Source organism: Oreochromis aureus, linkage group 9, assembly GCF_013358895.1.
Source record: "Oreochromis aureus strain Israel breed Guangdong linkage group 9, ZZ_aureus, whole genome shotgun sequence".
Lineage (NCBI taxonomy): Eukaryota > Metazoa > Chordata > Actinopteri > Cichliformes > Cichlidae > Oreochromis > Oreochromis aureus.
Window position 1 is genome coordinate 17,666,075 of NC_052950.1, and position 71,584 is coordinate 17,737,658.

At 41.0% G+C, this 71,584-nt stretch overlaps 3 protein-coding genes across 10 annotated transcripts; 2 read left to right on the forward strand and 1 right to left on the reverse strand.

Moving 5' to 3' along the window:
• The first annotated feature begins 1,715 nt into the window (after positions 1-1,715).
• Positions 1,716-23,841, forward strand: pde7a (phosphodiesterase 7A). 8 transcript variants are annotated; one of them, XM_039617420.1, is made up of 13 exons: positions 1,716-2,914; positions 14,183-14,243; positions 15,700-15,732; positions 16,950-17,039; positions 17,610-17,773; positions 17,887-17,950; positions 20,259-20,455; positions 20,747-20,878; positions 20,993-21,084; positions 21,224-21,368; positions 21,452-21,548; positions 21,652-21,732; positions 21,835-23,841. In XM_039617420.1, exons 1-13 carry the CDS (start codon positions 2,777-2,779, stop codon positions 22,107-22,109), a joined length of 1,569 nt encoding a protein of 522 aa, XP_039473354.1. In that variant the 5' UTR covers positions 1,716-2,776; the 3' UTR covers positions 22,110-23,841. The 8 variants fall into 8 exon arrangements, with proteins under 8 accessions (XP_039473354.1, XP_031595052.1, XP_031595053.1 ...); XM_039617422.1 differs by lacking the exon at positions 1,716-2,914 and adding an exon at positions 12,986-13,006; XM_031739192.2 differs by lacking the exon at positions 15,700-15,732 and having other exon boundaries at positions 1,717-2,914.
• A 1,504-nt stretch (positions 23,842-25,345) lies between these two features.
• mtfr1 (mitochondrial fission regulator 1) lies at positions 25,346-32,392 on the reverse strand. The gene is made up of 8 exons (XM_031739201.2): positions 32,218-32,392; positions 31,507-31,607; positions 31,249-31,347; positions 30,438-30,571; positions 30,092-30,327; positions 29,628-29,871; positions 27,607-27,787; positions 25,346-26,591 (listed from the first exon to the last, which is right to left on the reverse strand). Exons 2-8 carry the CDS (start codon positions 31,540-31,542, stop codon positions 26,544-26,546), a joined length of 978 nt encoding a protein of 325 aa, XP_031595061.2. The 5' UTR covers positions 31,543-31,607; positions 32,218-32,392; the 3' UTR covers positions 25,346-26,543.
• Positions 32,393-32,643: 251 nt separating this feature from the next.
• On the forward strand, positions 32,644-41,557 carry armc1 (armadillo repeat containing 1). The gene is made up of 7 exons (XM_031739176.2): positions 32,644-32,825; positions 33,806-34,011; positions 34,526-34,617; positions 37,553-37,745; positions 38,259-38,375; positions 38,740-38,814; positions 39,356-41,557. The coding sequence occupies exons 2-7, from the start codon at positions 33,850-33,852 to the stop codon at positions 39,545-39,547; spliced, it is 831 nt and encodes a 276-aa protein (XP_031595036.1). The 5' UTR covers positions 32,644-32,825; positions 33,806-33,849; the 3' UTR covers positions 39,548-41,557.
• The last annotated feature ends 30,027 nt before the right edge of the window (positions 41,558-71,584 follow it).

A 71,584-nucleotide genomic window follows, 5' to 3' on the forward strand; every position in this document is an offset into this window, starting at 1 on the left:
CTTTTTTGTGTTATTTCCCAGAGGTACCTGTACTGTCAGATCAGCTCCAGTGCCACCATGAATACTAGTGGTATGGGGATACTGCAGTATCCATCCGATACTAAGTAAATATAGTATTGCCAGTATTGCCGATAGCAATACCGATACTGATGCTTTTAACATATAAAAGCAGCTTATGTGGGGGTGAGCAGTGTATCGTGATTTATGACATGAGTCATCATAAGTTTGCAAATTCTGAACACATTTTAATAATCCCTGTGATTCTACAATAATCAGTTAATACAATAAAAACACACCTTTCAGCTTTTCTTGGGTTTTGAAACTGGGTTTTTGGAGGCCTGGAATTTAAATGTGCCTGCCTAGAGCACAACTTCTATTGTTTAAATGAGCTATAGGCTATAAATAAATAGGCTCAAGTCCACCCACTGAACTGGATAAGCAGCTAATAAGATGGATGGCTTTTTCAACTTTTTAAAATCCATTTCCATATTTATATTAAAAAGATATTCCCTTGCTTTTATCATTACAATTAATCTAACCATCTATACTCGACAGTAGCTACGGATTTTTTTTTTTACCATTTAATTGAATGCTGAATATCTGATACTTTTAGGCCAGCCTTTCACTATAGTGAGTCTTTTCTAATCTTTACATATCCCCTGGAAAACACAGATGTACCCTGGCGTATGATGACTCTTTTAGATGAACATATATAAAATTTAAGAGTAACTCTTATTGTGTATTGCTACTGAGCCCTATAGTTTCCGTTAGTAGTGTTAAACACAAAGGAAATGATCTAAATACAAAACCCCAACCCTTAGATAATGGGACAGCTGTGCTTGAGTTAGCTATTCTGGTACTCCGTCTTCTCCTGCTACTGTCTATGACACATTTGTTGTTGTGTTTTTGCAGCGTTTCCTTAGTTGCCTGGAAAAGATGCCAGGACCTCTCTTTGTGGGGGGTATGGCTGTGGGGAACTGCATTCAGACCATTCAGGCCAGTGAAAATGGGGGAGGGAGGGGATTATACATACACTGGCACTGGGCCTGGTTGTTGCCATGGCACACCCATTGTCCCCGAGCACACGGGCATGGCGGAGAAACCTCGAGTGAAAATGTGAATGTAGTAATTTTTCACTTAGGGGCTGATTTGAGGAATCCCAGCAGAAGGCCAGCTACACTTTAGAGTGAAAGATAATGAATTGCCAAGTGTGTTAGAGATATCTGGGGTAGACAGAAGGTCCAAACAATGCACGCCGACAGTAAAACTCTCAACTCAAAGTCATCCTTTTGTAGTGAATTTCCTTTTGTCTCGCAGTCAACACATGCACTCATATATGGCCACTCTTTAACAAAAGATGCAGGTTTTGCTGCAGTTCTTAGGCTGCATTTTAAACTCCCGGTAAGTCTCAGCTCAGAGTAGTATGACTCATGAGAGGAAGGTAATCACAGGCAATGATGTCGACCGCTGCAGGGCAAGCCCCGTTGTGGAGGAATACCCTTGAGAAAGTCCACGCCGTCTGCAAACGACTGCTCATATAGGTCTTGGGATTGCCCTGGCCTCACAGCTAATCATAGCTGTCCTTCTATACGATCTAAGCGTCACTGTCCAATCGACGTGTAGCTTGGAGCAGCTGCTTTCACGCCATTGGTCGAGCTGAAACAAGGGCGGTTTTTTCCCTCTGCTCGCTCCAACAGCACCATCTCTGGCAGGTGGTGTGCGCTCTTAAAGCGTAAAGTAGGCTAATGTGTAGGACGATAGGTAGGTAGTTGTAGTGAAAAAAAACGCCGCGTAGGGTATTAATTTTTTTGTTTTTGTTTTTTTTAAATATTATTATTATTTTTTGAGAGGGTTGCCAGATTTGCGGTGCGCGTCGCTACGTTTCCTTTACACCCAGCGGAGTCGCAGTGAGTGAAATGAGCGTTGGGGTTCCCCTCTCTGAGCCAGACACTTCGTGCTTTACGGTCAGCGGCGAATTTAGACAACTGCTCCTTCATCATGCAGCTCCAGAAAAAAGACGGAGAAGCCCTACGTGTTGATAAAATCTCGCCGGCGGTTTAAAGTGTGAATGAGAGAAAGCCTTCTCCCCCTTCCTCCTTCTCCTCCTCCTCCTCCTCCTCGTCCTCCGGGCCAACGACCGACGAGCTCTCACATCCTGGAGCTGCCTCACTTCGTCCGCCGGCGTAGCATACAACATGATATGTTGATGACATTTTTTGGAAGTGGTCGTGCCTTTTGTTTTCACGCCGGGATACGTGATATGCGGATCTGCGAGCGCCACGAAAGCCGAGCGAGCGGACGTTTTTTTCTGCTTTGAAAATGAGGAAGCGATTTCATAAAGACCCAGAAAATGGCAAGAAGGTCTCGTCGTCCGTGGGCCCGGATTTGAGTAAAATGAGAAGGAAAGAGGCAAATGCAACAGCAGCATGATTTATTACTGTTATCGTTATTTTTTAAATCTGACAGAATGACACCAAAGGGGGTAAAACTGGAGGTAGATGAGACGCAGCATCAATGAAGGCGATCTGCACAAGTTTTAAGTCGCTCATGATGAACAGAAATACTTTGCAGCTCGATATCAGATCGTTTCCACAATAGTGAAAGATTTTTTTTTTAATTTTTTTTTTTTTTAATTTTTTTTTTTATTTCTTCCCCCGGCAGATTTTCTAATTCATCACTCATCTTCTTTTTTCCGCATTGCATCTGCTGTCTTTTTTCCCATTATATATTTCATTTTTTTCTATATTTTTGATCCGGATTCAGCCCTGACTATTCAATGGAAGTATGTTATCAGCTGCCGGTTTTGCCTCTAGACAGGCCGGTTCCCAAGCATGTCCTCAGCCGAAGGGGAGCCATTAGTTTCAGCTCCAGCTCTTCTCTCTTCGGGGCTCCTGATCCAAGACAGCTGTCACAGGTAAAAAGAAAAAAACCCACCTATCATTTCCTATCATCTGATCACAGTGGGCTCGATTCTTTAAGGGGGGGGGGGGATGCGCCTTAAAACCCACATCATTTTCAGAAACCATATAAATAATCCACAGGAATCTTGCAGGTGGTTGCTGGATATTTAGGCCCCAACACACACACACACACACACACTGCGAGAGCCTTCCATCAGAGGCATACTGTATATTCTTATCTTCAAGAGCCTAAGACACACAGCAAGCCAACTTTACATTTGTGTATGTTTACCCCTGATAAAGGCCTCCTCAGCTTAAACTTTGTAGCCTTCCTCAACACCACGATGCTGAAGTGTACCAGCTCACTCCTGGGATTTGTCAGAAGGAACGTGCCACACAGTTATTTATGTTAACATGCTGAGAGGAGAGCTTAAATCATTGAGTCATGCTTGAACTTCCTACTTTCTCAGAGTGTTGAATTCTTGAAAATGTCCCTCTGGTGAGCCTGCCTTTGTTTATTTCTCTTGCTTCTCAAAACAGCCTGTGTGTGTATGTGTAGGGCGGCGGGGGTCATGTTCTGCTTGACTGCCATGTACACACAGACACTGGCAGGCAGCACAGTGCATTTTGAATACATTAGCCAATCGCTGAACCACATTTGAGCATATGTCTGAGGTAATGGTACCATCTCTTTGGCCTTTGTCCAGCGCACTAGTTAAACCAATGCATGCGCCTGCGATGCCAGCTCACAACAAAAAGCTGCACATCATGTCACCAGTCAATGAAGTCCCTTCTCCACGGTGTCGCTCCTTTTAAAAAGGGAAGCATCCTTACTATTGATTCAGTGTTTCTTGACAAAAGTAGCAGCGGGGTGCATTCTCGTGCCGTTGGGGTCACATCCTGCTAGTTGCTCATGAACAGAAACTCCCACGGTGTTGCACGGCACCTCTCAGCCCATTAACTGAGCATTAAGCAGCTGTCTATGACTATTTGAGCGTCCTCTTCAATGGGCCGTCCATTAGTTCTTTGTACAGGACCCTGCTCCACATATCCACCCATGTGTGTCTCTGCTTTGAGCCTACATCCGTCCTCACAGGCAGCCCCTTCAAAGACCGATTCATAGGCCTGTTGTCAGCACTCTTTTTTTTTTTCTTTTTTTTTTTTCTCACTGGGTCATTAGTGTTTGTCCTTTGGTGACCAATATCATGCAATCTTGGATAAGTTGGCTGGACCATGTGGTCACTCAATAACACTCTCTGAACACACTGTGCAAACATCTCTCTCTGAGTCAGTCAGGAGGCTTTTCATAAAACCAATCCAACGGCCTCAAACTGTCCTTGCACAATGGTGGTTTCTGGACCATAGTCCAAGGAGGGTTCCTTGGGGGAAATCCCAAATCCTTATAAGGAAATCAATACAAATATAATGCTGCATTGTTCCTTTTATGTATACAAACAGAAGCCGTGAAGCCGTTCTGTCTCCTGCTCACATTGATCTCTCACTTCGGCCGGCCTGCCTTCACAGCCTCTGCTTCTTTGTCAAAAAAAGTGCACTGTTTAGTGTTAAAATCATTTCCCATGAAACAAAACTGATCTGCATGACTGTTTTTGTTTTTTTTTCATTGTTGGACTGGAGAAGGCTTAAAAACACTGCAGACAACATTGAGACCAGCCTGCGTGGTAGTCATTTGTCTTTATCCCTTGTGAACATCGGCAGAATCTGGTGAACATGCTTGCATACGGCAGTGTCACTCAGCCTTTGTCACCAAGCAATTACACTTCTACAAATATTGTTTTTTGGGCCCTATTTATGACCATAAGGGTGCATTTGTCCTTGGTGGCTGCTGTGTTTTTGTGTGTGGTTCCACAGGCCTGTTGTTTGTGGAAGCAGGGCTGGACTACCATTGCAGAAAGAGGCAGTTAGGCATGGGCCTCAGCTCTGTGGGCAGTGGTTTGGCTTGCTGCCAGGCTCACAGATGGTCGAAGTCTCAGTCCCTTTTCTTTTCTCTGGCTATCTTGTTCCGCTCGCTCACAAGCTCCCTCTCTTTCTTTCTCTTTCTCCGATGCACCCCTCCCCTTCCCTCGCCGATGAAGACATATCCTCTTGTAAACAGTGGACGAAAGAGTAGGGTCTGAGTCTCTGAAGAATATGTCACTCTGTGATTGTGGAATTCTTGTGATTGGGTGTAAATATGCCGTTGAAGAGGCGTTGAAAACAGCAACGGCATTAAATAAATGGGGCCCATTTATCCATTACAATGCCTCCATTGTCTTTAGCACAATGGGTGTTGTAAGTTGATTAAATCCCAAAAGTGAGGTGAAAGATGAATTTGAATTTTCCTGGAATATGGCGTTGCATTGGCTTCTCTTGGAAAAAGAGAGAACCAAAGACACGAATAAGACAGATTAGGTTGATGCAAAATGAAAGGACCAAGAGGAGGACGCTGCAAAGAGTCATGTGGTTCTCATCTAAACTACAAAGCACAAATGCATTTGCACACAGCTTGACAGCATGTTACTTGTGTTATTACATACATCTCATATTAAGAGATGATGCACACGGTGGGAACGAGGGTTTCTCGTCTTTGTGTTTGGCTGTCATGAGCTGCTGCTAGTAACGCACGGTCACATGGTTGTGATAAGGCTTTAAACTTTCAGAAAGATCCTGCAGAGATAAAAGGGGGTCAATAAACAAATGCGGAGTATCGATGAAGCCTGAGCAGTCCGATGATTTTTGGTGATAAAGGGAGGAACGCAGCTTTAGACTGGAAGAACTGATCTGCTATCAGCAGAGTTCGTCATATCACAGTGAGAGATATCATCAGTGCTGTAGTGGCTGCTGACCCGAGATTGGCTCCTCATTTGAGATGTTTACGCACAAGAGATGATGATGATGATGATGATGAGCCCGTGCATAAGGGTGGAGGATGGCACTGCTTGTTTCATCCCCACTGTGGGTGTTTCTGTGGAGAGGTCGATAAGGGAATACAGTGCCGTGCTTTTTTTGTTTTGCTTTTTTTTTTTTGTGGGAGTTACTTTGTTGATTTTAACTGAACCGATAAGGTTTTTTTTTTTTTTTTTTTTCTCCCGTGCAGTGCCATCAGATTGACGTCGTTTCAGGATGTGGTAAGAATGCTGAAGGAGCCGTTCAGACTCTGAGCCTGGTGTTTCACAACCTTTCACAAAAACATTTAACCCCTGCGCCGCCAAAACTTTTCACGCTGAATTCACACAGTTGAGCTGGAATGCACTGTGCTGTTTGCCGATAAGAAGGCGGGGGACTGCGGGTGTTTATTAACCCGTTGATTAATAAAGAGGAGCCAAATATTGCACCCTGTCTTCATTCAACCATACACACTCCTCACCCTTTCTATTTGCCTCCCTGTCTCTGCAAGGGGCCCCCTCTTATCACGTGACTGATCTGTTTTTGTGCTGCAGCGTCGAGTGCTGTCGGCCACGAGAGTGTGGCTGCGCACATCGACAGCCACAACATCAGCGCTGCTTGATTTTTATTCTTATTTACTGTGGCTTTATTGACGTATGAACCTATACAGGAAGGGAGTCTATTTCTCAGTGCTACTGGTTTCAAACCTCAGACAGATCGCGCTGGTTGGTGACCTGGGTTTTGTTTGTTTTCCTCAGAAGGCTCTAAGGAGGGACGGGGCACAAAGTTGGCCCCGAGAGGCAATTAGAGCCTGGGGATGATGTTTGAGATGAATGAAATTCCTGTGCAGCGTAGACTGCCTGTGAGAATATGAAGCACAAGTCTCCCATCCCCCACCTGCTATCTCTACTTATTTTATAGAGCACTGCTTACAGTATGTGTGTGTGTGTGTGTGTGTATATAAGGCCCTTTTAAGCACTCTGTGTTTATATAAAAAAAAAGAAAAAAAAAAAAAGAATTTATGACACACTTGGCGACTAGTTAAAAGTTAAGTAACAATAAAAAATCACTGATTGTGGATATGACTGCTTGACAGGCATGCCGCCTTGTAACACTGCTACACTCATCATCATTTACTGGCCAAGATATCAGGCCAATTCACCCCAGGCCTCTCCTCCAAAGCAGCGGCCCTCTCGCAAAAACTAACTGCAGCTGGAGTGCGTCACAGTGGACACAGTACTCATAAAACACTCTTCCAGCAGGTAGACTCTATCCAGGGTTTTAGTGTATGGAGTGGCTAAAATATATATTATACACACACGCACACACACTCCAGATCTGCTTGTGTTTATAGGCTAGCACTCAGTTACTGGAATTTGGCGTCCCACACAGCAGAGCGCTGCAAGAGGCCATCAGTCAGAAGGAAGCTTTTGGTTTATGAAATCCCCGTCCACCTGCTTTTTATCTCGAGCATTTACATATATGTGTGTGTGGGGTTTGGATGTGTGTGTATAGGGTTTATGTGTGCACTGCTTTGTTTTTCGATATGTCAGTTTATTGGAATACTGCTGGCTTCCTCATTTGCTTGGCCCCAGCTGACTTGCTTACTGGAATAGGCAGGTCCTCAGTTAAAGTCGAATTCTAAGATCTTTATAACCTAGTAAAAGCTGGTTTTAGGCCTGTGTTTCAAATCAGGAAGTGTGAGAATGTTGGATTCGGTTGTGCCATTGAAAGGGCATCAGATATCAGTATCTGCTCTTTCACGGTGCTCTGGTGACAAGAGGATTTTTTTGTTTGTTTTTTTAGAAAAGTGCTTTTTGAGCAATGAATTTGAATTTCTTCAACAAGGCCAGAGTGTTCTGGGTTAATTCTGCATGCATTAATCATACTGCATATTTTCTGATATTTTTAGTGTCTGTTTAAGTATATGGGTGAGAAAATGACAAACAATGAAGCCCTGGGGGTCAACCACATAGTAAGGAGTTTTCACATTAGGTCCTGACCTCAGAAACCTGAGTGTTGTGCCCCAAGGCAGTGGAGCTAAGCCGAGATAAGAAACAGAGCTGTATGTAAACGAGCTTAGATGGAATTGCAGGGAGAACAATGGTTGCGCTGTTAGGCCTAGTGGTTAAAACTCCAAACAAGAACTAAAGCTAGCTTGTTCTCAGACTGCTACAAGCAAAAACCAACAGACTGCAACTCAAGGTGTCATTTAAAGGCACTGAAAGCAGTAGAAGTTTTATTAAATTTTAAAAACTATGTTGAAGTAAATTGAAAAAACCTTCAGCATGAGTCATTGTTACTCATTTAAGTTTTAATAAAGTGTAAAATTCTGAAGATTGGGTGCAAATTAAAGGGAAAAACCAACATACGTGTTAGTAAGATGTTAGGCTCACTTGTGCCTCAAGAACAGCTTCGGTGCATCTTTGCTATGATGTCCCAAGTCTCTTTAGTCACTGGAGGGATGATTCTTCTGAAAAATAATCCCTCAGTTAGTGTTTTGATGGAATGGAGTGGAGAGACCACTCCCTTTGGTATAAAAATTGATAAATTGATGTAAAAGTTACCCAAAATATTTCTGCAAAAGGCATTGTAGAGTTTGTTTTTCCTTTATTTTCTCTTTTGTTTTGCTTAGTTTTTTAACTGGTAAATATCTCTATATACACTCATCTGACACTTTATTAGTTACATCTCGCCAGTACTGGGCTGGGCCCCTTTTTGCCTTTAGAACTGGCTTGGCATTGATACAGCGAGGCGCTGGAAACATTCCTCAGAGATTTTGGTTTATATTGACGTGAAGCGTCATAGTTGCTTGCAGATTTGTTGGCTGCACATCTACGATGAGAATGTCCCATTCCACCACATGCCAAAGGTGCTCTATCTGATTGAGATCAGGTGACAGTGGAGGCCGTTGGAGTACAGTGAACCTGTTGTTATGTTCAAGAACACTACACTGTGGTCATAACAGGATGGACATGGTCAGCAAAAACAATTCTCAGTTGAGGCCCAACATGTGCCAAGAAAATATCCCCACACCATTATAGACCATCACCACCAGCTTGGACCATTGATGTCAGCTGGGATGGATCCATGCTTACATGTTGTTTACACCAAATTCCCAGTAATTCAGCAGTTTATGAAAAAAAAACAAAAAAAAACAAGCCTAGTTCAAAGTCACTCATATCACCTTTTTCCCCCATTCTGATTCTCAGTTCACCAGAACTTCACCAGGTCATCTTAACCATGTCTGCATTCCTGATTGCACTGTGTAGCTGCCATGTGATTGGCTAAAGAGATACTTATGTTACTGAGTAGTTGAGCAGGTGAACCTAACAAATTGACCAGTGATTGTACAAGTATAAGTACTTCTGTAACAACCAGCCATGTTGGTACCAAATACTGATACTATCTGATGAAATCTACCTTTTGACATGCAGACTTGCGTAACTCTCCATGTTCTCATTCTTCAGTGTTTTTAGGCAAGAGTAGCCTGGGGACCTGAGCAACTGTCATTATTTACAGGTTCTTTAACAGCAAGTGGGAAGTGGGTAGAAGGGGGTTCATTTTTTGCTGTTAAAATATAATTATTTTTTTTGTTTCATAGGGGCTCTGTGATTGACATGTGCCAGCTAGTCTTTAAATTAGATGTCTATATACTGAAGGTGTGGCCAGCCCTGTTGTTTGTGTGGTGATTTGTTAACATAAATGTTTGCTCACTCACATGCCATCTGGACTTGTAACTGTCCTCATTTTGCCTCCTTATGCAAAGCTAACAACTTCACACTGTGTTTACTCACTGCATTTGCAGTTATTACAAGTTATTAGAAAATCTAGACGGCAAGATTAGCACATCCTGTACACGTGTATCACTGTGTTTTTGGTAGCTGTAATGCTCGGGGTGATCAGGAGAGAATACAAAAGTGTTGTGTAAAACTATCTTGAACACACCAGAAATGGCTGGATGGTGACTTCATTGCTTTCCAGCCCAGTGAGTCACGTTTCACCCATCACACCCCTGTTTTGCTTTAACCTAAAATGCTAAAGGGGAACAGAAACTTGCTAGAAATTTTAATCCGGGCTCTGCCTTGTTTCATCCCTGAGGCTGTTGGTCAAATGCAAACTGGCACTGCTCCAGAGTGAAGTCAGAGTTGCTAAAGCTGCAGTTTCTTGGAGGACAGCTGGAAGCAGCTCAGAGTAACTTTGACTGTATTAAAGTCATTGGGAAACAAATCAAGCTGTTTTGGTCATGACATGAAAAAGGGCATTCACTAGTATCTACCTGCCACTCTAAGGCTTGTATTGTTACGTGCAAGAAAATCAAGACATCTTGTTTTTCTTGTGTGCACCGTATAGTTTGCATAACATGCACTCATGTTTTTTCAGTTTCTAAAGCCTTGATTTAAAAAAAGTTGTTGACCCATTTAACTATTCTTAAAAAAAAAAACCCTCAAAAAACTACCGTAAGAAATAAAACAAAACTTTAATTACCAATTAAAAACAAAAAGAAGCTCAGTGCTGGACTTCATTTTATATGTTGTAATTTCAATTTTGCAGTTAATTAAAGTGAATAAACACTGTTCTTTGAACTTTAATAAATCTGTGTAGGTTCTCAGTCATCCAGGTCATAGTAATCTAATAGTAGTTTAATAAATTAAGTGCGCATGTGGCATTTAGCTCAAGTTCTTCAGTTGATATCTTGCATCTGTCTTCTTATCTCAGTCACAGCTGTGAAGCATAAATGCCAGAAGCGCAAAGCTTAAAAAATTGACTTAACTTCTTGTTGGACCATGACAGGCCCATGGTTGTCTGGCTTTGTGTGTTGGTGCAGTAAGGCGTGTCAAGGGTGTGTGTGGGTGTGTGGGTGTGTGTGTCTGTGTGTTGTGGGTTGGCCATTTCAAGGGTAAAATGTGACTTTCCCTTCTGTTCACAGTGAGAATGTGACATACACAAAGTGCAGCTCTTGCCAACTTGTTGTACAAGGGAGGTCATGGCAGAAAGCGCCAACTGGCTGCTGGACCTGTGTGTGTGTGTGTGTGTGTGTGTGTGTGTGTGTGTGTGTGTGTGTGTGTGTGTGTGTGTGTGTGTGTGTGTGTGTGTGTGTGTGTGTGTGTGTGTGTGTGTGTGCCAAAAGGTTTTGTTGGTGCTAGCAAAAGGTTTTGTTGGTGCTAGCTGTGTTAGCAGAGCTGGTCACTCTTCATACCCACTCTTAGAGCCAGCATTATACAGTTCCCACACGTGTTGCAGCCTATTCCAACCCCCATCTTACACACACACACATGCATGCACACACACACATACAAGCCCCGTGCATAACATACACACAATCTATAATGCTCACACTAAACACTGCGCCATGTGTAAACACAGAGGCCTGTTGACACTAAAATACAGCTTTGCACATTACCCACCCTGAGTCAAGCTGTTTGCTAGGGAGTAAAATATTAGCTTTGGATTGGTGGCTGTCATGAGCTTAGAGTACAGACATTGTTAGGTGTATATCTGTGTGTGTGTGTGAAAGATTCACAGTAATCCTAATTATATGAGGTAATGAGTGTACAAGCCAGAGCATTTGTGTTTTTGCATGTGTTTGTGTTTGGTGTGACCCGCCGGCTGTCGTTAAATGGCCACAGATTAGACGCATTTATCAAGCCCATTGCTGTACTCCGGAGTTGTGGACCATAATACAGAGCTTCCTAGTTTTGCCTTTTTAAATGTTTTTTTTTATTATAACTTTCCTTTATATAAAAATATACTCTCTTTTCATTAGAGTGCTTTGAGTGAAGGGTGCCCTGTGTTAACCTGGAGGGTTAAGGATCCAGTAAGGCCCTTTTGTTCTTTAGAACTTGTATACAGTGAACAGGTTGGTTGTCAGTGGACCAAAACATGTTCCTTTTAAAAACAGTTTGTCCTAGTAGAGAGCCATAAGTCTGGCACCGAGTCAATGAGTGAGGTAATCTTCCAGTTATGCAGGATCTCTGTGAAAGGGGTAACTCTAGACAAGGGTAGCCCCGTTAGGGAGAGTGAAGCGTTGGCCTGGAGGGGGGCCAGGATGTGTAAAGTGCACAGAGAGGTGAGCCAGCACCTCACTGTAGCCTTGGGCAGCTGTCTGTCGACAGAGCAAATATGTAGTTACCGCAGTCGTGCCTGCTACAGCTACTGCTGTGCAAGTAACACTATTGTTGCAGCTGCCTTTATGCACTGGAATACTAGTTAGGACTGGATTTTGTTTTTGTGCAGAGAATAAAAGTAAAAATTTTATCCTGTAATGGATTGTTATCCTGGGATAGACTGCTGACCTCCTGCAACCCTAAGTTGGATAAGCAATTAAGATGAATAGATGGCTGCATGGATAAAAAAGTAAACATGGTTTGCTGGAACGTTTTTCAATGTTTCTTCAACTCATTTGCTTTCCATAGTCAGTAAAAGCACTCCTATTCAAATTCAATGCAATATTTGGGAATTCCACAGTAGGTCTGAGATAACCATCTCTCTCGAAACCTGAATAACCTAAATGGTTTATTATCTTCTTCTTCTTCTCCTTCTCCTTCTTCTTCTTCTTCTCCTTCTCCTTCTCCTTCTTCTTCTTCTTCTTCTTCTTCTAATGCATTAAAAATGTATTTGCAGCCCGTGTACCAAAGCCGTTTGCTGCACTGCTGCAGCCCTTTGACGCATATTGAGGAAGTATTTACATATTTGAAACGTGATGTGTCAAGTGCATTACTTTACAGGAAATGGTATTGTGATTTGTTTGGATGTGATGCTGAACCCAGTGTTGACTGAGAGAAGCATTTCAGGAAGTTACAGCATTTACGTGGTATTTCGTGTTCGTGGGCTACAGTAAGCAGTAAAAGTGATATTCCGGAAGAGTTTTGTGCAGTGAAGTTAATTTTGCTTTTGAAATTGCTACTAAATTGCATTTCAGTAAATTCCATGAAACTCTTTTTCTGTCTCTGTGTGCAAGGAATAATAATATAAATAAAGTTCCCTGATGTGCTTTTTGTTTTATGGGGAGGGGTATCTGTCTTTGTGTGGGATCTCCCCCGGGTCCTCCTGCTTCCTCCCACAGTCCTAAGACACTCATGTTTATTTAACTGGTGATTCTGAACTGGCTGTGGGTGCGATTGGTTGTTTGCCTCTTGTGATGGACTGGCAACCTGTTCAGGGTGTATCACAATGCTTGCTCGTTGACAGCTGGGATAGGCTCCATCCTGAACTGAATGACGGTTAAGTAAATGAATGGGTGTCGTTCAATGCACGTTAAAGATTTATTCATCATAGTGCAACTCTGGTTGTGGCCTGTCTTAGTCCACTGCTTTAAAGTGTGCTTTTTGGATTATGGAAGGCATAGACCGAGTCCTAACACAGGGGGACTATTTAGAAAGGACTGAGTGTTGTTTAATGTTATTTACGCATAATGCTCCCTCTGCTTTTGTCTTGCATTGAAAACGTTTTTCATCATTTTCTGTTTCCTTGGCACACTCTGACATGGAATAAAAAGTCTAAATTAAATGTCCAAATCTAGATTTAGCTCAGACTTTATTGAATAAACAGTTAGCAGATGGCCACTAAACACTTCCTGTAACTGCTTTTAAGAAGAAGAGGAAAAAAAGGTCTTTTATGAAGCAGCTGCCAGAAGCTCTGAGTTTAGACTATTAAGCTGATAAGTTGACTTGTTGCTAGTTGGTCCGTCACATCTGTACAAGCTGTCAATTCCACCATAGTCACTTTTACTAATTCAAAGTGCTTTCATGTGCTGACATCAGAATAAATAACTTTAGAAAATCCAACTTTCAATACTTCTGCATTTTCATGCTTTGAGGCAAATATTTAAGGTACATAAGAACCTCACACATCAAATTCTATTGGTGTGTGTGTGTGTGTGTGTGTGTGTTTGTGTGTGTTCCCAAATAGCACATGTGTTTCTCACATGACTGATAGCAGTGCCGAATCAGGCTGATGACACGGTGCCGGAGCATGTTTATCAGTATAACAGCAGAGTACACACACACTGCAGATTAGAACCCGCAGCAGAAGCATTGCACCACCCTCCTCTTATCAAGTCCTGCACATACATTAAAATGTAAAAAAATAATGCATGTCTTTCTGTTTCAGAAGAAGTGTTTTGGGTGTGCCTGTTGTTACACTGTGATTGTTACAGTAAGAAAACAGCTGCAGGGCTCAGGTTTACAATTATTTATTGAACCAATAAAAAGAAGTGATGTTTCAAGCACCACTGGTCTTTATTGGTGATCAGGGACTGTTATACTTCACACATGGTTTTGGACAGGCGGGACCTCTTTGTTGTTCGGTAGTATTTGTAATTACATTGCACTGTATTGGTTGAACAATAGCTGATGGGTTTTTTTTTGTTTCTTCTTTTTTTTTTTTCTCCTGTTCAGAGACGAGGGGCCATCTCCTACGACAGCTCTGACCAGACAGCGCTGTATATTCGTATGCTAGGTAAGTGTTAACCTGCTCTTTCCACATACACACAGTAGAGACACAGTGCACACACCTTCGAGACCTCAGAAGGTTTACCTTCTCTGTGATTGTGTCCATTTCTTATTGTCAAAATAAAAGCACTGAGATGCACATTTAAGGGCATGTCTGTGGCCTTTTTTAATCTTTAAGTCACGATAGGGTTCAGGGTGTGTGTGTGTGCGTGCATGTGTATCGCTAGTCTTCAGTCTTAAAAGTTCAATCAGATATGTGATGAGCATAGGGTTTTTATTTTAACTGTAAATGGACTAAAGCGTCTTTGGCTGAGGTTATTTTTTTGTGTACATATGTGTGCATTCGTGCATGTCCGTTCGCACTCAGTGACCCTAAAGAGGATAAGCAGTTTAGAAAATGAATGTGAGGATGAAGGTTCATAGATCTGCCAGGCAGATGGAGTCAAATGCATCTAGGAAGCAGCCAGTTCAGCTCCGTAATCAATAAGGTTACTGGGGATAATGGTGCGATTAGAGCCTGGTTATACCCCTGAGGTATGTGTGCTAAACAAGGATGCTGTCTTGCATGGAACTTTTGCCACCTCATATCATACTTGTTGGCTGGGAGGTAGCAGCAAAGAAGAAGAGTAGAATTGCTTGAAGTGTTATCCTGTCTGTATTCTTCTTGGATATTTTAGATTGCTGCTATGAAATGTAGTGAGCAGGCAGGGAGCTATTGGTATTAGATGCAGTTCAGCATCTATATTTGGTGGCTTTCTTGAACTGCTTGACTTATGTTGTTTTTTCGTGTTTGTTTTTTTCACATATTATTGTCATACTTTGTTTCTTTCCGGCATGATCATGAGTCGACTGCTGCCACGTGTGTCTAGTCATAATAACAGCATTTCATTGAGCTGAGTGAAGGAGCTTTAGCTTTTTAATCATTTTACTTAGCTAAGTATGATGGCACTCTCATATGTCACAGGCATAAAGCATCTGTGTGTGTAGATTTTCAGATTAAATTAAGTGTAAGGAGAGGCACGCTAATGCAGACGGGTGCTGGCCTGGGCCTGGGTTCAGTCTGCCAAGTTAATGCTGATGTGCTTTCAAATAGCAGGACTCGGAGCTTTTGCCTCATCAGTTATAATGACATGACCTACATTCACCCCAGAGCTCCAGCGCTAATGCACCATAGGGGAGACGTGGACCCTTTGACACTCAAAACGCGCTAATCACACAAACTCACGCAGACAGATGCGCTCTGGGCCCGAGCACGTGTGTTTGCATCTGCAGATGTGACAGATGTGCATACATATGGGCACATGATGACTGCCTAAAAGTGCATGAATTGTGGTGTTTTTTGTTTATTTTTGCATAATTCATATTGTGCAATCAAAACGAAACATTCATGAATAGCTTTTCAAAGTACTGTTTAGCGCCACTATGCCGTGAATAGTAATCCTTAGTTTTTGATATTTTGATAGGAGCTTGTGTAGTATTCAAACAGCTGTTTGCAAGTAAGTAACAAGGTGGTTGTGGGAACACACTGGTGTGACTGCTTTTTTTTTTTTTTTTTCTTTTTTTTTTTTTAAAATGATGCACACATGACACAATTTTAAGTGCTATGCTGGAAGCATATCATCGCACCTTTAAACAGTATACTGCAGTATAGAGTCTTGCTGTACATACAGTGTTGCTTGGAACAACACACTAGCATTTGCTGCATCAGTGTCATAGCACCATCCTGTCATCTCACTGTGCTCTCACTGCTCTCGACTGCAGTCTACAAGCAAGCAAGCAAGCAAGCAGGCCGGCCGCCGTCTGTTAGGTCCGAGTTTGGAGCCTGTCTCTGTTTCTCTGCCTGACTACTAAAACCAGTCACAGATCGGCTGTAGATCCTTCTCAGTGGCTCGGAGTACTAATAGTAGAGCAGACTGCCCTGATATGGCATTGCATGCTCAGCTGTTTGACTTGTCTGTCCGTTGAGTTTCCTCTTCTAGGACATGGGAGTGTGTGCTTGTGTGTGACTGTGCCCGCACATGGATAGTCCACACTGGGTCTTGGTCAAATAGTATTTTTCACAATCTCCTGCTTGTTTTAGCTTGCTGGGGGAGTACAGAGATGATGGGTTTTACCACAGCGTCCTGTCACACGTCATGATTTAGTTCCAAAGCTTCACATAAGAAGGATTATTTCCTAATTGTTTAGAAAAGCTGAGACATGATTGGGGAGGGGGCGGGGTAGGTTTTCTGTCAACACTCTGAGGTACAATAAATGGTTTTCTGTAAGTTTTCTAGGAAAAAGCAAATTTGAAAGATCAAATTGTTGATTATTTTGTTAGGATTCAGTGCCTAAAGCTGCCATGAGGCTATGACAGTGAAGTAAAACTGTTTGACATTAAAACAATTTAAGCACAAGCTACTAAAAAGGGCAGGTAGCAACAAACGGGGACAAATAACAGTTTATAATAACAGAAATCGCAACTTTAGCAACTAGTAAGATATAAATATTTGCTCTGTCTTTGGATGTTGCCAGAAAACCAGAGTAAGTTTCAGCTTCTTAAAAATACTAATGAAAGAAGATTTGACACATTGTCATGTGGTAAAGCCCATCTTTGTGTCACTAAAGCAAGATAAACTCCAGGATAGCGCCAAAAGATTACTAATTGGATGCACTTCTGGACTTCTTTTCACGCTGTATGAATCTTGAGGAAATAAGTGTTGATTTCTTCTAGGAGATGTGAGAGTGAGAAGTCAGGTTGGATTTGAACCGGAACGTAGAAGCTCCCACCCGTACCTGTGCATCGACTTCCGAACGCTTCACAGTGAGTACAGCCCGAGCATCTTGACTAAAAAAACAGCCTCCCCGGTAGGAGTCACAGACTAGTCCTGTCCTGCGTGACTGAAAGACGCCTGTGTTCTTGTCTCTGAGGTGTGCCTTACTATAAACCTTGTTTGAGGCTTACAGGTGCACGATAAAGCACCACTTTCACTTTCAATGGAAACTTCTGAGTGTACTTGTTGACATTTTTGACCCAAGATTAATCCTACCTCACGCTGACGTGTTTCTGGATTGCAGTGACAGTTTACTTAGACACAGTGCCTTTTGTGGGGTGTGTGCGTGTGTGTCTGAGAGAGAGGGAGGGAGAGAGACCACTGACAAAGCATGTCTGCTGTGTGATCCCAGACGAAAGGCTTATGAGTGGGCGGCTGTGTCAGCAGCAACTGTTTGTGTATTGCTGTGTTGGTGTCAGATCCCCACCAAGCTTGTCCGAGCCAAGTAATTCTCCAGGCCTAACGAGGTTTAGAAATGAACATGCCCCAACGTTGTCGTCTGTTTTACATGTTGTATGCTTTGTAAAATATCGTGTGCGTCTGTGTGTTTGTGTGCGCAGCACGGCTGGGCTGCGGCTCCACGTCGGCCAGCTCTGATCCTGAAAGGCGGGTCCACAGGCTGCTCAGCTTCCAGAGATACCTGCATTCGTCCCGTCTGCTGCGAGGAGTCCCCCAGCAGATACCCCTCCACATCCTCGATGAAGATTACACTGGACAGGCTAGAGTATGGGACTATTTGTAATATTTGGCACCACAATAAAACAGAAGTGCACATTTTCTTTTTATAATTTATTATTTCCAAACCTCACGTAAAACTCTCTCTTTTCTCTATCGTAGTGCATGCTGGAAAAAGTCGGGAATTGGAATTTTGACATTTTCCTCTTCGATAGGTTGACAAATGGTAGGTAAAATATAATCTGTAGGACTTCTGAGACGTTGTTCTAAATGCCATGATGCCTTAACTGACATCAATCAGCCACAACATTAAAACCACAGTTCCTCCTTGTGACCCAAAAACAGCCATCAGGGAATGGACACAAGATGTGTAAAGTGAAGATTTTACTCTGCTGTGGACACAGACGGCACAGTGTCACGCATGCGCTGTTGTTGCAATGTAATGGTCACTCTACATCCACATGGAGCCTCACACTTGCAGTCTGATTACAAAATTTTGGTGACTTTAGAGGCCTGATCGACACAATGTGGAGGGTGTGCAAGAACTAGAGTAAAGGTGGATGAGTCTAAATACCTGGGCTCCACTATCAAATGCAACAGGCAGTGCACAAGAGAATGCAGGCAGGGGGGAGTGGGTGGGGTGGCAGCAAGAGTGAAAGGGAAGGTTTATAAGACGATAGGGAGACCTGCTGTGACGCGTCGTTTGGAGATGTTGGCACTGACAAGCTGGAGGTGGCAGAGCTGAAGATGCTTTTGTTGGGAATGAGGCAGATTTCAGATCAGATTGAGCAGTTTGGATACAAAGTTAGAGAGGGAAGTCTGAGATTGTTTGGACATGCAAAGAGGAGGGATTATGGATATACTGAAAAAAGGATGTCGTGACAGTCGGACGAACAAGGATCTTCCAGGCAGGAGGAAAAGACTGAGACCACAGAGATGCAGTGAAGGAGGACCTGCAGAGGTTTGGTGTGACACATGAGGATAGATATGGATAGAGTAAGATGGAGGCGGATGATCCTCAGTGGCTATCCTTAAAGGGACCAAGTAAAAAGAAGAAAAGGTGTGCTTGTTCTGACTCTGAAACAATGTTTCATGATTGGCATTTATCAATGACAGCACTGAAGGTGTTGTAACAAAGTGATCAATATTCACTCCACCTGTCGGTGGTTTTAATGTTGTGGCTGATTGTTGTGCACACTGACTGGTGACCTCTGGTTGAGATTTAAAGTGTTGGCGCTGGTGCCATCTATCTGATACCTAACACAGTTTTAGGATTAGCTCTGCAGCTATGTCACTGTTTTACTTTAAATATACAACAGCTGTTTTATGTCTAAACAAAGCCCAGGCTTGACAGAAAATGAATATACAGTGCTGTATTATTTAGATTTGTATTCAACTAAACTCAAATTATTTTAAGTGTATTGGTGTGGAGGCCCTATATTTATTTATCTGTGTAATAGGATAGAAGTGCATACTCTTCTGAATTAGCCCCTCCTCCTTTCTGTGTCTACTCCTGTAACCTCTAAAATCCTCAAGTATATTTTCCCATAAGCTGTTTTCACACATGCACTGTAGCCCTGAATTTCTCTAAACCTCACAGACTGGTGCCCTGTCCAGGGTGTACCCCGCCTCTTACTGTATGACAGCTGGGACATACTCCAGCACTCGGCAGTGGTGCGTGGGAGAAATGTCAGTCATTTCTCCATTAGCAGGTCTTTTCATCTGCGGGCTGCATAGTACAGTGTCCATGTGATGTCTGATTGCACCAGTGTGCAAATAACGCAGCTAATAGTCTGGCGTATTTACTGCTAGTGAGCAGGCGTGACGTGTGCGCTGCCTCCTCCCTGCTGTGTCCAGTAGGCTTCCTCGCTCAAACCACCAGGAGTACTTCCTGTACTGAGAGCGTGTCTGAAGCGGACAATTTCCTGCTGCGTATGACATGTGAGAAAGGACAAGGGGGGAAAATATTCCAACGCGAAACTCTCCTAAGCTGACGTGTGAAAGGAGCTTCAGAGATTGTGCTTTGTATTTTCATCGCTCTCTTGTTTTTTTTTTTTTTGGGGGGGGGCAGCTGGTCTGTGTGAAAGCCAGACTACAGCAATGGAGTTCAGGAAGTCAATAGTAAACAAAAGTAATTTGCTTTTTCTACATTCTCTTTATTTTGAACCACTAAGTGCCACTCACGTAATGAGGATGTTAAAAGAAATTCTTATCGTGTATATAATTGCACATCCTGGACTGTATAATTGAGGTAACCTCAATCCAATCACACGTCTCTGACTTGACCCGAGTTAAACTTCAAAAGCAGGAGTTAAAGATCGCAGTGATGAGAATCACAACTATTAAAAATTAGACAAAGGAGGAGGTGGTGTACTGGAGGTAGAATTAGGAAAAATGGATGCATCCATAAAAAAAGACTGGAAATATAAGTGATTATTGTTGTTTTAGAGTTCAGCAGCATTCAGTTGCAGCTTTTATAGGTGAACTTAAGGGATGAATGCAGAGTGATCATTCTGATTTGACTTCTTGCTCAGGAAACAGCCTGATCACCCTGACTTTCCACCTGCTGAACCAGTATGGGCTGGTGGAGCTCTTCCAGCTGGACATGGTCAAACTCTGGAGGTTTTTGGTCATGGTTCAGGAGGACTACCACAGCGACAACCCGTACCACAACGCTGTCCATGCTGCAGATGTCACACAGGCCATGTACTGCTACCTGCGAGAGCCCATGGTGAGACAAAACACTTCAGCTCTTTTGGGTTTGCTAGCCACAACAAGGTCTTCTTAAATTTTTTTCTTGCATAGCCAAGGTTTCTTGCTTCAACAGTATTCAAATCACAGTACAGGCTTTCCTCATCAGTTTCTTTCAGTCGAACCATTAAGATGTGCGTTTGATAATGCATCCAAATAAGTGCTCTTACAGACAGATTTTGAATAAAAGTATGCTATTTGCAGAGCTGAGAGTTCTTCAGAGAAGGCATTCTTGTATTTTAAACCCTGGTTGCATTATTTTTTTGTGCAGCTTGCCAAGTCTCTGACCTCCAAAGACATCTTACTGGGACTCTTAGCAGCTGCCACCCATGACCTGGACCATCCTGGGGTCAACCAGCCTTTCCTCATCAAGACTGACCACTATCTTGCCACACTCTATAGAGTAAGGCAACAAAGCAGTCACTCTTTAGCCTGCCTAACTTATTAGCAGACGTGAAGGATGTTGTACGATGTATTAAATTAACGTGCACACACAATTTCTCGTTTGTACACCCAGAATACCTCAGTTCTGGAAAACCACCACTGGAAGTCAGCAGTGGGTCTGCTCAGAGAGACTGGGCTGTTCTCCCATTTGCCTGCTGAGGACAGGTCAGTCTGACACTGAGAAACACAAAGAGAACTCCAACTGTGCCACTTACAAGGCTGTACAGAAACGGAGTTCTTTCATTAGACCGAGCTTTGCTTTAAAATGTGTTTTCTTAAACAAACATGCTTTGTAATACCTCAGGCTGAACATGGAGAGGGATTTGGGTTCTTTAATCTTGGCCACGGACATCAGCAGGCAGAATGACTACCTGTCCAGGTTTCGCTTGCACCTGGACCAGGAGAACCTGTGCATGAGCACCGCCAGCCATCGTCATTTTGTCCTGCAGGTCAGTGTTGGTTTAAAAGACAATGCTCCTGCATCTCAGCAAACAGCAGATTCATATTTATCTTTGTTTTCCAATTCATGCAGATGGCCCTGAAGTGTGCAGATATCTGTAACCCCTGCAGACCATGGGAGCTGAGCAAACAGTGGAGTGAGAAAGTGACAGAGGAGTTCTTCCAACAAGGTTATCTGTCCATATTGTTCCTTATTTGTTTTGCTCTTCCTTCTCCAGATTGGAGGTCCTTTCCTTCTTCTTGTTTATTAAAGTCTGTGTTACACTCTTGCAGGAGACATTGAGAAGAAGCACAAACTTGAAGTCAGCCCACTTTGCGACAGAGAGATGAACACAGTCGGCAACATTCAAATAGGCAAGGATTTTGTCTCTGTTTTTATTCCCCCGTTATCAATGGCTTGTGTGTAATGCAAATACTCGTCCTAATCAGCATCTGCCACCCTTTCTCCTCCCTCAGGCTTTATGACATACGTGGCTGAGCCGCTGTTTGCAGAGTGGGCCCGTTTCTGTGACACACGTCTGTCCCAGACCATGCTGGGTCACATGGGGCTAAACAAGGCCAGCTGGGGAGGCTTACAGCAGGAGCCGGCTCCGGTCTCCGAGGAGGCACAGCCCAGCACGGCCTGCGCAGACACAGGAGACGCCGCCACCGCGCCGAGTGACGGCAGCACAGCTACGACCGCAGGAGGAACCAGCTCCAAAGAAATACCTCAGGGAAGCAGAGAATCCTGACACACTCCTTCTGTGCCATTTCACCTCAACCTCGTGACCCCTGGGGGGCCTCAGGGCCTCACAATACACTGAGGGGGCCGGGTGGGGCACCCAGCGGTTTGCGGCCATGCCGCTGCCCCACCCGTTCCGAACACCTAGTTTGTTTTGTTGCTTTGGCCTCCCATCTTGATAAACCACTGATTTTATTTAATTTATTTAATTTTAATTCCTCTTTTTTTGGCATAGAGCAATACATAGATACCTCATTTGGCTACTGCTGTATTTTCTTTTTATTTGCTTTATTTATTTGTCCACTGTAGTTTTGGCATTACTGACTGAACACACCACCTTTTTTTTTTTTTTTTTTTTAAAGTTTGTGAACTTTAAGGGGAAAGCAGTATAAGAACTGAAGAAGACCTTTTTTCTGGTATTTTTTTAAGTGCCATTTGAAAACAAAGATTTGAAGAATGATCTGAACTGTATTGAACTGAGACAACTGGAGTATTCAGACCTTTCTAAGACTTTGGAGTAATGCCGTTGTTGCATTCGTATTGAAGATTCTTCCTCATGTAAAAAAAACAACAACAACAAAAAAAAAAAAAATGTGACAAGCCCAGTCCTTTTGCTGCCTCTACGAAGACTGTTTACGCGTCTTGTTTGTTTTGTATCTTTCCGTCGAACTGAAACGAATCACGTCGGCCCCACATTTGCCTTCGAAGCACAGATGTGAAGAAACCACTCATTTTGAACTGTTACCCCCCCACCCCCTGTCAAAGCCATGAGCAGAACCTTATTCAGACACACCAGATGCCATAAATGACTCCACCTGTTCTACCATGTGTTCCTGCACTCTCGAATAACAGCGGTGTTAGATGAGCAGCTTTGTTTCCAAGACATCCTGTGAAGGTATTAAAGGAAATAGTCTCTTTCTGATGTTTCCACATCATCCAGTCCTGGTTAAACTTGGGGCAGTGGGGTGAGGGTAGGTGGGAACCTTCCCTGCCAGACTGCAGGGTGGTTAGTCACCGCACATGCATCTCACCTGGAACTCAACTCCACGCAACTCGACTCGCTCAGGGTTTGCCAGTCGTTTTTTTTTTTTTTTTTTTTTTTATTTCTTTTTTGTAAAAGAGGAGGAGGAGGATAATGCAAGTTTGTTTTTTTTTAATTATTATTATTGGGTGGTTAGGATCTAGCGAAGGAGTCTCCCTCTCTTCAGAATGTCTCACAGCCACATGAAACCTAAAGGACTGCTCGACTGATGCCTTACAACTATGCACAAACTATGCTAAGTGACCAAACCAACTCCTGTTCCCATCAAGTGCATGGCGTGCTTGTCTTTGAATGCACTGTCCGATCCCTTTGCCTTTTTGTTGCAAGGAACAACTCCAGCTATCTTTTCTTTTCTTCTTTTCTCTTTTGTACGGAAACAAAATTGTCGAGTGAATTTGAACATTCCATTTCTTCGTGTTTGGTTTGTCTACTTTGATTCTGTATAGTGCCACAAGTTGTGTTTGTGTTTATACATTTTGAAAGATAACAGGTGCTTTTTTTCTTACTTTAGCTGATTTGTATTTTGCTGTTAAGTGCTGTAAGACTGTTGACAAAAACTGTTTACAATTTGTTGCGACAGCCATTTTTTGGGAAGACTTCAGTGTCAAGCCAGATTTTGTAAAGGCTTTGCTGTATTGACCTTTTTGATACATGCCTGTTGCAGTTACAATTTGAATAATAAAACCCGTTGTTGACAAATGTTTGACTTCTACACCAGTTAATAAATAATCACGTCAATACTAGCAAACTGTGAAACCGGTAGGCCCACTCGAGCTCTTTTTTAGAGGTACAGCTTACTACTACTGGGTTACGACCCCATTTTTCCTTCATATTCTTCATAGCATATATTCAACAAAGTACTGGAAAGATTCCTCAGACATTTTGGTCCACGTTGACCTCATATCGTCACACAGTTGCTGTGAATCTGCTGCTTCACTATCCCAAAGCTGCTCTGTTGCATTGAGATCTAGTGACTGTGGGAGCCATTCGGGGACAGTAAACTCATTGTCATGTTCAAGAAGGCAGTTTATGATATGAGCTTCGTACATGGTGTGTTATCTTGCTGGAAGCAGACATCGGGAGATGGGTACAGTGTGGTTGTAGAGGGACATGGTCAGCAATGATACTTGGGTAGGATGTAGTGCTTAAACAATGCTCAGAAAATGTACCAAGAAATTATCCCCCACGTCATTACACCACTAGCAGCAGCCTGGACCTCTTATACAAGGCATGGTGGATCCAGGCTTTCATGTTGTTTAAACCCAATTCTGACTCCTGAGTTTTTGTTGAATGCTGCAGCACAAAGACCAGGCAACATTTTCCCAATCTTCTACTGTCCAATTTTTTTGACACAAACTTTATCTTCAGTTTCCTGTTCTGACAGGAGTGAAACCCGGTGTGGTCTTCTGCCGCTGTAGCCCATCTGCTTCAAGGTTCAACAAGCTGAACATTCAGAGACACTAATCTGCATACCTTGGTTGTGTCGAGTGGCTACTTGAGTTACTGTTGCGTTCGTATCAGCTTGCAGCACTCTGCACTTACTCCTCTGACAACTGCAGATAGATATTTCCTTATTTTCGAACCATTCTCTCTAAACTCTAGAGATGGCTTTGTGAGAAAATCCCAGTAGATCAGCAGTTTCAACAGTCGTGCCATATTACAAATAATTTATATCACCTTTCTTCCTCATTCTGAACTTCAGCAGGTCATCTCGCCTATCTCTACGAGAGCACTAAATTTCTGTCAGGTGTTTGGCTTTTCTATATATTTGCATGAGCAAGAAGTTGAACAGGTTTTCCTACTGAAGCGGTTAGTGAGTGTGGATTTCAGTTAAATATGTAAAATGCATGTAAAAATTACCTATAAGGGTTGCATCAAAAACAGCTACTATGTCTCAGTTTGAATGGTAGCTGAAATTTACAGAAGGGCAGACTGTTTAAGGGAACTGTAAGGGTACACTGCATGCAGAGAAGCAAGTTTTAGAGGGAGTAAATGGGATTTTGTAGTTTCTTCCATGTGATTGGCTGATTAGATATTTGTGTTAAGCAGCTGAACAATAATAGGTTTATAAAATGTTCAGTCAGTTTTCAGGTTGACTGTTTTGTTTTTTTAAGTCTCTTGTTTAATCTGAAATCACACAATGATGGATTTTCAAAGTTACCAAATCATCATCTAATTTCTACAAAAAAATACAACAAAACAGGTCAGGATAGACAAACCTTTATTTATTAGTTTGATAAATTAATTTTTATGTAAGACAGCTTCAACAAAAACAATTACTACTGATGTATCCACTTCACTTTCCCCACATGAAAGATAATCCAGCTGATGTTCAGCAGCAATTACATGGCATACATAATAATCACAAATAGTAACAATGTGCATTCCTTAATTAAACAAAACACTTCCTAAAAACCTCAAATGCCTCTGAATACAATCCAGACTTAGAAATGTGATGAACCTCTACACGAAAGCAGGATTTATGCAATACTAATGACTTTGGGTACGTTTGTTAAAACATGCTGTCAATACAGAGCTTCACAGTATCATGACAGCGTAGTGTTTCTTTAGTGTTGTTGCTGAACTTTGAATCTAGGAGAGTGTTTCTCAGCAGAGGTAGAAACAAAACGCTGCATGTGTCCCAGTACCGTTAAGTATCCTGCAGCAGTTACAGTTTCTCAATATTAGATATTAAATTAATTTCAAAAAGACAAAAAAAAAGGGACATGAAATGCAAAATTTGGTATCGAAAGGTGAAATCCTGAAGGGCTTCAATGAAACAACTTTGGTTCTTAAAGGCGACTCGGACAGAAAAACATATGCATAACTGTGAACCAGCTTAAGGCAAAACTGGCAACTCAGGAAGAAGATGAAATATTATCCAGCGTCACTGAAACCTGACTGATAACACATTAAATTACAGTGAGACGAATCTAAGCCATAATTAAGTGTTAAAAACTAAATTATTCACTTAAACCAAAACATAAACAGATCCTAATCATAAAGTAGTCTAAACGTCAGACAAAGTTCACATTCCAGAAAATCTTCCTTTCCTATGAACTCTTCAGCTTTTATGCAGTCTTAAAAAATAGGAAGCTGATCAGCCCTGCTGCACACAGGTTTAACAAAACCCAAAGTTTCAATAATAAAATTAACTTTCACTCGAGACTGAACACAGAAATTAAGACCTTCAGTTCAATGACAACAAAAAAAATTACAATAAAACGTCTTTAAAAGAAAGAGGTTAATATAAGTTAGGAAAGTGCAAAATCAGTCAGGATGACTGGTGAGACTTGGTCTTATTTGGGCAAAAATCCCTTGTCCTTCCAAAGAAACAGATTAGATTAAAAGGAATTTCAATGTATCCACAGAACATCTGGACCTTAAGCTTACATTGTCTGTTCAGACCAACTTTCTTTTTCCAGTTGCTTTCAACATGTGCTGCCCAAACTGTGGAAAAACAGAACACAGCAGAATTAAGTGCATGAGAAACCTGCAAAGCACTTGGATAACTGCACAACTAAAGAATGAATTAAGATCCTGAAATGCTGCTTAAAAATGATATCTGTGCCATCTGAATTAACATCTACAAACACTGAGTTTTAAATATTTTACTCATCTCTTTTGTAAACCGCTAAGAAGATTTTTTTTGCCCTTTTATAAAAATCAGCTTGTGGTTCTGCTTCAAACTGCTCACTTGTAGCTGAACCAATTAGTGTTGACCAATCAGCATCCTTTAGAGAAACTCCAGGTAAGTATGGTTAAAGAGTGTTTCAGGTGTGATGAAACATTTTTTCCATTCATACATTTTACTTATAAAGACAGCAGGAGTAGTTTTCCAACATGCTAACTACACGGGCTGTTTAAGATTATCATAGTTAACTGAAAGTAAACTAAAGACTAAAACTGAATATAAAAAATAAAAACATTGCAATTTACTAAAATAAAAATGAGAAAAATTCTAAACAAATAAAAACATAAAAAATGATGATGTGATTTTGTCAGCTTGGAAAACATATGTGCCAAATACAGTAACATTTCAAAAGACTAACAGTGAAAATAACAAAAACTAAACTGAAACAAGCAAACCCACTGTGGACACAACTGAACTCATTTAAAAACAAAAAGTTAAAAGCTAATTCCAAAATACAAAACTATGAGAACGCCACAGCTAGTTACATGTGTTCTGAGATTTGTTTTCTCCTCACCACTCTCTGTTTTGTAATTTACGGATTTGATTTACTGACGTCAGCCTGTGATAGATGGTTCATCCAAACACCTGCCAAATATTTTCTGACAAGGCAGGCCTTTTACAAACTGTTCTGAAGAACAACTTCATGCATGGTTCTGAGTAACAGACCATCTGGAGTGTTGAGTTCACTTCTTCTGGATAATAAAAGTTGTTGGGGTTTTTTTTTTTTTTAAATTAATATAAGCCTCCTTACAATACAGCAACATTTCTCACCAGAATGGTTTCTTTTTGAGGCTTCGCTTCTACGACAGGAAGTCTGAATTCTTCCATGTCATCTCGATCACTGTCGTTTCGATGACGATGAGCAAACTTGCGCTTCAAGGCTTCGGCGATGAGAGCTGCAGCATCTGCCGGCTCCTTGGACTTCGTTTTGGCATCATCTTCTACCAGACGACTGTAAACACACACAGGTGATGGGACATTTACCAATGTTACTGTAACACACATCACTGAGTGTTTGATTCTTTCTCTGTGAACTCCTCCAAAATGATCAACAAGCAAACTTGGCACACAGCTACACCATCATACATTTTATTGTGCCATTCTTATCTGACATTCCATTCTGTTCTAAGCTATGACATTCCGTTCGGTGCTCAACTGAACTCTCAAATGCACAAATATGTACGACTGTGGGATTTGTATAAAATATTTCTGTACGTCACACAGGTGCTCTAGGCAATGTTTATGCAAAACCTCATCAAGATTAGTCCACTGATCTAGGATGAGATAGGGAAAATATACATGGGTGCTACTATCACTATCGTACAATGATAACGTCATCACGTTGCCTAGCAACATGCTAAGAGGATCTTAACGTTTACGGCCCTACAACACCTTGCATTATTTTCATGACAACATCATCTAATTTGATTGAATTAGTTGAATTATGCGTGCTGTATTATGATGCCTGGAAACCGCCTAGCAACAGTGACGTGTTTTTAGCCTTTATGCACCTAAAAACACCTGAGCTGAGGAAAGCATCCTATTGTTTTAATTTCACTACAATAGCCTCTCACTTTTATCGACGAAAAGTGAATTATACATGCCTAGCAACCACCTAGCAACAGGCAAAAATGACCCATTTTTTGGCAAACAACATCTACCACCCCTATTTTTTTTTCTTTTTTAACTTTTCTCAATGTGATTACACATATCAGTTTGCCAACAGCCTGACCAAAGCACACAATACTGTAATATGGGCATGTAGTAGCTCTGGCACTACACAGGAATGTAGCGCGATACAAACATCTTGAGTAGCAGCGCCTTAATAAAACAGAAGAAGACACTATGTGTCTTATAATATGAAGTTGAATTCTTTGGAGTAACGCATGAAGTCAATGACTTAATGGAGATTCATCCTGAATTAGCTTATACTTAGCAAGGAGGTGTCAGATTCAGATGAATGCCTTTGTGTCACACTCTAAAGGCCGTTACACACTGAACGCAATGCATAAAAATGACAGGAAATTCCGAATTTTACGGATCCGAGCTTCATGTGTAACCTATATATCACGTGTAACCCACACACACACACACACACACACACACACACACACACCATTTTTTTAATGTTAAAAAAAAAAAAAAAAGTTTTCTAAATGAGAGAAGCTGAGATTCTGGGTTCATCCAATTGTAATGAGAAGGCAGCAGCAGGGAGAATATTATGGTTTGATGCAGGAGTTGAGGCTGGATCACGGCAGCTCTCGTACATATTTTAGGATGTCAGTGGGGCAGTTTGAACTCTTGTTAGCAGAGTTAACCACATATGAGGAGGTAGAGAAATCTTTTCAGAGAGCCAAGTGAGCCGGAGTAGTGTTCAGCTGTGTGTCTGAGGTAAAAATAGTATTATGTTTTATTACTTCCATATCATTGTATATTCAGTACCGGTGCACAATCTGAGCTATGAGTGCACTTGTTGCCAAATGCATCGTTCTGATTGGTCAGATCCAAAACATTGGAAAAAAAAAAAAATTCAAGCTTAGTTCGAAAAAAATAAATGCTGCAAATTTGATCAGTGAAATTATGAAGCCGGTGTGAACTGCTGCATTAACAAAAGGTGAATCTGAGCAATATTTTTAATGCAGAAAATATACACCTGGATTTTGTGTGTCCAGTGTGAAAGGCCCTTAACACTTGGATTCACTTATGAGACTTCAAATACCTCAGAAACACTTCACTGGCCACTTTTCATCACTTCCAAATGTATCTCATTCATGTCTTAAGCAGAGGCATACCTTTTCACTGATCGCAGCTTGACTTTGTTCATGTCCTTTAGGACATCGAGCATGTTGGGGATTTCGGCAGGTCTCGACTCCAAAACTGTCTGGCCGCATGTCTTCTTCCCTCTACGCTCTTTTATTAGTTCAATGGCCGAAAATGTCCGCTGCAGACTTGCGGGTGGGGGTGGAAGAGGGGGAGGTGGTGGAGGTGGTGGGGGAGGTGGCAGGTTGCCACAGGGTAGAGGGGGAGGAGGTGCCCCTGTGGTAGCAGCAAATGTAACACAAAAGAAAGGGGAAAAAAGAAAGAAAATAGAGTATACGCCATGTGACATTAAACTCTGCTGCCATCTAGAGGGAAAATTCCATTATTACAGTTAAATATGAAGAGAAAAATAAGAGACTATACAGTCATTTAGGATGTTGCAAAAAATAAAAATACAATTTAAACAAAAAATTCTAAGAGAATTGTTAAGCAGTACCTGGCTGTGCACTCTTTTCTTGAGCCAGAACAATTTGTGCAATTTGAGCTCTGAGTTTTGCAAGCTCAGTCTCCAGCGCACTGATCTTCTGAATGGCTTCATCGTTGGCAGCAGCTGACACCTGTGAATCCAAAGCTCCATGATGCATACTGGGTAGAGAGTTCTGGCGGTTTAGGAGACTTCTGCGAGGGTGGGGCCGCTGGGCTCGAAACATGAGTCCTGGTGGGATCCCCAACCTGTTTCCATTGCAGATTTTAAATAAAACTGACTTCTTCTACTAACTCTTTACAAGCGCTTCAGTCTTAAGCCTGATTCAGAGATGTCTTTCCACAGACTATAGTCTTACCTCGGCCTGCCAAAGTAGTCGTCTTCATCGTCCTCATCTCTGTCAATCCATGCGACATCAGCCAGAGTGGCCACCAGGCAGTTCTGCCTCCTGCTGCCAATCAAGACACCAGCTTCATCATGGTATGGATAAAGCTATCAGAGGAGGAAGATAAAAAAAAAAGCTTAGAGGGGGGAAAAAAAGCTAGATGATAGCACACCAGGCACACACTACAACAACTAATGTTAGAAAATCATTCAGTAAAAATAAGGTTAGTTTAGAGGAAGTGCATTTACACATTGTTAATCAAAGGTTCAGATAGCTCAGTAGGATTTAGTCAGCTCAAGGTTGTTGAAGGTTGCTGAACCAACTGACCTACAGCAGACATACTGCCTTCCTCATAGCTACGGAGGGTAGCTGGAGACAGAAGAAAAGAAGAGAAAAGCACAGAGTTGAAGGAAAGTGAAGAACAGCGAGACAGTTTTTAACATTTTTAAAATGGTAATCAAATTCTTAAAGGTTAAAGTCAGTGTTCGGGCGGTAATCAAATATCCCTTCATCCACTCTGTTTATAGTTACAAAATCAAAACAGTCAGACGAGCAGAGGTAAACAAAAATTGAAGAGGGCATGTGATTTTGTCACATGGCAGTGACTCCAGCAGGTAGGAGAGACGTGCGGGAAAACAGATGAAGAGAAAGGAATGACTCATAAGAGAGACAACATGTCATTGTCTTAAAAGAAAATGAAAAAGAAAAAAACTTTCTATTCTAATTTGCCTTAAATAATACAAAACTAAAAAAAAAATCTCTAATGAGAGTAACTTGGCCTCACCTGAAAATGTACCCTGGGACAGGGTATAATCGGGAGACTTGTACCAATTCTCCTCACAATACTTCTCGAGGACCCATAAGGCTTCACTGATCCAAAAGCCTGAAACAGAAAAAGCAATAATAATTCAATTCAAAGCAATTGAATAATAACTTAACTGGGTACAGCCAAGTTATTATTCAACTAAATACAGCTCAGTCAATGTGGAACCATCACCTGACTAACAACAAATATCTGTGTTTAATCTAATTTATCACTTACCAGGTCCATTTCCATCCTTGCATACTCTTTGCTCATTCTTGTCGGTGCGTTTCAAGGGCACACTGGCACACGTGCCAACATCATCATCACCAACCAGTCATCTACAAGAAACACAAAACAAGAGTGAGAAAGTCAGTTTCAACCACCATCAAACACAACACTTTAAACCAACAACGGCACTGGAAGAACTTTGTGGAGCTACAGTATAACAGTGTTAAGATGCTCTGGAACAAAAAAATAAATAAATCTCTGCTATGTTAAAAATTAGAAACGATCATTTTTTTCCTAAAATGCACAATGTGGTTTTTCTTTTTGTAATTTGGCTGCTCTTACATTGTAAATCCCCACTGATATGAATATTTATATGTTTGTCTTTCTACATAACATTAATAAGCCACAAATTTTCCTTCTCTTATTACGGAAACAGGATAAGCGTGGGAACGAGCGCTTTCAGCCTAACACAGACCAACGTATTTATAGAGTGTATGATTAAGCTAAATGAGTGAGTCTCAACTTTAGCGGGCATTTATGCTAACCGGCTAATGATAGCAGCTGGCTAGCTAATACAATCCGATGAATTTTATAAGGATTTGACCTAGAAACACACATTTATAATAATTTATAACGTACCCGAGACAATTATCACCACACGTTTTTATATTGTATTCACATCCAAAGATCAGTATGTGCCTTACTTAAATTTCAACTTACCGGACTTGCGCTTGTAGAATAACTTTCTCAATTTTTCCACCTTGTCAACACGACGGACATGTACAGCGGATAGTGGCTAACATAGTAGGACCTATGGAATGCGTTTTGAGCCAATTGAAAAAAGCGATTACGTAGATTAATCTCACGATTGGTTATTATAATTGATTGGCAAAGAAAGTCACCAATTAGCATTGAACTCTAAAACATATCTGTCTCGTGATTTGCTAACACGACAGTCAATTCTACCAGACCATCCAACCACATGCTAGCAAATATGTGGACGTTCGTTATAGTTCCCTACATTTCCCGGCGGAGCTATGTCACAGTTAAACTGTTGGGATCCTGGTGGAAAATGGGATGTCCTTTATGAAGAAACAGCTGTACCCCATTGGCTCGCCACAAAACACAAACACAGTGCACAGCTGCTAGCTAAACAGGCAAAGGGGAGATAGAGGCGCAGGCCTGGCGTTGGTGAAATAATTTCGTTTCTCTTGTTTTGGGGTTAGCTGTTTGTAACGTAGGTTTTTTGTTGTTGCGCAGGCTTTGAATCCGTCGTAGCCGAAGTCACGGGGAATTGTCTCTTGGTTTCCACGAAAACTGACAGGAAGGTATGCTCCAATTGTCAAGTAATGCCTGCTAGCCTAGCTAGCATAGCCCGGACCGTCTCACAGGGCGTGATTTGAGGTGAGGTTAGGGGTCGTAGAAAGTGTCTTTTCACTGAAAGGAGCATCTTTATTTGGGTTAACGCAAATTAAAGTACTGGTTCAAGTGCCTCATACAACGCTAAACTATTCGATCTTCAGATAGTATGACAACTATCATACATGTCTAGCTGTGTAGTTAAAATCCACTTCTCAGTCAGATTGCACTGTACCGTATTACACATGTTATTGCTGATATAGGGTTTAGTAGTTAGAACTTGCCGCCAACGCTTAACATTATTAGAAATTGTACCATTAACATTGGTTTTCAGCAAGTTAGTTTAAGCGTTGTAAGATTTACAATCAACCCGACTTTGTTTTCTAAAGACATCAAGTTATAAATATTTACAAGTGACTTGGATGCTAGAAGATAAAGCTGTATAGACTTTTATACACTTAAAACAAAAAAGTGTACTAAGAGATCAACGAAATATGACTAGCAAAATGAATACATTCAATAAAGCTAATAAAAATTAAAGTGATTACATATACAAAATTATATTATAGGTCCAAATTAATAGATTGTTCGTTTACCTGTGTAATATAGATGTTTTTAGCTGTAAGGCTGGAAAGAGCATCACCAAATGTTTTTTGTTGTTCTTTGTGGAACAACAGAAGAATCACATGATCTAAGGTTCCTCCCTAGTTCATGAGCTAGAACTTATTCAGAGAGTTAGTCTAGTGCAAGGCTACACTGTCAACAACATTCACTGCTTTGAGCTTGGCTTTAAAGGATCCCAAACCGAATATCTTTGAGCTTGTTACCAAATTGTAAAAGATGTGAAAATTAGATTTCATAAAGAAAAGGTCTTTTAAAAGCTAAAATGAGCTGCTTCTCTGACTTGTTCAGCATAAGCTGGCTAAAATATTCTATCGTTTTATTTTAGGAAGAGACTGTTTTAATGTGTGTGGCATCGAGACAAGAAGCACCATGAGTGCAGAGATGGATGCACTGACTGTGGTGAACCAGCTGCGGGATCTTGCCGCAGACCCCCTGAACCGAAGAGCCATAGTAGAAGACCAAGGCTGTTTGCCAGGTCTTATCCTCTTTTTGGACCATCCAAATCCACAGGTTGTCTACTCTGCACTATTGGTAAGTATGTGGTCACATAAAACACAAAACACTTGGTTTGTAAGGGAAAACCTCCCCTGCTGTCCTGCAGTGTCAGAACAGGTTTCAGTGACAGCTTAAAGGGCATGTTTTCCACCTCTGTGTAACATTCAGTCACAAGCTTGCACATGGCGCAATTTCAAACAAAAAAAGAAAAAAGGTCCATATTTGGAAACACTGCACAATAGGGACATCTGCTGTTTGATGTGGTGTAAACACTATGCTTTACATAGCCATCCTTCCCGACTTCCTCTATAGCCATTCGTTCACATTGTGTGCACACATTTGAAGTGGCTTTATATAACTACTTTGTTCGGTTACCTGGTAAACACAAAGGCAGTACATTTGTATTTATATCAGTTATGTAACATTTAATGTTTGCACATGCATGCCCTTTTTAAAGTTGTGCCTTTTTTTCTTTTTCTTTCTTTTAATATCACAAAGCGTCTTTCAGCTTTTATGGCCAGATAGATAACAGCTGCCCTTGTCCTTGCAGGCCGTGCGCTACCTGGCAGAATGTCGAGCCAACAGAGAGAAGATGAAGGGCGAACTGGGCATGATGCTGAGTTTGCAGAATGTCATGCAGAAGCAAGTCCATGTTCCTATCACACACACAAACACACAGAGCACGGACACACATGCTCACAGTGCATTTTCTTTACATGAAACCTTTAACATGTTTTGTTTTTGTTTTTTTTTAAATTGTTTTGCATGGACAGTGTTTGCCACGCTGCAGAATTTTCCAGGCAGGCTGATGTCCTTCTGTTTGCCATGTCAGGATGAATGTGTGGTGAAAGTTGAACTAGAAAAGAGTGACAAAGGCTTAAAAGGCAGTTTTGCACGCCATAGATTTAAATCCATTTTGGGGTCTCTGAAAGTTCTCTTTGTGCATGTGCTAATTGATGTAGGCGTTAGCCCTTGTTTTAGCCCTTGTTTTGTTGTGCAGTAAGTAGAATATCTTGCAGACACGGTAATTTTATATTTTTTGTGTTGACTGTCCTTTAAAAGCTTTAGAAGAACATTGCATATAATGAGATCTGTTTTTAAAAAGATGATCATGTACATGTCATTTTTAAGGGAGACAACTGCTTTTATCTGATTGAGTGTCTAGAAACACCTGTGGCAATAGCTCATGCTAACCGTAAAGTAAGCCAGTCACTCCAGTTCGTCGGTGTTGGCATGAAAAGTAGCCCTGCAGGAACAGCAGCAAGTTTCTGAGCTTACAGCCCAGTCATGCTGACTTTGAGTGGAGGTCGATCGTAGCTGGACAGAGTGGGAACACATGGCTAAAGGGAAGTGTCTAGCATTGTTGCACAAAATGGGTGTGAATGTGATTTTTAAACCCTTAAGTCATTAAGCTCTCAGGTAGCCTCGTCTTCTTCAGTGATTATTATTAAGTACTAAGTATATTTAATGAATTAACTCATATGAGTGTTTTGTTTGCTGGAAGGCTTCTGCAGAGCTGCGTTAGGAATGTGTGGCACAGCTCTGTGGACCGTCAGGCTCCCAGAGGGTGGCAGTGCCAGACAGCTAATGTCATATGCGGTTAATATGGAAGGAGTGATGACTTGGTGACACATGAAGCAGTATAGCCTGCAGGAGTAACCCAGGATCCCTCATAAAATATCAATTCTGGCACAACAATGGCTCCTGACCTCACATGAATTTCTCGAGAAAAGCTGCTGCCCTGTGAAATATTGTGCTTTGCTGTGAGATTTTTGCAAAAGGGACAGTAGTAAATCTGACGGCAGTGCAGAATAGGCATAATTAACTTGTGTTTCAGTTGTCGTGTCTTTAATGGCAACATTGTCTTAGTTGCACTAAATAGCTGCACAAACAATTTTGGAATAGAGTGATGTAAAGATGAGTTACCTTTAAAGGCTTCCTGTGAATGTGGGTGCCTGTTACTCTCCAGAATCATAACAATGGGGAGCTTACAAAGCTTAGAATTAAACCTGCGTAACATAGTTTTGGCATTACCAAAAAAACCAAACAAACCAAAAAAAACAATAATAACTACTGACTTTAGCATATTTCTATCTGACTGTTATAAGAGGACTTAAGACTATTAAAAACATCAAACATGTAATGAAAGACTTCAGCCACACATAGATCTTGATGTGATGGTTATTAAGCAATGCATGAAACCCACCGTGTATACTTTGCTTGTTAGAGGCTTTCATACCGAATTTGGATACCTGCAAGGGGCTACTTATTTTAAAATGTTTAATTCTCTAGATTTCTGTCTGTTGCAGCTCTAATTAATTTCAGTTTTATGAGTCAGTTCACACTTCCTACAGAGGCATGCAGGTTTTGGCAATACTGTTTCTACTTTCATTTACATTAATTGTCATTTTCACAAGCCTAAATTAGCTGATTTATTCTTTGCATTAGAATTACTTCATCTTTTGCACCTTTATTTTCAGTACAGATGTACTTAAAAAGACATCCAGAGACTTATCGGGTAGTTTCAGCTCTGCTCTGTAGGGTGACGCTGACCACTTGCTTGGACATCAACAGCATTTCATGGTTCTTTGATGGTCTCCTTGCACTGACTTTGGTCTTTAGTTTACTCCGCAGATTTTCAGTGGAATTCAAGTCAAAACTGTTTGCAGGCCAGTCAACAACATTCAGTTTGGTCTTCCGGAGGGGGTTCTTTACCAGGGGCGACGTATGCTTTGGGTTCTTTTGTGTCGGAAGTGATGGCACTGAGCCAGTTTTGCTGCTGACTGCTTGAGTTTTCTTTTAAAACCTTCACATATCCTTCTTTCCTCATAATTCCTTCCATCTTGATGAGATTCACAGCTCCAGTCACAGTGAAGCATCCCCACAGCATACTTCTACCACAGTGTTTCACTGTGGGGATGGTGTTCTTTGGGTTGTATGCCTCTCCCTTCTTCAAACATAAGCAGGATCTCTTTAGCCAAGAGCTTCAATTTCCTCTCTTCTGACTAACGTATGTGCTTCCAATATATATATAATCTTTCTCCTGGTTATCCTTAGTAAGCCTGGTCTCTGTTTTGCAGTATTGACGTTTTTGTTGGTCTACAACCTCGCAGTCCATTGCTGTGCAGGTTTCTAGTGATTGTCTCCTTTCAGACTAAAATTCCTAACTTGGCGAAGCCATTTACTAATGTCTTGACAGTTGTTCTGGGGTTGTTAGACACTTCTCACTCAACGTGTCTATCCCCTGCTTTTTGAGCGTCAACAATTCTTTTCTCAATTCTGAACTGGCTACATTTACCTTGATTTTATAAGCTTTGAGTCTTGAGTGCTATGGCTAAAACAAAACAAAGCTCAGCTTTTTAGGTAGGTAGTAATAATGACCCTGGTAATTTAAAAAATAGTATTTTTTGTCATTGTGTGCAAATAGAAATAATTTATGCTTTCTAAAATTAATATAGTTCAAAACTGTATGTTGGAAATCCCTTTGCACTATTAAAAATGCACTTGGGAATTTTTTGACAAAAACTTCACAGGCGGGCTAGTAACTCATCTGTACATGTACTTTTTGTCACCGAAGGAGCACCTCACCTGGGGAGACCAAACTGCTGGCCTCAGAGATCTATGAGATTTTGCAGTCAGCTGGTAAAGAAGAGGCTGAGAAGGCCGAGGCAGCTGCTGCCTCCTGCCGGCGCAAAGCCCATTTCTTCCTGGGCTCCAACAACAAGAGGGCCAAAACTGTCGTGCTGCACATCGATGGACTGGACGATTCTGTAAGTCCATTGAAGTCTTAACACAGCGTATCGTCAGGCTTCTGTCAGGCCCAGACACATACCAAATGTCCACAGTGCACAAGAGTCTCGTGTTTGCTGCTGTCATAATCACAGTGTTTGCCAAACATCATAAGGGTGTCTATCTGGCACATGATAAGAGGGCAGAGGGGTCAGGTTGTAAATGTCAGCCTCTGAACAGCAGGACATTGAGGCTGAACCTGAATGCTGCTCCCCAGGAATCTTACACCTAGCCAGATTACATTACAGCAGACAGACGGCCTCTGATGGGCTGCTTCTCTATCCCCTTAGCAGAAACACACAACGCTGTTGAAGCTAGAAACTAAAAATCTATCATTTGTTTCCCAAAAATGAGTTTTAAATAGCAGTTTATTGCTTTATAATTAAAATTTTTAGTTAAAATTGAACAAAATCACATTTTCAAGCTTATAAATGTATATCTAAGACAGAATTTCTTCTGTTCCTAATGGTCACTGCGTCACTTCCTGCTTTCAGACTCGAAGGAGCCTGTGTGAGGAGGCCTTGCTGAAGATTCGAGGAGTCATTAGTTTTACCTTCCAGATGGCTGTTAAGAGATGCGTTGTCAGGATCCGCTCTGACCTTAAAGCTGAGGTAAAATGTCTGTCTGGACACAGAAAATCTCTTTTAAGTTCAGGGACACATATTTGGACTTTAAGGCTAATACCAGTTTCGTTTGGAAAGCGTGTATTAATTTATGGAATGATTCGTGCTTTATTATTAACAGTCTGGGAAGTGGTTTTTAAAATTGGTATTTTAAATATAAAATAGCAGTCATTCCTAGCATATTAAATCAGAACGTATCTTAACAAGTCAAATATAAGTAATCACATCTGTTGGATGGCAAATATTTCATGTTGATACTGGTACCAGATGTACTAGTGCACAGGATAGCTGACCCAGTAGTATCATAACGTTGTATACTGTTTTTGAAATGAAATGCATTTTCTTCTCCTAGGCGTTGGGAACGGCCATTAACTCCACCAAAGTACTGATGGCTCAGCAGGTGGTGAAGACAGAGGATGGAGGAGAGGTAATTAAACTCCTTTATATAAAACTGATAAAACTGATTTCCCCCTTGAAGCCCCCAGCTGATAGGTCAGTGTGCTGGCTGTATGTTGTGTGTATCTGTGTACAGGGAGTCTATCCCCCTGCCTGTGGCTGAGACTTATTCACACTGACATGATTAGCTAGTCACATCTCTGCCTCAGCCTGTAGGCTAGTTTGCTTTTTGCCAAAGACATGACTAGTCCTTGTTGCACCTTTTACAGCAAATAGTCCCCATTCTGCAGTGGCCCGCATTCAAAGAGCATAATTTTACCAACTCTATAAAAAATAAGCTATTACCCTATAAGTATTTTGAGTGATTATTGCTTTAGTAATTACAAGAAAGTAGCAGTTTATCATGCAGCCAGCAGGGGTCAGACCTGTCTCAGTGATGTATTTTAACCTATACTGTGGTTTTAGACTCTGTTGCCAAACACTTGAGCTTTATGCTAACCCACCTAATCTTATTTATTTGCTTAAAAAAGCACTTTATTCACCTTTTGATTCCCACCCCTGACTGTGTGCAGCTGATGGTGCCATTCCAGGAGGATTCAGCGGTGGTGGTCGAGGAAAACACAGACATCCCAGACTACCTGCCTGAGGACGAGAGTCCCTCCCAGGAGCAGGACAAAGCTGTCACACGTGTAGGATCTATCACTGACGGCATGGGCTGGCTCAGTACGGCTGCCAACTTCCTGTCACGCTCTTTCTACTGGTGACAGCTTCGCGTGATCTGCTCTTTGTTCCCTATTTTGTCAAAGGTACCATCCAGCTGCAGACTTAGCATCTCTCAGCCTCCTCCCAGGCTCCAGCCTGCCTCACAGCCCTACACTAGTCTAGACTCCCAGCTCCAAAGCACATAGAGTCCAGCCACATGTGTGCAGCAAGAGCTGGACTGTCAGGTGAAGCCTGCAATAATTTGCGTACATCTATTACGAGCTACACATCCCACTACTGGCTGTATGTGCACAACTATATACTAGCTGCATATGTAACTAAAAGACATAGCCAGAGGACTCAATGAAACCAAATAGCTTTCTGGGAATGTGTCTCGCGGCGTCGACTGGGTTGCGGCAGGTTTATTTAACTTTTTTGAGGCGATTTTGTGTATCTTGAAAATAGAGTGATCTCTTTTTTTATGCATGATTTTTTTCCCCTGATGTCTAATTCCAATCATAGTCCCATTAACACATATTTTTCATATTTTTATCCTTTAATTTCCTAATAATGTAATTTCTGCCTCTTCCTCCATTTTTCTTTTGTTTTTAAAGCATGTTGTTACACTTTTGTGCCAATTTTCCTGATGCTGACCTCCTTGATTATTGTGTGTGCCTTTTTTGACATTTCACTGTAATTATTATTTATTCATCACTCATTCAAACTATTTGAGAGCTCCGAGCATGTTTAATGTTTGTTGTTTGCTGGCAGCAGCTGCCCCCTCCCCCGGCTTTCTGCCCACTGAGGGACGTCACTTCAGTAGAAATAGTAAATAGACACCAGCAAGAGGACACATTGACTCAGATGTATTAGACTGCATTGCCTGTTGGCTGATTAACAAACAAGCCCTCAATGTCTTTGTTTGTGTCTGAAACCAGGACTTTTCTGGTCTTCTAATAAGAAGGAGTGTTCAACCGCGGGCCCTGCAGTATCTGTCAACTTTAGGCTACCTTTGCTTTCAGCTTCCTGTCCTCACATCAACATTATGGTCTTCTGTAGTTTTAGTAGAACCGTGTATCAGCATGGTGAAGACAAACCCATTAGCTGTGTGTTTGTCAAATGCTTCCAGTGTTACCTGTACTTCCACTGACATTTTTTACAGTATTGTAGCGGCTCCTGATGATAAGGTTAATTTTCAGTTTAGCCAGCAGTGTCCTTAAAGCAAAGATCATGCTGGTGCATGCTCAACAAAACGCGCACACACACACACACACACATCCATATAGAGGATTTAGTAACGCTGGCATAGGAGCAGTAGTGTAAGAAAGGTATGGTTATGTATGTGTTGTAAATGGCGACTGATTCCCTAAAATCCGATACATGTGAAGGATTTTTTTGAGTTTTAGTAATAATGGTTTTAATTTTAAGTTGGATTATGAGGTTCATACGGTTAACACTAATCCTCTTAGTGAGTTTTAAAAGAAAAATTAACCCTTACAACTAAATCACTCTATGTTTTGATATTTTGATGTATTCGAGCGTCGTGTCTTTTATTCTTTTGATGAAGCGTAGGTGGCAAACAGATGAACGGCAAGGATTCGAACTGAATAACCTCAACTGATGAACCATAAACCCTCTGGAAAAGCAATAATCACTTATGTATTTAATATAGTTCAACAACAGCCTAAAAATCAACATTTTTGAACAAGAAGGTGTGAGCTAAAAAACAAGACTTGTGAGCAGTATTAAAGTCGCATCATTAACGTGTCCATTTTCACAAACCTCCATGTGCAGTTTCGTTGTAATGTTTTCAGTCTGGGCTCATACTGCAAAGAAATACTTGAACAGTGTTCAGAATTGTCCGTATGTGTTGATCAAAGTGTAAATTCTTTTTAATTTTAGAGTTGCCACAGCTGTACGGTTGACAGAGAACCACTGACAAAGTCCTCAAACATGTAACTTCATGTGTACAGACATCCACTGTCAGCAGATGTACTATAATGTATGCAGATCTTAAAATTGTAGAATTCCACACACTGTTAATGCAAATAATGATAAAGGTACAAATCTAATTTTGTCTCCTGCGTTTTTATTTATTTATTTTTAACAGATTTCGTTGACCTATCATTTGCACTCCTCTTCTTCTTGCCATGTGCAGTGCTCACACCAGCGCTCCAGACCTCACTTTGTCAAATGAAATCGCTGAGGGCAGCAAGCATTCCTAGCACAGAGAGAATTTCAGTTTTCTTTACTGGTGCATGAGCGACGTGCCCCAGGGCAATCCTGTGGCCTGCCCACCACTCTACCCCCCCCCAAAGCCTCAGTGCTGGTAGGCAGGCAGAGGCAGCAGCCAACCCCAGCTGGAGGCCCTGAAGCCACTCCTGCTGCTGCTACTACTGCTGATGTGGCTACTGCTGAGCCTCCAATGAAATGCTGTGCCAAGCTGTAGAGAAGGCCTTCACTTATCTGCTGTATCATCTGGATGGACAGTGACCTAAAATAACATTTTTATGTTAATGTTGACAGAAAACTTTAGAATCTCCTGAGGCTATATTTATACCAATGCTTTGTTTTTTACTGGAATATATCCTGAAAATGAAAGAAATGATAAAAACCAGCATTAACACTGCTTGTAAATTCAGTATTATTTGACTTTGTTACTCAGGTATGATCTTTGACAGGCAAACAAACAGTATGGTAGTGAAGGATAGAAAGCAAAACAATATATTTAAAACACATCGATAAAAATTAGCCAAAAAAAAGAGAAACAAATACTTAAGGTGGCTGATTTTGAAGGAGGTCAGACTTGTTTATAAACAAACAACCTTCCTGTCTTCGCTGCCTACTTAACTAGCTGTTGTTTCTTCCCCATTATGAGGATATTAAAACTGACATTTGTACAAATGTGAGTTGGGGCTTTTTTCTGGGCACATTAAAAGCTCACACATTCTCACTATTATAATAGAGGCAACAGTTTGGCACACGTTACCCAGACTATTTCAAAACCGAATCTCTTGTATTTTATGCAGACAGCAGTTCACAGGATGGTGTGTGCAGACTTTTGTTATGAAAGGCCTGCAAGTCCCTGTTTCTCACACATCACCACTAGAGAGAGACAGCAGCCTGGGGACGACGACAAATAAGAAAGTGAGTGGTCCCGAGTATAAATCTCATCGCCTGATGAAAACATTGTTTGTAATTAGATGACCTAAGATGATTATTGAAAGCCCATGCTGAAACTCCCTTTCCATCTGGAAGGTTTGAACTTAAACAAAAATCATCATGACCATTAAGAGACCACAGCCATTAATGCGCTTTATTCACCTCGGTCTAATATCTGCGAGGCTAACGTAACTAATGCAGCCATAAGGTTGTTTTTCGTAGTTAAGTGCACACCTTTCTCTTCAGTGCCCTTAGAGCTAATGATAAGCCATTTTCAGCTTTACTTTTTTTTTCCAAGAGCTGATATGCTTGTCTAACAATGACCTTACCACTCTTAGTTTTTTTCTCTTTAATATAAGGAGATATGCTTTGATATCCTCCAGAGAACATGGGCGGCACTCACCTCTCATTTTCCAATTAAAGCTTTAGATAATTCACTCTCCTTTAGGTTTTTTTCTCTTCTTCTTCCAATTCCATCCTTTCTAATCTCCCCCATCAGATAAAACCCAATCAGCCTGTCTTGTGTGCACTCCTTCCCTCATATCAGCCCAGTTGCATAAATGTGCATAAATGTTTTGTCGGTATCACCCTCCCACCTGTGTGTATTTGCATGGTTAATCTGCAAGCAGGCAAGAGGGGTCTGATGGAGGGTAGATAGGTGCATCTCATGGCCCCATGGGCTCTTGAGGAATTTTATTGGAGGTTCAGCTCCCAGTCAATGGGATCAGCTGTAAATCCTGCTCAGAGTGTGGCAGGAAATGATGTGACTCCGGCAATTTATGTCAAATAACTTTTGAGGATGTGTGAGTGTAGCGATCAGCGCTACCGGGGCAGCGATAACTCTTCGGCAGGGGGCCCCGGTGAAGATTTAATTGAGACATTTTTCTTTATCTGGAGCGAAGCGCCTGAGCCGTGTTGTTGTGTAACGAGATGTAATGTCTCTCTTTATACGGGGGTCAACATCCAGGATGAGGGAAGGTCACGGACTGACTGTTTGAGCATCCAATTTGCTCACATAATACCCGCTCTTCAGGGAGCTGGGTAAAGACACAGAGTATTAAGTTACACAGTCCACATATCACACTAAGACCTGAGGCCCTGTGCGCTGCAGGAATGTAATGCTGTGTGAGTTTAAACTGGATGTAGTTTTTGTTAGAGTGTGAGGACAACACATATATAAAAAATATGCTTGATGGGGGTGTTTTTACTTGTTTTAGAGTATTGATGCATCTTTTAAATAAAGTATCTTTACATGTATTAATGTGGAATACATCATCTATTACTTTAAATGTTGTTTATAAACCTTAATTGAGGACTGCAATACAACACATTGGTTTCTCACTTTACAACTAAGCCATTATAGTTACATAATACAACCTGGCAACCCTTGGCAAAAGCTGTGTTAACAATTAATAGACTCTTATAGCTCACACTGGCGTTGTGGAGCAGCTTTATCAGAAAATTTTACTAATAATTATTTCCTGCAGTTAAAGAGTTTGCGTTACAAGCACATTTTCTGCATTTCCTAGGTTACATATTAAAAATAAGAGCTGCCCAAATGGGGTACAGTCTTGAAAGTGGAATAGCTCCTGTCAGTGTTATATAATACTGGATAACTATTATGTAAGAACCATATGATGTTAGTGGTGGGATTGCAATGTGCAGGCACATTTTGCAAAATGCATCATAAGCTGCTTTTATGTTTTGTGTGTATCCATATGCAGAATGGAAGACTGCAATGGAAATATAAAACTGAAGTGCATTGCAATGTTTCAACCTTTACTACAGAAATATTAGCATATATATATAGCTTATATCTATATAAAGCAGAATGGCTGCTAGAACGTTTTGTCGTATTATACTGTAAAAGTTACTTTTTAAGCTGGGATAGACTGTAAATAGGTTTGTGCGTTGCAATAGACGCAAAAACCTATTTACAGCTGTTATAATCAAAAACTAACAGTAAAAAGTTGTGATTACAAACACAGTTACTAGTTTAGCAACATAATTTTGACATTTTTAAATGGGTGGTATATCATGTGATTACATTAATCATCCAGCAAAAGTACAAATTCTTTGCACAAAATCAAATAATAAAACCGAACTAATAACAGCACTTTTCTTTTAAGCCTGGTTAATTGCATTAGAACAGTGTTTGACCTTATTGTTAGGTTATTTCATTGCTTTTACACGTGTAAATTTCTTTTATTTAATATAGAAAATCAGTAAAAAAAAATACAAAAGTATGTCTGTCAATTTAATGTTAAAATAACTTTATTTTTAATTTAATGTCTTGTAAAAAGACAGGAAATTTCTGTATTTTTACATGATGAGAAAATATCCGTTATTTATTGAAATATTACCTTTTTTAAACATTTTTTTGCGCATTTTCTTTTTCTCTCTGTTCACTCGCTCAAATGCAGTGTTGCGGAAGTTTAAACCTGCATTTGAACCCTTTCTCTTTCACTTTAAGTATCTAATGAAAACAATCACAAAGCAGCGATCAAGTTCTTTCCATTACTGACTGAACAACTAGTTGAGTATAAGCCCATCCTATAGTGCGTTTTAAAAATGTGCTATATATTTTTTGCATTGTGCACCTCTCTGCGTGCTTCCCTTCCTGCAGCAGCTTGCATGGGGGCCTTGATGAGATGCATGCACACACAGGCAACTCGTAATTGTGGCCATAGCTCATTATTGTTCCCCGGATGATTTGGATCCGCCGGGGGGAGTCTCGTCCTCTGACACCGCCGCGTCCGCCCGGCGACAACCACTCCAGGCGCTGATTGGTGGGATGAAATATTGCCGGCGAAAATTAAAAGGTCCCAGTGTCAAAATAATTCATGACATGCATATCTTCCCGGCTTGATGAAATCGCTGATATCTGGATTAGTCGGATAATAAAAGCGATCAGGCTACAGTGAAACTCTTTCAGCACTAGCTCTGTGGAGGAGGGAGAGCAGCTTCCTCGTGGTTTTGCTGGGTCGAGAAAGCTCACAACAAGTGTGTGAGTGCATGTGCGCGTGCACGTACAACGTTGGTCAAACCCCTGTCAGGTCGTGCGTACTGCAGTTCACCACACAGCCAGACCAGTGATTTGAATATCCGCTGTAATTGTCCCAAAACGGCTCATCAGTGGATCTGCCTGCTGCCATTAGGGCCCAACAAAATGGTGTGACATTCAAATTCCCCTCAATGACAGGTTATTAGAAGCCCCAAGCAGCCGGCACATAATTAAGCTCCGTAACGTTGACCTGTAATATGAAGTGATGGCACACTCGTATAGTGGGCAAGAATGAAATAGGTGCTTTGTTAAAATACAAGGAGAATTGTATGATTTTTCACACTGGAGCAAAGTAATCATAAAAAAGAAGGCAGCTGTCAATGCATTAAAAAAGCCCACTCAAAATTATAGAGGCAAATAACACAGAGGAGGATTTTACAATGGGGGGAAACTGCATGCCAAATGCCATGGCAACTGCTGTCACACAGCAGAGATTGACGCATTTGTCATGAACACCGTTCAAGAAAAAGTGATGAATTCTGATATTATTATTCCTAAATTTGTGCTCCTCTCTCAGGCCGTGCTGGTTTATGTTATACAGTTTGCTTATAAGTCCATATTTATCCCTGAGATAAATCTCTCAGTCCAAAAAGAAAGAAAAGAAAAAAAAATCAACCTGAGAAAAAAGCAAACGTGTGACTTTCATTTGTGACACTAAAAGCCTATTACACAACTTAAGACATGCTGTCTTAGGCCCCCGCTTTCCCCTTTAGAACAAGTGGACGTTGTGATGAGCAATGGACCCATCTGCTGTGCCCTCTCCTCCAACTGGTGTGTGAATATGATCTAGTCTGTAGGTCCCATTTCCAAGACGGAATATAATACCACTGGTACCTGGGAAGCATTACAAAGATAATAAAGTTTGATTTTATGCATACCTGACTGTGCCCCTGGGGTTGAGCAGTTATCACCTCTCTGCATTTAACATCATGCATTCTTTCAGTGTGCTGTTCATGTAAAAGAAATACAAGTGCACAAGTTTTATGACCCACTTCTGCTTCTTTTATTGGACCAAAAAAACTCACCTTCACGTTACTGGGACGAACCAAGCTTTCATGTTAAACTGTAGGCCAGAGGCCTGTGTAATGGTGGGTCTGTGGCAGGGTTGCCGAACAGAAGGTCTGCACTTCCCTCCCTCCTCCCTCCCTCCATGTCTCTCTCTCTCTATCTCTCCGCTAGCCCCCCCCCCCCTCCTTCATAACGATGGCAGATGGCTGCAGATGAATCCCTCATAATCATGTCAGGACGGCTCCTCCGATCCCAATTCATCTCTTTAAACACATTTCATCAGACGGAGAATTACACAAAGATAAAGGCGGCCGGCAGACAACAAAAGCACACAAAGATTGTCCTTGCAAACAAGTGTTCCTAGTCCCTAACACCACTTAATCATTCGTGCTCCTGTTATTGCTCCTCACCCTGTGTGCAATCAACTCTGCCCCATTTACCTCCACTGTTTCTCACTCTTTCACTCTTTATTCATGTTTTTTCTATACTGTTAATTGTCTCCATCCCCAGCTACTGTCTGTCCTTACTAACCACAAATCTTTCCTCTCATTCCTGCTTCTTTCTTTCTTTCTTTCTTTCTTTCTTTCTTTCTTTCTTTCTTTTTCTTTAAAAAAAGTACAGGTGTGTAAAATCCTTTCCTCTCCTCACTAAGTCCCCCCTCTCCCAGTTTCTTCTGGGTGCCCCTTTTGGAGGGGTGATAATTTGCCACAAAAGTGAATTGTGCTTTCCCACCCCACCTCCTCCCATCCATCCCTCCCCTGCTGTGACTCCGTGCCACCCATCCGCATGATGCCGTTAATTGTGGATCAGGTGAAGTTTGTCTCACCTCATTTCAGGGCCATGCTCTGCTAGGGCCATTCTCCCCACTCAAAGGCCACATAATTTCACAGCCTCCTACTTCTCATTAATCCCTCCTGAGTGGCTGCTCTCCGAGTTCCAGTTCACAGATTTGTTTTGCTCTTGTTTTCTGACTCGCTGCCCTTCCTGCCCCACCCACTCCTCTCCTCCGCCTTTATATTAACCCGTTTAGGGAGACCCCCCCATCCCTCCAGCCTGCCTGGATCTTCATTCTTCACACTATATTTCATCCATAAAAAGCTTTGTAAAAAATGTGACAGCTGACAGTACAGTACTCACCAGTTTACCCACATTTCCTCCATTGTACCACTCTCCTCTTCTCTACCTTTGGAATAGAGGCTACAGTATTATAAAGTGGGCATGAACAGGCGTTTGCTCGTGATGCCAGTATCACCTCTTCTTCCAAAACAACTCCACACCCGGCCGCGTTGTACATTCAACTTGCGCAACCTGCCATTTCTATCCTAATAAATACCCAGAGACAAACTGAACACAATAATGGGAACTGAAGGGAAAGCTGTGTGTTTGCTCGTCTCTGTGTCTGATCAACACGGCAGTCAGACTTCCTCATTCCTTTCCTGCTAAACTTTTTTTTTTGTTGATTCATAAATTATTCATAAGGCAAAAAGCTGAAGATCTCTCATTAACATAAAATAACAATTTGCTAATTTATGGAAACTCCTAATTACTTGCCTTATTTGCCATGACCATATTAAATATTCATAAATATGTGATTATTTCTCTGATTTGACTGTCGTTCAGTTTAATCTACTATTTTTCCTCAACAATAGCGGTGTGCCGGCTTGTACCGTGTCTACCAAGCAAAGCAAAAACCCAGGAGAGAGCAATGAACAATACTGCACATTCATAGTAGAGGTCTCTTTTATTTCAATACACCTGTTTTGGTTTTTTTTACATTATCCATTATGCAAATTTCACATCTTCATAGTTGCTGATTTGAAACCCTTTTTATATGTGGAAAGGTTTTCTGGCTGCAGAGATCTCAGGCCATTTTGTGAATTGATCTTTAGGGCACTGAATTTGCAAAATAAAAGGCTTTCACCATCAATTCTAGTGTGAAATACCATTAAAACTAAAAATAAAATCTTGGCTGACATATTTAAAAAAAAACAAACAAACCTGTATCTACCAAGCTATCTGTGCAACAGGGTGCACGAACTGAAAAGCTCAGTACCGCATGACACATAAAGTAAAATCACACAGAAATGCACACAGACTGCAGGAGCTTGCAAAATGTCTCGTGGATGCAGCTTCATTTCTGTGCAAGTCAAAAATCAAAAATGCATTCATTCATTTGGCTTCCATCCAAAACTAATCACATCATTTTCCATTCTGTAGCCTGCAAGACAACTTTTGCTTCACTCCATTTATCCAAAGCTGAAAAAGACCGAAAGGGAATGCAAGAAAACTGAATATCTCCTCTTTGATGCAGCAAGCAGTTGTCAGAGGAGTTCTCGGCCAAATTCTCGGGAGAAAGCAGAGTCTTGGATCCCATCTGGGATGACTAGATGAGGTCTCTTGCTGTCATCGCGTCTGTTGTCAAGGCTGCATTTAACCTCAAATTTATGGCTTTGTTATATCAGAATTAATTACAGATATTTCCCCCCAAAGTGAGTGACGTTGACGAAAACGCTAAGCGCAGGCAATTTAGCTCTATTTGCAGATTAATTTGGGCCCACCTGTGATGCTTGGTGTGCTAAGTAGGTACATCAGTTTTAATTACAGACCTCACAGAGTGGGTTTAGTTAAATTACAGTATTAATTATCACATTTACCAGATATCAGAGTGACAAACGGTTGTGGAGAAGCACTTCCCTCAAACCTCCTGTTTCTCCAGACAGTGGCTTTGCTTGTGTCCTTCAAGCAACCTTCAGGAGAGCAGATATGATGGAGGGCTTTGTTTCTGAAAGACAAGTGTTTACCTTGATTTACCGCATAGGAGTAGCTGTCAAAGCAGGAAGTCACACCTGAAACGCACTTCTAAATGTGAAGTTTTATGGCCATATGGTGAAATTGGTTGATTATGTGGAAAATGGGGTTTGGGGGGTAGCTGATAGAAAACAGTAGAAAAAAAGTAGTTAATCCCAGTGTAAAAAGAAAATATGTGGCCTTTATCTACATCATTACCCCCTTCATTCACTCAGCTACATTAATCTCCTCAAGGATAATATGATTCATGCTTGACTGCCACTTCACGCCTCACGCCACGTCTCCATCAGAAAGAGAAAATAGTGATCTTTGACCTATAGGATCATTACAAACAGAAGATATATGGAATGGGTGATCGGTGTGAGACGTTTACCCTCTGTGTTTATAGGAGGGCTGCATTATTGTTCATACATGAATAATGGATACAGGAGCAGCTTTAGGTAGCGGATCCTTAAAAATATGGTTACATTTAATTGACGAGGCTAAAGAGTTACTCACGATGTAAAGTAAGGATAATTGTAGAAAATGTGCTTCTTTGTGTTCTTCCAGAGAGTTAGGTGACAACCACTCTCATCTCGGCACACTTAATACGAAGCTACAACCGCAGCTTATCTCAGGGAAAAAAAATCTAGCCTGACTCTTTCCAAACATAACACACTTGTGGCGAGACTCCACATTTGGCCAAGAAATAGTTGTTATCATAAGCTCAGTGTTTTATTTTCTTTTATTTCTGGTACAGATTAGGCAAACGAGAGATTTTGTTAAAATTACTATTATTACATTAAGTATGAATCAATTGTCTGCTAATATTTGACACACTGTACATACGGAGTGTCTGAAGCTCTTTTCATCCCCACAGAGCTCCTTTTATATGTTTGGCTTCTCTTGTTCCAACATTATTGTTTTTGTGTGATCCTTTTATCACTCTCATGATGTCATTTTCTGCCACAGCAGGTACTTGAAGGTAAGAAGAAGGAAAAAACAAACAGTTCACTATCTTCCTAACACAACATGTCATATAGAATTAAGTAATGGCTGTTACAGCGCATTTTCAATACCTGAAAGGTAAAATAGTATCCTCATGAATTGCTGCAAGCCAACATATTAATAAAAGAAGCAGGAATATTGGATTTACATTTATCAGTGACATGTTAATGCAGACTCTATATTTAAATACACAGTGTTATTTTGAGGCTAGTCAGGTGGTGCAAACCTGTGGTTATTCTGCCATCTCCAGTGACTCCTTATGGCTTTGACAAAAAAGTTGGGAAGTTTTAACTTTTTAATTTCTAAGTGATTTCTATAAATGATTTTTACATTGTCTGTAAAAAACTGTAAAAATCAGCCTATACACAGATTTCTTTTTAATATATGCAGTTTTAGTATACAGGGAGTGCAGAATTATTAGGCAAATGAGTATTTTGTCCACATCATCCTCTTCATGCATGTTGTCTTACTCCAAGCTGTATAGGCTCGAAAGCCTACTACCAATTAAGCATATTAGGTGATGTGCATCTCTGTAATGAGAAGGGTGTGGTCTAATGACATCAACACCCTATATCAGGTGTGCAGAATAATTAGGCAACTTCCTTTCCTTTGGCAAAATGGGTCAAAAGAAGGACTTGACAGGCTCAGAAAAGTCAAAAATAGTGAGATATCTTGCAGAGGGATGCAGCAGTCTTAAAATTGCAAAGCTTCTGAAGCGTGATCATCGAACAATCAAGTGTTTCATTCAAAATAGTCAACAGGGTCGCAAGAAGCGTGTGGAAAAACCAAGGCGCAAAATAACTGCCCATGAACTGAGAAAAGTCAAGTGTGCAGCTGCCAAGATGCCACTTGCCACCAGTTTGGCCATATTTCAGAGCTGCAACATCACTGGAGTGCCCAAAAGCACAAGGTGTGCAACACTCAGAGACATGGCCAAGGTAAGAAAGGCTGAAAGACGACCACCACTGAACAAGACACACAAGCTGAAACGTCAAGACTGGGCCAAGAAATATCTCAAGACTGATTTTTCTAAGGTTTTATGGACTGATGAAATGAGAGTGAGTCTTGATGGGCCAGATGGATGGGCCCGTGGCTGGATTGGTAAAGGGCAGAGAGCTCCAGTCCGACTCAGACGCCAGCAAGGTGGAGGTGGAGTACTGGTTTGGGCTGGTATCATCAAAGATGAGCTTGTGGGGCCTTTTCGGGTTGAGGATGGAGTCAAGCTCAACTCCCAGTCCTACTGCCAGTTTCTGGAAGACACCTTCTTCAAGCAGTGGTACAGGAAGAAGTCTGCATCCTTCAAGAAAAACATGATTTTCATGCAGGACAATGCTCCATCACACAGCGTCCAAGTACTCCACAGCGTGGCTGGCAAGAAAGGGTATAACAGAAGAAAAACTAATGTCATGGCCTCCTTGTTCACCTGATCTGAACCCCATTGAGAACCTGTGGTCCATCATCAAATGTGAGATTTACAAGGAGGGAAAACAGTACACCTCTCTGAACAGTGTCTGGGAGGCTGTGGTTGCTGCTGCACTAATGTTGATGGTGAACAGATCAAAACACTGACAGAATCCATGGATGGCAGGCTTTTGAGTGTCCTTGCAAAGAAAGGTGGCTATATTGGTCGCTGATTTGTTTTTGTTTTGTTTTGAATGTCAGAAATGTATATTTGTGAATGTGGAGATGTTATATTGGTTTCACTGGTAAAATAAATAATTGAAATGGGTATATATTTGTTTTTGTTAAGTTGCCTAATAATTATGCACAGTAATAGTCACCTGCACACACAGATATCCCCTAAAATAGCTAAAACTAAAACTACTTCCAAAAACATTCAGCTTTGATATTAATGAGTTTTTTGGGTTCATTGAGAACATGGTTGTTGTTCAATAATAAAATTATTCCTCAAAAATACAACTTGCCTAATAATTCTGCACTCCCTGTATGCTCCAAAGCTCATTTTAATCACTTGGCACCTTATGCTATGATGTCATCATCAGCCAACAAACCAAATTTTTGGTTGTTATGTTGTCCCTTAAAACTTGCTTATTTTTTCTTTTTTTTGTTTAATGACACGTCACATGTCTTGTGACATCACATGTCACATGTCTTCCTGGGAAAACACGTCACAGTTCAATAAAATGAGGATTAGCAAAAGGTTTAACCTTTGACCTATGGGGGCGGAGCAATCCTTTTAGGAACCACATCTGTATAGGATGCATTACCAGCTACTACTAAGACTAATATTTTTTTACATGTTTATGTTGAAATTAATGTATTAAAAATATGTGCATGAATATGAGAAGAAGTAGTTTGGGGGTTTTAAAGACAGGATTTTATTTCATTTATTTTCATTTATTTCATTTATTTACTAAGAGCATTTGGCGTTGCCTCAGGACGACATCGTGCAGTTAGACCATCAGCTCTGGTCCTCAGGACTGCTTGCTTTAGGTTTTTAGGTGCTTTCCTGCACCAACACACCTGAAATACATCAAATAATGATCTATTATCAGGTAACTGTAACAGTTAAAACCCAGCTTATCATTTGAATCCGGTGTGTTGGAGCAGGGATTGGATTCACTGTGTTAGCATTGTGAGTAGTGGGGTATATAGGTCACGCACAGATCATGCACTAACATAACATAAACCTGTACTAACTTACAGGAAATGGGCAAAAGAGGTTTTTATGGGAGATAAAAATGTGATTGGACAGTTGGGGTCACTTCCTCAGTGAGGACAGTGAAGAAGAGTGGACCCTAAAAATCAGGTTGGAGGAACAGCTGGGAGGTCAGGGATTAGTTAAATGCCATACATAACTGATGGAATTAGCAATAGTATGTTGTGTATTTAAAGGATGATGTGTGCATATGAGTGAGTCAGAGAGGACATTATGAAAAACACTGATGTTTGCTTGGGTCAGAAAAAAGAGACTTCCATCAAATCTGCAAACCATTACAATTAGAAAACTTTTTGAGTTTGAATGTGATTAAACAAATGTCTGCACACATGGTTTGTAACCACCACATGTGGAACTATAACTTTTTAAAAGCAAACAATGCCAGCTTGTGCAGACTAAACCTGTTTTCATGACTGTCTGACTGTCCTATAGATGCCTCCACTGATGACAAAAAATAAAATATGTGTAGAACTGTACTTTAACTTTGTTATATGTAACTGTGTATGTAATTTCGGGAGCACTTAAATCACATGAATAACACTTACTTGCTTTTTTAAGGCGATAGGTTTGCATGGTTTTAATAAGTAAGTGAGATTCCTGCTCAAGTAAATAGAATTTGTCACATTAGTTGTTTAAAATAGTAATCCTGAGTTGTCTTACTTAAAATATTAAGTACTCGGTACAATTTTATCTTGTTACTTAAACGGAAGTGTAAGTAAACAAAACTAAAAAATCTGTATTAGTACTTCATGTATTTTCTATTCCACTATACATTTTTCCAAGGCCCTTAGTGGTTTGCAGGCTTTTTCTTAGAAATGTTAGTATTTACACTGTGATGTTACAGAAGTCCTCACAGAGCTGAAACGCTTCCAGGACTGGAGCCAGGGACAGAGAGAGGGGCCTCATTTAGCCGTTGGCTGATGCTCTCTCCCACCAAAGTACTATATTAATCATAATCACACAACACCATTAGACTATGTCATTCTATTAAAGAAATCACATTATCATACATTTCATTAATTAAACTCAAACGCAGTCCACAGTCTGCAGACAGAGAAGGAAGTGTGGGGTGGGGGGCTGAGGTCAGAGGGCAGGACACTTCACCACTCCACTCAGCATCTCTCCAAAGGGAAATCAAGGGGACGGATTTGCATGTCATAGGATCCTGGGACTGGGAGCGAGTGGAGGCTTTAGACAATAGCATCTGATGATGGAGGTGGAGTGGAGAGTCTGGGATGAGGCAAAAATCCTTCTGATAAGTGTCTGCACAATGGAGAGAAACAAGAGGAGGAGATGGAGAGGAGAAGAGGAAGGACCATCTTCATCCTTAAATGCTCATCACAGGCCGGGTCGTGGGGTGATCCTGGATGATATGATGAGGGTGCAAGGGATTCGATTCCTCCACCCTGACATACACACACTCTTCCAGTGGCTGTTAAGAGACATGAGTGCTACTGATACCTCTTGGACAAGGAAAGGTGCACCTGTTTGTGCTTAGAAGCTGGCACAAGGCCCTGTTTATTAGCATGTTTTGCACTCTTAGCTAGTTATGTGTCTATGGTATAGCCTTATGGGCGAGTGATAAGCAATTTGTTTTGGAAAGAATTGAGGTTAAAAAAATGATGCCAAATGTGAGGTGAAAATCATCTGAAAATTGTGTGTTTTTTGCAAAAACACAAGCAGCCAATCCTCTGTGGATATTTCTTTTTTCTTTATTTGGTTTAGAGATCCCCACTCGCTTTTATTTTACTCCATTTCTTTATCCCTGCCTCCATCTGCCCGTCTCTGCTTCTCCCTCTCGCCGTCTCTCTGGGTCTGATTAGCATGTGTAGTGTATGTTCCGTCACGCTGTAGTGTTGACCTGTGCTGTCATCTCCCTGATTACCTCCCTGATTCACTTTCCTTGTTTAGTAATGTGCAATCAATCATAATCAATTAGCCAAAATGTAGAATCATTAAAACCATTATCATTAATTAAAATAATTATCACTTTCTGCCAATGCTTCATTACCAGTGTTGTCTAACGTGTCTGCCACACACCACACTTTCCTGCAACGCTATTTCTTTTCTTTCTGAGGAAAGAAGATTTCAGAAGATTTTAAAAGTTTGCTTTAAAGCTCTGAAGTTATTTGCATGCAAACGATTGCTGATTGCTTTCCTTTTGTTAATAATAATTGTGGAGTTTCTCTAATATAGCCATTTGAAAGTAAACTGTTCAAAATAAAAAAGCTGCAGCAAAAGTTTAGGCTGAGCAACACTGACGTTATTTTCCAGAAACTGATTTATTTGAAAGTCAGAACATCAAACATGTCCAAAAAGTTCCTGGCAGAGCACAAGCAGTGCTTCTTGACATGACCTGAAATGTTTTCTCACTGTCTGTCCCACTGCCTGTTTTGTTTCCCTCACACTTGACCAGAAACTGTCTTCTCTTCTACCTCAGACCTACTGCAGCCCTGCTCTTTAAAGGACAGAGATGAGACAAGAGAACCTTAATGATGTGTAAACATCCAGGGAGAGCAGAGCGCTCGTCTAAAAAAGCCCCGAGGGGGAAAAAGAGAGGCAGACAGACATGCAGCTCACTTAGTTTAGCACACTGCCTCAACCTGAGTGGTAATTCTACACGACTGTCAGCCCGCTTCTCCTCTGTGTGTCTGCTGGAACCTGGAATAGACCTGTCACTCCCCTAACCCCCAATAATTGCTTACATTGAAATTTCCTTGAAAGTGGGCTGCACACCCCGAGGGTGCGAAGGGTTCAACTGAGTGTATGCGTGCGTAAGAGATGTGCGAGCCCGTGGGCGTCTGTTTTTCCAGCCCAACCTACTGGGCAAAGAAGGGTCTCCTCGCTCCCCTGCCCCGGCACTGCGGAGGAGCATCGCTCACTGCCACCTGGGGAAAGCAGGCGTCTCATTGGGGTCATGCCATCCCCAGTGGAATGTGAGTCAAAAGGAAATGGGCCTGAACATTGCACAGTATCCCCAGTCTGAGCTCCATTAAGCCAGGCATCCTCACTGTGGGATGGATGTCCATTATTACGCAGAACACAAGGGCTATCCATTGAGTCTAGAGACACACTGCCTCATGTCCTACATCACCACATTAAAGGAGAGGATAATGAACTTTTAAGGGGCATTAAAGGAGACTTTTTAAAAGTCCTTGGCATATAACAGTGGCTAAACAAATAAAACATGTTTAGTTATAATATTCAGAAGAAAACATTTCGGTGCCCCCCCTTTATTAACCAGTGCCACTCTCAGTGAAGAAGTCTGTCTGCCTGTTCCATCTCTCTCGGCTCATGCCCACGGCACTGCCTGGCATGAAGGGGGGTCCTGCAGAGAGGAACCACACAAAACAGGCTGTGAGACAGGAGGGGTCTCAGAACATGTGGCATCCCTCTTTCCCTCCATCAAGCGGTTTCCTGAGCCTTCAGTGGAGCCCATCAAGCCCACCTGATTGCATTATTTGCAAATGGTCTCCAGGAATAAAAGTAATTGTGTCTCATTAAATTCTATCAAGTGTGACAGGAAGTGACTGAAAGTGTTTTTCAAAAAATATCTTCAAAGGCGACAAAAGTGTTTTACATCATTTTGGAACCTATGGCTTTATTTTTAGTTTTAGCAAACATTTAAATGCTCCATAATGTTATTTACTTGGTGGTTAATAGTTGTCTTTTACAGCCTCTATGAACATTACTTCTATGGTTTTTGTAAAGTTGGAACTGATGTTTCTGAAAGTTTGTTCATAGTGCACCAATGAACATATATTGTATGGTTATTACAAGGTTGAAAAATTAGGCTTAAGGGTGTTTGAATGTGATGCCAAGGGTTCCTGCCCCCAAGAGGGCCCAGTGCGTCTACTGGGTCCTCCTTCTAACAGATGCTTCTTAAAGGACACCTTGTGCGTGTCAGTGCGACCAGCGGCTTTAACTAAACAGCTTTGACGCCCAAGTACAAGGTCACTGATCAGTAATGAAAGCTTTATTACTAAACCACAATAAACACTCACCAGCCATTTTATTAGGTACACCTGTTCCACTGCTCATTAATGCATATATCAAATCTGCAAACCACATGGCAAAACTGAATGGATTTAACCGTGCAGACATGGTCAAGACGACCCGCTGAAGTTCAAACTGAGCGTCAGAATGAGGAAGAAATGTGATTCTGACTGTGGAGTGGTTATTGGTGCCAGACAGGTTCCTCTGAGTATTTTAGAAATTTTTGAAAATACCTTTTTGATGCCAAAGATTAAACCAATTAAGCTAAAAAGGAAGTAAACAGTGAGTCAAGTAATCACACGTTATAATCACAATACGCAGAAGAGCATCTCTGTATGCAAAGCACATTGAATATTGAGGTAGATGGGACACAGCAGCGGAAGACCACACTGGGTATCACTCCTGTCAGCTAAGAGCTACAGGCTGATGCTACAATTTCTAGTGACTAATTATAACAAGTCATATATAGTGATATATATATATATATATATATATATATATAAATATATATATATATATATATATATATATATATATATATATATATCAACACCCAAATGATCTTCAAGCTATATCACAGAGGCCTGGGAGCTTGATAGACTTAGCTGTTCCCAGGACTGCGCTCTTCTGGAAATACTCCGATGTTGTTTATCTGCTGGAGCCATGTTTGGGAGTCACCGCACCTAGTGCTCCGATTACCACAGGGGACCACCGTTACCTTCACCCTCCACATCCTCTCGAGCTCTTCTCTGAGCCCTTGGTATTTCTCCAGCTTCTCGTGTTCCTTGTACATATATATATATATATCAGGAAAATGATCTTATATCACATAGACTAAAAAATACTAATGTTTATATGTTTAATACTTTTTAGTAGCGAACATAATTATTTTATTTTTATTAAAAATTGCTAAAGCTTAATTTGATATCAATATACAATTTATTATCATTATTACTAGAATTACTATTATTATTATTACTACTACTACTACCAATAACCATAATAATAATACTCTCAGTGCAGTTGAATAGAATAAAGCTCTGTGCTTGTGTTTTTGTGGTAGAAGGATACACTGGACACGGCATCTGATGAAACAGTTTAATAAGAACAAGCACCCAGAAAAAGACAAAAAGACATCCTGTTCCGTCCTGGTTGTCTCCATCTCTGCCTGTTTATGATGAAGGGCTCTTTTTGGTGTGAGAGTGAAAGAGACAGGCTGGGCTGCCTGTCATGTCATAAAGGATGCAGTCAGAGAGAGCAGACATGATTTCATGGATAATGATTCCTGCACTAATATCAGTGTGGGCTGCAGAGGGGATAACCAAGTTGAGCTGTCTTAGCTCAAATGATTCAATTAGGCCAGCTGTCCCTATTTGTCATGGCTCAACTGGCTTCTAGATTACCTTTCCAGAGTGCATACGTGCCTCTGCATTGAACTTACCAGCTCAACAGTTTCACGGAAAAAAGAGAAGAAAAAAAAGCAAGAGAAACAGAGGGAGACGGCGCCGTGGAGGGGAAGGAATGAAACAAAGAATGCAGTAATAACCACATTATCCACTTAAACATTGAGGCCAATTATCGAGATAAATGTGACTTTTTTGTTTCGAGGACGATCCTCGTGAAATCAGAAGAGAGCCTGGGAGCACGCTAGAGTGACGGGAGAGATGCTAGACATGGAAATCTGATCCACTAAAAGAGGATAGCAGAGACAGTGTGAAGGTCAAGAGCTAGAAATAAGGAAGATAAAACAGAAAGATAAAACGTGAAGCATGATCTTCTGCTGTTTTTTCATTCTAATGTGTTTGTTCTTCATTATATGTCCAATCATATAAATGCTGAATGACACCAAACACTGCAGAGGTGTTGCCTCATCTTTCCCTCTCTGATTTTACGTAGGCTGAGCCTCAATTAAGTGTGTGATAAGTATAAAATTCAAAGAAGCATTAGAGTCATTAGTGCTGATTGAGTTGATGACTCCAAGGGCGATGTCCTCTTCCTTTCACTTTAACGTGGTTAAACATAAATTTCCATCAACTAACCTTATCAGGTGTAATTAACACAATTGTCAGTTTTGGGTCAAGGAATAGGAGACGAGGATCGGCATACTAAAATGGTCAAATATTTCATTTATTAGAGGTAATTAGTTATGTTAGCATTATTAGTGCTGTCACTTTTCCCTTAATATGGCACCTACTGCACGAGCCTGTGTCTGTGCAGCTCACGCGGTGATGATGTGAGGAAGAGCTCGATTAGACATGCCTTTTTACAATTCAAAATAAATAACAAGCCATTAAAAGCAGGGACATTACATGCTTTGTGGGTAGTGTGCTCGATGCTTACATGACCATGAAAGCACAAATGATGTTTCATTTTTCACTTCTTTGTGGCTAAACAACATCACATTATCGCTCTCCATAGAAGCAATATTAATACAAGAAATGAAGGGTTTTTATCCTTAGCAGCCTAATGGGACGATATCCCTTAAAGATGCTCGTGTACTTCCACTGTACTGCTTATGGCCTGCGAACAATGACAGTGGAGATAATGAGATAACACTGCTGTGTACATCAGTGCAGCTTCTTAACTCTATATGAATGAGCTTTTGTGTTTGGAGGGGACGATATTGATGACTCGTTGATGTCTAGAAAACTTAAATCATTAAAATTAGGATGGCTGATTTTAAGGTCTTGTCTTTTTATTACTGTAAGAGATAAATGAAATGTGCTGCTGTATGCAGTTTGTTGAGCGCTCCTAGATAGGCTGCAGTTTGTTACTCCAATCATTTTGCCAGCTCGTGTGCCGTATAGAAACAGGGCAGCCTCATCTCTGAGCTGTCACAGCTCTGACTGGGATCAGCCTTATTACAATGATTGAGAGAACAGCCCTTTGCAGCAGAAATACCATCCAAGGGGACTAGCATGACCACATTCATACAACCGAGTTCACATATTTGTCTTCGTTAATCCAATTCACTTCTCTTTTGTCAGGTTTTCAAGCGAACAGCTACACAGTTATGCAGTTGGTGAAGACATAAAAGGACCAGATATTGCCAGAGGTTGCAGAATTGATGCAGTAAATGAGAATGTTTCATGTTGTTAGCGATGAAGGTCCCTCAGGTGCTGGTGCTTTTGAGCCTTTAAAGAATGTGATGATGGTGTCATTTAACGTAATGAATCGCTGACTGATTGACTGCTGATGGATTTATGTCTGCACACATTTCATCTGAACACTTTTTATATTATATAATCTTCAGGGGCAAAATCATCCTTCATTTTACCTTCTGACCTTCCTGATAATACTTTAAAAATAAAAAGAGGGACGCTCGGGAATAAACAATTTTAGATGAATTCAGCATATGTTGTCTGCAGGCTAATTTGCTCTTGGGATCTTTACCACTTTGGCCAAATAGTGACTAACACCCAGGCTCGACAAGCCCAGGAATACAGAACGTCATTACTGCCTTATCTTTAGAGATGGAGCGAGGTGTCAATGACACTTCTGCTGCATGCAGGCAGCAGCTGAGCTGCGAGATGTCCTGGCACACAACGCAGACTTCTTGGCCAGAGCTTTGCAGCCCAACACCCAGAATCTTTACCTTATAATTACAGGAATAATTACTGCATGGGTTTCAAACTGTACTAATTTTTAGCCTGTTTCATTTGCATGTTGTTTTTATAGCTAAACATTTTTTCTTTGTCTATTTTTCTAAGAGGTCTGTAAATTAAACCTTCCTATTTCTTGCAGAATAGAAAAACAAAATATTTGTGGTACAAAAATGATATACTTAAATACTCTATTTCTGTCCTGATAGGCGACATAAAGCAGTGTGAGAAATGTCTGATAGGCTAAAGACAGGAATAATGAAGAAAACAGTCAGTCCGACTATGACGTTCTTCAAAGAAAATGTAAGAACTGAAGAAACGAAACAGCACCACAAACCACAGCCTGTTATTTTTATAAGCTTCATCATTGTTTGGCTCAACAAACTAACATATTAAGTGTTAATTAAGGACTCTTATGTTGCAGGTTTGGTCACATTTGACAGAGCCAAGCTGGCCATTTCCCCTGTTAACAGGCTCTATGCTAAACAAAGTTAGTCTACCTGAATCCTACTGAAGCTTTAAATTTAACTGATAGATGAAAGCGTGGTAACAGGATCTCATCCACAACTTCAGACATGAAGTTAAATCATATTTTGCCAGGTACCATTTCTGTGATTTTAGCTGCCCGACCATTTGTAATTTGTATTGATCCATGCCAAACTGGACTTATTGCAGATTATTTGTGTGAATTCAAACCTCCCCAAGCAAATCTGAGTCAACTCTGTGTGCAGTGGCAGTGCCATTAAAAGGTCTAAGATTAGAAAGAAAGAAAATAGCCTAGCTACAAAAGTCAAACAATTTAAACAGGTTCTTTGTCTAATTTCTTTAAAATTACAAATATTTTTATGTTTCCTAAAATTTCAAAACTTCTGGATTAACAGAAAACAGATTTTATATTTATATATATACATGTATTTATCTATCTTTTTTCTGTTTTTAACCTGATGTTAATACTTGTCCATTGTTTGAATTGTTGTGGTTCAGTAACATTTATTATAGGGCAAAATAGCATTTTTTAAATTTGCATTTTATGCATCAGAGACTGTTCAATAAATGACATTTGTCAGAGATATTGGAATTCAATTCAGTTCTATTCAATGTTATTTACATATTGAAAAAAATCACAACAACAGTTGCCTCAAGGCATTTGCAGAGAATAAAGATAAGATAAGAAACACTGGAAAATTGTCTGATTGCATCATTTGTGTTTCTTTGGCTGACTTTCACCTATGTTGGGTCACATATAGTATTCATTTAAACTCAGCCTGATTTTTAACAATAATACAAATCAGTGTTAAACTAAGGTATCAATTATATCCCTTTGCCACCAAACTCATCAAATTCTAGAAGGAAAGCAACTTCTAGCTAACATAGCTACTGGCTAATTTCCCTCTACTTAAAATAGCAGCTTCCTGGCTAACTACAATCTTCATATGTTGCCCTTACAGTATGTGGAGTTTTTAACCATGTGTTTGTCGTGCTGGGATTTGGTTTTTGTTAAGGTGAGGGATTAGTGGAGTACCTCTGAGCTAATATTTGCTACTGTTAAACCATAGTGTCAAAGCAACCATCTTTTAAAAAGTTATCCTACAATCATCAGGCAATGTTAAAGTATTCAGCTCTCGTCTTTGTTTCTGCTTTGTATCTGCCATATCTGAAATTATCCACTATCCGAGTGCCCCTCTCTGCTGGAGAGCAAAGAGACAGAGGGTTCATAGAAAACCTCTTCACCTTCTCCCTTCACCCCTCCTTCTCTCCTCCATGTGTACCTGCAGTACTGGGCTGCACTGCATCACGGGTGCAGCTGAGGCCATGCCAAAACCCAATTTGGAACGTATCCAACACTTCATTGGAAAGTAATGGTTTTCACTGAACTGAGTTATGACCAGCTGTTTGCAGACAGTCTGTGACATACTGATGGAGCAGAACACCGTATGTTGCTTTCCAAATCAAATGATACAAGGAGTGTGACAGTGTGGAGAAACATCTGTCATTAGCAATTTTCAGCACGCTCCACTAATTCTGGACAAAATACGCCTAATGAAGTTACTGCAGGAAACTTCAAATATTGTCAGTGCAACAAGGCCATAAGAAGCCAGTGCTCACCAAGGCCTGTAATCTGATTCATTTGTTGTGAGAAAAATACAGAAGGAGGAGGGTAATTGTTTTTGATCACGATGTTTTTAAATGCAAATCACAAAGATTCTTCTTTAATCCCGGAACAAAAACCCAAGAAATCAAGGACGAGAGGGTGGCTGGCTCGCCTTCACTGATGTCCTCTCCCTTGTAGTGCGGCTTTATACATGCCGTTTCCGTATGGGAGAACACAAAGGCTTTGATGAGCCTGGTTATCAAGTCGCCATACATACAGTACATGAAACTGATGATCGCTTGTGTTCTGTCATCTGCAGAATGAAAGGCTCAGTTCACGGTAAAGAAGATTGTGTTTCTATCCAAGTTATCCCACAGGTTGTTCCTTCAGTGAATTGAAATTGTGTGAATAAGAAAATTAAATCACAAAGAAATAAGCATATACATATATGTATACTTTATTTAATTTATTTTAATTATATGTTAATATTTGGGCCACGACAAACCACAAATAGGGTTTCTTCCTCAGTGAATGACGGCTTGATACTGACTTGAAATGTATACTATAAGTCTAGCACTAACAATATTCATTTGGCTTCCCCGTGTTTGCCAGTTTCCAAGAACTGTTCTCAATTTATTCAGACTTTGCTGCGAGGATGAGAGGGTTTGTGACAGGCAGCTCTGCTGAAAGTGGTCCTCTCCTCCAGAACAGTTGTTGTAGTGAGAAGTGTTAGAGACGGGTGGGCGTCTGGACCCAAGTATGCTGCTCAAACACGAGGCCTGTGTCTATCTGGCAGCAATCTCCTGGCGGCAGAAGGGCTATAAACCCGCCTGTGTTAATTCTGCCGTAATTATCATGGGTGCCACATGTTATGCAGGATGTCCTACCACTGCAGAGCCACTCAAAAGTTTGCAGTGAAATCCTTCCACACTGCTGCTTAAAGCTGTGGCAGACGAGCGGATGCAGAAGGTGACAGTTGGCCATTGTGATTAGAAAGGGCTGCTCCTGGAGCCCTGCCCCATATCTCATTTCCTGTCGTGGCCCTTTGTAATGATGTGTTTTATGCGGTGCATGTTGGTGAATAACTGGCTGCATTGAGATGACAATAATCACCCATAATGCCCCCAGGGAGGGGGAGGCCTCTCTCGGGGACAACATTAGTCATAAATATGCAAAACGGCTGCTGTCCTTTATCGCACGCTACCTCACAAACACACTTTGTTTCAGTTCAAGGTTGATCTAACTGTGTTCTTTTATTTTTTATTTTTTTTAAAAACCCCTCAAACATATAAGTTACCATTAAAAGAAGTAGACAAAATCTGATAGCAAATTTGCCAGTTTTCGTGTTACTGAAAATCTGAGGATTTTATGCAAGGATGCACAAAGCCACACTGAGTTCAACCAAAATAAGAATTTTCACCTGGCTGAGCATTTAAATAGTCCATTGCTGATCAATTGCTACCATTACCATTACCCATCACTCTCAGCTTCAGTGGGAGCTCCTCTCCACTGCTTCATCTTGAGTCCCTGTATCTCCCAAGAGAGGCACAAGCAGCCCCTCTCAGCCTGCCTTGGCCGTGCTTTGGCAGGACTACATGGTTTAGCACCCTGAGAAATCACACACTCCCGCCCCCCCCAGTCGCTGTAGAAGGCTTTGTGTCTCTCCCATCGTGACCTTCTCCCACTCCTGCACTGCCGACATCCATCTGTCAGAGAATGCTTTCTTCCTGTTGTCCTGTGATTCTGACAAGATCACCCACGTGCTCCCATCTTGTTACCCATTTGCAGGGAGACAAGAGGCTCTTGCAGCCATTGTTTCTTACACCACACAGTAAACTGAAGAGCAATGCTCTCTAAAATATTTGCATGAACATGTGCATAATCAAACTGCATAGGGTCCTGTCTGCACAGTAATAGCATCCACTCCGTAATATCACCGATAGTAAAATGAAGCCCTCTGTTTTATCCTCTCAGCACTCTAATGAGTATTAACATACCCTCCTGTTTCCAGGAGGAGTTAGAGCAGGGCAGTGACATCTAGACATGTCTGTCAGGTTAGTGGACGTCTCCCCTCCCTAAATCTGCTGACGTTGATTTGTGAGCATAATGCCTGATTATAGGATGGCTGACAGATAAATTTTATCAAAATTAAGGCACAATTAAACATTTCATCTTTGCTAATTGCTGGCTGTAGATTTGGCAAGATGACCATGTGCTGTAGGAAATCAGCAACCATAACACATTTTAATGGGGCACAGCTGTCTTACAGCTTGGTAATATTTGCACAGTGCACCAGAACTGTAATTTATGAGACAGAAAGAGGGGGAAAATCTGCATTGGATTGAGTGCCAGAATAGATTTTGAATTTATATTCTTTAATGAGGTTTGGATTTGTTGCTGATGGTTGTTCTGCATTTAAGATCTATGCAGATGCCGTGGCGTCTTGGACGACACTGTCGCTGTTTGTATTTCCCAAAATAACGTTAATGTTGTATCTTGCAACTTTGCACCCGAGCCTTTCAGATTTCTTTTGAGAAGCTCACCGCAAGAGAGGAAGGTGGCTGGTTTTTGAGCATGCAGCCTGGGCAGACTTGATGGGTTCACGCTAAAGTAATCAGCCCCAGTATTCACTTCTGCCAACAAATAAGCCTGGGAAATTCACCAAAATGTGGGAACAGCTTGGGAACAGATTGATGCAGAAGGGTGAAAAAGGCTGAGACTGAGTGTGTGCTGAAATGGGTGTGTATGTGTGTATATGCTCTCAGTGCTAATTCCAACGCAAACAAGAGGAAGCTTCTTCTAAGTAACTCAGCTCTGGTGTGCTCCAATGGTATGTCTCCAGTGGGGTCTACCAATGCCTCTTCAATTACATGGAAGTTTGGCCACCAAATCCCCTATAAAACATACCCAGCGCATTGTGAGGAATATGAATTTTACGATTTCCACACTGAAATCATCGGTGTTTATCTGAAAGTAGCTGCTTTGTGTAAGAATTTTCACTTCAGCAGGGCCTGGATGTTAGCAATGCTCCATCAGTATGTTTGTCTCATACAGAGGCGTAGTCCTTACTGGGAAAATAGCACCATTCTTTAAATGTATTTGACTGGATGGTGGTCTGCCATAGCAAAATGACTGATTGACTTTAAAATATATTCATCTGACTTAACTGATATCATCCCATCACGTGGACCGGGCGAAAACTGACGAGGGTTGGGGTGGACTGTGCTGGCATGCTGCGAGCTTTGTTTGGTTGGAGCCTGCGGAGGCTAATTTAACTGCTGTTTCCTGGGTGACACCTTCAGTCTGTGACAGGCCTGCAAGGGCTGGGTGCTTGTGGCACTTTTCATGATACCCCACTGATCTGCAGTTGGGTCCAGTTCAGGTGCATCTCAGCACAGTAAACTCCCTGAAGGCCCTGGTGACCTTCTTTTATGAGTGATTATGCTCGTATTAACTGTAGTGATATTAAATAGTGACACGTGGTCATTTAGCTTGTCAGCTGATGATTTTATATGTGAAATTTCAATAGGAAACAGACATGCGCTTGAGGTGTCGTGCTCATGCGTCTAAAAGCATTCCCGGAGCTATTTCTTTTTAATTAATGCACATTAAGATGGGTTTACAGTAATTTTTAAAGTTGTCTTGCTTTGATATAATCAAAGTCATATTGCAGGCTCTGGCCACGGAGAGTTTCTGCTTTGCTCTGAGCTGAAATATGACCACAGGCTGGCATACAGTATGTCAGTTTGTGCACCGTGCTGGAGACTGACGAGGGGGCTCACCCTCACAGATAGCCGGCTGTTGTCCTAAAACTGCAGCACATTGCCGTTATTGCTCCAGGACAGAAAATCAGGGACAGCAAAGGACAATGAAGTACATTTTTCTACTGACAGCAACCCACTCTTAACAAACAAGCACTGAAATTCAGACGATTTCAGTCACACAAAGGAATTATGTAGATTTTTTTGTGTGGTGATACGCTACAGTGAAGGTTTTGAAGCATTATTTATGCACGGGAGTGTTTCTACAGTCATTAGGTCAGCTATGCGCTTCAATAGTGCATCTTTGCTGAGGGAATCCAAACATTAGATTAGATGTAATTGAGAGAAATGAAGCCATGCTTCAAGCAGTTAAGCCTTTTGCATTAAAGCATACACTGAAATGCTCTTTGTTAATCTCTGATCAAGTGGGATATTACCTCTCATGAAGAGCTTAGTAATGCTCATTAAGGCATTACACAGTAAATGCCTGAATAATTATGAATTCCATTTTGCCTCCCTATATAATCACACAGTTTACCAAACAATGAATGGCATTAAAGTGAATGAACTTTTGGCTTCTAAAGGAGCATGACAAATGAGTGGTGACGTTACACATGTCAGTTTTTAATCCTGAACATACTCTTCACCCTCCTGGTCATGCAGTACATATGTCAGGGATAGGGACAACAGCCTCCTGCCAATGTCTCATACCAGGCTGAATCTGTTTGAATCAGACTCATGCATGAATGGACATTTGTGCACGCAGACTCTATTGCGCAGCATAGTGCTCTGATTATTTTATTATGACAATTTCCAGGCGCACACACGGATGCCTCTTTATAGGCACTTATTAGTGTTGATCACCGGCCCATGTGGTCACACAGCTTTTTTCCACGATCCTGCAGGATACTGTTGCTGTATTTTATAAAGGTGTGACATTGACACCATATGTCAGTGCTCCTAGAAGTCACACATTAAATGACAATGTCTATTACATGACAATGAATACCACCAACAGCCATCCCACCTAACATTTTGCCACATGCCATATTTTCCTATTATTCAGGATTAGAAACAGGTGTTTGTATGCGCGCATGCATGTGTGTGTGTGTGCATGCATGTGTGTGTGTGAGTGTGCAGATGTATTAACACAGCCATCGAATGCCCTGAGTAGATCTGTATTTGTTTTTTTGACAAGTGGTCCTGTGTGCTATGTGTGTGCTTATGCGGGTATGTGTGCGTGACAGCTGAAGAAGAGGACTGTATTTGTGGAGGAACAGCATGGCTGCAGAGAGGAGTGGAGATCCTGAGGGAGGCCTAATGGTTCCACTCCTTCCTGCACAGAGATAAAGACTCATAATAAGCGTGTATGCTCACCATCTGGCCCTGTGCATGTGGCCCTTATGGAGGCGAAAGCAGCACAATCTGTAAACGATCAGGAGCCATGGCGCTCCCCCTAGAGAGGCCGCCATGCAATCAAGGTGACAGATGGCAGCACCACTGCTGTGGCCTCATGGAGGAGATCAAAATCACCTTCAATAAACTCTGACTGGAATGGGCACAAGCCCCTCAAAAAGTCAGTTTGTCAGTCAAACTGTGGCAGCTTGCTGAAACAGGGGGAACACACAGCGGTCCGTCCGTCCACCGCCTGATTTCCATATTTTCCATCTGACTGAGCCTGAACTGTGATCTTTCTCCAGTTGTCCTCTCGACTCGTGCCGGCGTGGGCAAGCTGGCTGCCAGGACGAGCAATGCTACTGGGGGAAAATTGAGAACATGATGCTGCTAATGTGGGACAATATCAGCCGATGGTGGTAGAAAGACATTAAATAACTGACTCGTAATCTATTTTTGACACGACAGGACCCCCGTGATTTGCCTCTATGTGCTTATCTAACTATAGATTTACTCACACACAGGCAACCACACAAAGCCTGACACCACTGTGCAGCATATAATACAACTCATTGTTGTAAAATAGCCTTACAGTGCGAGGAGCATTTGTCCTGAATTCCTTCCCTCTGATATTTTTTTGTTTAAGCATCTGATGAAGCAGCATGGTCCGGCCTCCGCACCTTGCCTGCATGTGCGTGTTTGCGTCCTGAGCATGGAGACAGAAAATGCTTGGGAATGCTATTTCACACATCCCCTTCATCTGATGCGCAGCTTCTGTCAGTGATGTGAGAAAAACAGCCTGACTCTCTAAGCTTTTTTTGCACCAGTGCAAAAGTTCAAAATTGAAAGCCATCTGTTCAAAAAAAAAAAAAAAAACTAATCTAGGCAGGGAGAGCTGCTTCCAAGGCGGCCCTGATTAGATGCGTTTCTTGTCTTTGAACACCCTGCCACACGGTTCACAATCAGCTCAGGATATTGTCATTTGCAAAAATGTTGGGCAAAAACAAACCCAGTCAGTCTTTCCATTAGTACTAGATGTTTCTGCTATGCTTTTTGAACTTTGCTTTTGAACATTGCTCTGCCTTTATCTTATAAATTCAGCTGTGGGCACTTTTATTGTACATAGTATATCTGGATTCAGGGTCCTAACCATTTTCACTCTTTAGTTCTAATAAAATGAGAGGCCTTAAGTACTTTCACAGAAAATCAATTGTCCTCTCTTCCACTGCTGCCCTTAAGCACTCACTTAGTTAATTGCCGCACTTATTTGATTAATTGGATGTGTTCCATTGTAGTCTCTCTTTACCTCCTATGTTTTATAGAGGTGTTTCAGAGTACTCTTAATCATCCACTTTTAAACATTTTACCAATGTTAAATATGTGCACTTTAACTAATAATTAGATCAATTACACTAATTAGTTTCATAAGTTGAACTGTAAAACACTGAAGTGGCTTTTATGTCTCATATATAGAGTGTGCTATCTTTGTGACTCCAGTTTTAAATCTGCGACCTGTGGCTGGTCTGGACGTTGTACGAGAACATCAGGGCTCTCATCAGGTCATCACGTTCAGGTTAAAATAATAGTACTTAAAATTCAGCTAATCTCAGTTGGTTTTATTTTGCTGATAAATATCAGATGTAAGATTAAAGTCCAGAAAGCAGAATTATGTCTGATACTGTTGATGCGCTTCAAACTGACTCCTGCGTAGCTAAGTTCTAACTATGGCTCTGTAGTAACCAGTTATCAATCCCCTATTTATTCCATAATTTATTCCAACATCTTTGCACTCTGCACCATTGCACAGATGTTGCTATTGTCTGTACTGAAAAAGAAAAAGACTGAAAAATACAGCCTTAAAATAGGTATGCTTTTTAGTTTTGCAGTTAATTGTAACACAAAGTGACAAACCATCAACGACACTCTGACACTTTGTCACACGGTGGGGTTGGCTGTCCCCATACCTATCAAAGGGTTTCAGTAAAAAATTTTGATTTTTTTGAAAAAAGTACAACTTTTTAATTTATTTACTCATTTTTAGATATAGAAATCAGTAAGTTCAAAAGTAAACACCACCTACTGGCTTTGTATTTAAAATGTGAATTCGAACAAGTGAAAGTTATTGTGACTTAGAGCAGAGAAATTAGGGGATTTACAGCGTTTTAATAACGTAGCCTTTAATAAAGCCACATAAAAGGCCGAGAACAGATTCCACACTCCTCTGACTCTGTTTTAAACTGAAGTATCATTGATATCATTAAAAAAGGGCAGATGTTCCTTGTATCTTTAAAAAATTAACAATCTTTATGTGCAAGATTTTCAAAGGTAATTTGCATAATAGTGAGAAGATGAAACATCGGTATCAAACTGACTCTAAACTTCTCTCCATTCTAAGTCTAGATGCATGCTTTATTATTCAGGTGAGGAAAGTTTGTTGCTAGTTCTGATCTAACAACTCTGTGCCTCACTCAGAGTCATAGGAATCAATTATGACAAATGTATATCTTTGGACTGCCAGCAGTACAGTCTTTCTGAGATTAGTTTTAGCAGGCAACACACTGAAGCCATACTTCCTTGGGATGGCTGTTGGTGTATGGCTTAACACAAACCATTTAGCCAACAAAGAAACAAAAATTATTTCTGCCTTTACATGCCAAGCTGCAAAAACATATCTCATACTCAGGGGTTTGGTTTTTTAAGGACCAGTGAGATAACAATCACCTCTTGATAAACATCTGACTTTAACTTGCTAGTAAAATCAAAGCTATTACCTTCAGCTTTTTAATAAGTGTCCTTTTTAATGACTAATACTGTGTGAACTTTTAATACAAAAACAACAACATTAAAAATAACTCTGACCTATGAAAATAGCAGACAGATGAGAAAAAACCACAAATAGCAAGATTAAATTTGACCATTCCTTCCATGTATTCTTTTGAGGGACTGGGAGTGGGCGGGGCTTGTCAATTAGCTCACCGTTTAGCCAGAGCATAGCCATTTTTATGTTTGAATTTTCTGAACTTCTGGTTGGAATAAGTTTAGAAAAATGTCCCTTAACAGGAGAGACGTTTTTATTTTTGTGTTTTTCTGTTTTTTCTGCAACATGATAAAATCCCGCTTAGTTACAGCAAATACCAGGTAGTCCAGGTAAGCCAAGTTTCGACTATGCACTGCTGTCGTTCTCACGCCTGCTGCAAACGTGTATCATAGATAAACACTCTTGTTTTTTCAAGACTAATACACATTTAGATTTTTTTTCCTATTAAATACAACCTCCCGTTCTTCTCGCTCGCCTCTTTTTACGCATTTGTCTCGTTTAAAGTGGAGCCCATATTGTATAAAAACATTACTGTACTGTCCTTGAGCTTCTGGCAAGTACAGTAATGTTTTGGCAGAGTTCATGGGACGCCACGTGTTTATCATTATAATTGAAGGGTTGCTCTGTTGATGCTGTAAACATTTTACTTGGCATTTGTCAGAGTTCTTGTTTATTCTGCAGTGTTTCTGCTATACTTTAGTTTCATGAAATAATGCATTGTTCACA

Excerpts from the sequence above, each read along its gene's own strand:
- armc1 (XM_031739176.2), top strand. The coding sequence starts at position 33,850 with ATGAGTGCAGAGATGGATGCACTGACTGTGGTGAACCAGCTGCGGGAT. Across the intron at positions 38,376-38,739 it reads GCTCTGACCTTAAAGCTGAG|GCGTTGGGAACGGCCATTAA; the intron begins GTAAAATGTCTG and ends TTCTTCTCCTAG. Across the intron at positions 38,815-39,355 it reads AGACAGAGGATGGAGGAGAG|CTGATGGTGCCATTCCAGGA; the intron begins GTAATTAAACTC and ends GACTGTGTGCAG.
- mtfr1 (XM_031739201.2), bottom strand. The coding sequence starts at position 31,542 with ATGAGCAAAGAGTATGCAAGGATGGAAATGGACCTG. Across the intron at positions 30,328-30,437 it reads GACTACTTTGGCAGGCCGAG|GTTGGGGATCCCACCAGGAC; the intron begins GTAAGACTATAG and ends CAATGGAAACAG. Across the intron at positions 26,592-27,606 it reads CTCAAAAAGAAACCATTCTG|TTTGGGCAGCACATGTTGAA; the intron begins GTGAGAAATGTT and ends GTTTTTCCACAG.
- pde7a (XM_039617420.1), top strand. The coding sequence starts at position 2,777 with ATGGAAGTATGTTATCAGCTGCCGGTTTTGCCTCTAGACAGGCCGGTT. Across the intron at positions 17,040-17,609 it reads CGACTTCCGAACGCTTCACA|CACGGCTGGGCTGCGGCTCC; the intron begins GTGAGTACAGCC and ends TTGTGTGCGCAG. Across the intron at positions 17,774-17,886 it reads ATTACACTGGACAGGCTAGA|TGCATGCTGGAAAAAGTCGG; the intron begins GTATGGGACTAT and ends TCTCTATCGTAG.